General features: G+C 38.2%; 5 protein-coding genes and 2 long non-coding RNA genes across 9 annotated transcripts in view; 5 read left to right on the top strand and 2 right to left on the bottom strand.

Moving 5' to 3' along the window:
- Nucleotides 1–361, top strand: part of LOC122012887 (flowering-promoting factor 1-like protein 3) — a 406-nt gene extending 45 nt beyond the window's left edge. Inside the window, exon 1 of the mRNA XM_042569548.1 lies at nt 1–361. This exon is cut by the window's left edge and continues 45 nt beyond it. Coding sequence (XP_042425482.1) covers nt 1–321 — 321 coding nt within the window. The 3' untranslated portion in view covers nt 322–361.
- Nucleotides 362–1,265: 904 nt separating this feature from the next.
- On the bottom strand, nt 1,266–2,231 carry LOC122011372. The gene is made up of 2 exons (XM_042567755.1): nt 1,955–2,231; nt 1,266–1,845 (listed from the first exon to the last, which is right to left on the bottom strand). Exon 2 carries the CDS (start codon nt 1,829–1,831, stop codon nt 1,421–1,423), a length of 411 nt encoding a protein of 136 aa, XP_042423689.1. The 5' UTR covers nt 1,832–1,845; nt 1,955–2,231; the 3' UTR covers nt 1,266–1,420.
- Nucleotides 2,232–23,496: 21,265 nt separating this feature from the next.
- LOC122012739 (pentatricopeptide repeat-containing protein At4g30700-like) lies at nt 23,497–26,020 on the top strand. 2 transcript variants are annotated; one of them, XM_042569379.1, is made up of 2 exons: nt 23,497–24,300; nt 24,406–26,020. In XM_042569379.1, the coding sequence occupies exons 1-2, from the start codon at nt 23,538–23,540 to the stop codon at nt 25,908–25,910; spliced, it is 2,268 nt and encodes a 755-aa protein (XP_042425313.1). In that variant the 5' UTR covers nt 23,497–23,537; the 3' UTR covers nt 25,911–26,020. The 2 variants fall into 2 exon arrangements, with proteins under 2 accessions (XP_042425313.1, XP_042425312.1); XM_042569378.1 differs by having other exon boundaries at nt 23,497–26,020.
- Nucleotides 26,021–27,353: 1,333 nt separating this feature from the next.
- On the top strand, nt 27,354–32,308 carry LOC122012738. Its single transcript, XR_006120312.1, has 4 exons — nt 27,354–27,624; nt 28,777–31,491; nt 31,729–31,826; nt 31,918–32,308. It is a non-coding gene; the product is annotated as an uncharacterized LOC122012738 (long non-coding RNA).
- A 1,056-nt stretch (nt 32,309–33,364) lies between these two features.
- LOC122012736 (RING-H2 finger protein ATL13-like) lies at nt 33,365–35,111 on the bottom strand. Its single transcript, XM_042569377.1, has one exon. The coding sequence runs from the start codon at nt 34,762–34,764 to the stop codon at nt 33,481–33,483; it is 1,284 nt and encodes a 427-aa protein (XP_042425311.1). The 5' UTR covers nt 34,765–35,111; the 3' UTR covers nt 33,365–33,480.
- A 23,939-nt stretch (nt 35,112–59,050) lies between these two features.
- On the top strand, nt 59,051–60,533 carry LOC122011548. The gene is made up of 2 exons (XR_006119968.1): nt 59,051–59,841; nt 60,251–60,533. It is a non-coding gene; the product is annotated as an uncharacterized LOC122011548 (long non-coding RNA).
- A 7,046-nt stretch (nt 60,534–67,579) lies between these two features.
- Nucleotides 67,580–71,453, top strand: LOC122011358 (casein kinase 1-like protein 10). Of its 2 annotated transcripts, XM_042567740.1 has the most exons (14): nt 67,580–67,920; nt 68,024–68,101; nt 68,224–68,264; nt 68,452–68,521; nt 68,614–68,762; nt 68,851–68,943; nt 69,603–69,673; nt 70,039–70,100; nt 70,196–70,259; nt 70,353–70,437; nt 70,533–70,659; nt 70,754–70,824; nt 70,910–70,981; nt 71,055–71,453. In XM_042567740.1, the coding sequence occupies exons 2-14, from the start codon at nt 68,026–68,028 to the stop codon at nt 71,307–71,309; spliced, it is 1,236 nt and encodes a 411-aa protein (XP_042423674.1). In that variant the 5' UTR covers nt 67,580–67,920; nt 68,024–68,025; the 3' UTR covers nt 71,310–71,453. The 2 variants fall into 2 exon arrangements, with proteins under 2 accessions (XP_042423674.1, XP_042423673.1); XM_042567739.1 differs by having other exon boundaries at nt 67,580–68,101.
- The last annotated feature ends 636 nt before the right edge of the window (nt 71,454–72,089 follow it).

Below are 72,089 nucleotides of genomic sequence, written 5' to 3'. Positions count from 1 at the left end.
ATCCCCGGCGGAGGCAGCAGCGGTAGCAGTGGTGGTGCTGGAGGCCTCGGAGGAGGACCTGGAGGGGAGGGGAGTCTCCGGAGAAAGGTGTTGATTCACTTGGCGAGCGGGGAAGTGGTGTCGTCGATGGAGATACTGGAGCGCCGGTTAGCGGAGCAGGGGTGGGAGAGGTACTCCACCTCGCCGGAGTTAGTGCAGTTCCACAAGCCGGCGACGGTGCACTTGATTTCGGTGCCGGGGGATTTTGGCCGCTTCACTTCGGTGCACATGTACGACGTTGTGGTCAAGTGCAGGAACGTGTTCGAGGTGCGCGACGCATGAGCATCAAATAGGTGCACTTGGTTTCGAGGTGCCGGGTTATTAATTTTTCTTCATGTTTAAAATAATTATAATTATAAATCATGGAAGTGGATGGTTTACATGCGCGTCCGATAATTTACTTGATCATAAATTAATTAAGCTTTCGGATGCTTTCATATTCCTACTTATCTTTTGGAAAATGTAATATAATTTGAAGTTTTTCCGAACAACTTGCTATCTCAAATTTAAGCTATCTAATTAACGTTACTTAAAATGACGGTAAAGTAATGTCTAGATGTGATATGTAAAATCCATTTGAACTAAACACGTAAATATGTATTTTCAGTTTTGGGGTTGATATTCATGAAGTCGTTAGTTTTTGTTACGTTTAAGAAATATATCTTCATAAGCATGTGCCCAAGCACCATCTCAGCGCATTTGAATTAGTTAACTAAGTCAATACCAACATCATTATAGATATTTTTATCAAAACAAATAAATTGACTATATGTTTTTTTACTGAATCTTTGTTAGGCTTGTTCTTTTTTTTTTTTTTTTGCACGTCATTGCGATATTAGTTACGTTAAACGTTAGCATTAAGCCTCCATAATAAATTCAATATTAATTTATTATTAATTAAAAACCTAATGATCTATCATGCGTAGTTAATCACGGCACAACATTCCTCCTCTCTGTATAAGAATCAAGGAACGACGTACGCTAATAAGCACAACGTCGGCCACTTTATTCCGACAACAACCTCGACCCGGCGACGCCCGACCCTCACGTGCAAGCCGTCGGCGAAAGAACATCTTCTTTTTAGTCTTTGTTGTATGAGGGCTATCTCTTGCAACCATCTCTTCGCTCCTCGTCTCCAAGCGAGCTCATCTTTGTGTGAGAGGAAGTCTATTTACAATTATATTGCATTAACCAGTAATAATGATTCACTCATTGAAAAATTATACTAGCTAGTAGAACGATGATTCCATTTTCAGTTATAAACAATAAAATTTCCAACAATCAATAAGACAATAACCCTCTTTTCGCGGCACAGTCTGCAAACGCAAAGCCACATGAAATGTTTCCATTGACTCTGGGCTTTAATCTCCACCGTCCGTTCTCAGTAGCTCGTGATCTCCTCGATCGCATCCAGCTCAGGTTTCCACGCCCGGGCCCGGGGCCGAACCTTCTGGGCCGCGGTAGGCACCGCGACCGGTCCGGCCCGCTTGGCAGTGGCGAGGAGGCGGCCCATGTGGGTGGCGAGGTCGACGACTGACGACTCGGCGCGGAGGAGCTCGTGGGGGATGAGGAAGTAGACGCCGCCAGCCGTCAGGCGGTCTCCGAGGCGGAGGCGCTCCGAGCCGAACGCGGCGAGGCGAGCGGCGAGGACGAGCACGTGCGTGGGGGGACGCCCGGTGAGTTCGCCCGCCGTTACCGGCGCCGGCAAGTCCACCACGTGGCCAGTGGCGTGGACCACCCGCACGCAGCCCGGCGGCGGCCCGTCTAGCTGGCACGAGCTGGAGCAGCCCATTTATAAACTAGACCCTGAAAAACATCAAGATTCTCAGCCTTAAAAGCGAGGAAACAACGGATGCAATCCCCAAACAATATTAATTTTGGAACCGATACAAAAACGAAGAAGATTACTACTTACTAGAAGATTAATCTGAAGTCGGAGGAAGAATAAGAGGTGGATCGATAACTAAAGAGGGAGAATTATAGCTAATTAGCTAGCGGGTGAAGAAGGAAGAAAGGAGAGGAAGAAGATGGAGTTAGGAGAGGAATTATTAATATAGAGGCTAAAAATTAGTAGGTGACGATGTGATCGAAGTGTGGAAAAACTGAACGGATTAATGAAAACGTAAACAATACTATAGCTTGGTTGGTTGAGAATAAGTGGAGATGTGGAATTTTGAACGAGTAATAACACTTGTTTGACTGCTGACTTTAAGCTCTAGTTTATTTTGCAAAGTCATCCGCGTTTTGTTAGATAAGTATGAAAGGGTACGGTTGGAAATGATAGGTGTGATTGGATGAGAAACAGCTCGTCTGAATGCTGATGGGATGGCACACCAAATCGTTGCATCGACCGAACCACCGCCAGAGAAGTCAAATATTCGAACATACGCCCAGCTGACTAGTAAAAATAAAAAATAAAAAAATTTAATAACCCCACTTAACCTCATTAATTATAATTCAGCTCTATAAAATTTTTCTACAATAACAATATAAGTCGAAAAACGTATATAACGGACAATTCAAAAGTTTAATATAATTTAATTACATAATTTATTTTAAAAAAAATTCTACAAATACATTATAATTAAAGATCAAACTATGAAAGTCTAGATGACAATTTAAATATTCTACCAGGGTACTATAACCCCGAGCACCGTCTTGAAAACACTGAACTTCCATTCTGTTTAAATTTCCCTATATAAAAATTGTATAAGTACAGAACTTTTCCTAGCAACTCACATGTTCGATCAGACATGTGTTTGATCAATCAAGCAAGTTCTTGACGGATTAAAGCACACCTTGAACAAAGTACAAGATCGCTGGCATCTTGTGTTGGTATCCAGAATCGATAAAAAAAAAAACCAAACTAATTACGCAGTGGAATTAAAAAACTAGTTGTACCGTTCATTTATAGCTAAACATCTCTTGATCTTCTACTGTATTCCTTTCCTCTTCTTGGACGTCGTGTGAGTGACGATCTACGAAGACAATAACCACCCTTCCCTTCGTTTCTTCCAAACCGCCAGCCACCAAGGAGAGCAACTCATTAATTAAATGAGTTACTGACAACTCAATTAATTAACATCTGATTCCAAGAGTAGTACCACTCAACTTTATTATCATGTCGGACTAAGTCCACCTACAGAGTTTACATGATAATCCTTATGAGCTCCTCAAGGGGACATTATCAACCTAAATAATTAAGACACGGATTCCTTCTATAATCAACAACATACCATATAAATAGTACTATTTTCTAACTCATCGGGTCTATTAATTTAACGAATAAATCTTATTCATTGATAAGTTAAAAAAATAAATACTAAATATACGTGTTTGTTATTATATAAGGATTAAGAAAACGCACATATGTAATAACAGAAATTATGTTCTTTTATGTAGTCAGTACAAATCAAACAACCTCAAACGGTCCTGCTCAATATACACATAGTGTACTAGTGTAATTTTATAGTCAAGATAGACTAATACCAAATTACACTACAACCGTTCCAATGATTTGTTCCAATCCATCTTGGTTGTGAACTACTATTTATAATTTATAAGGAACCGATAACATGATCTTCTGTGTGGCACCACACATCATGTTATCTACAATATAAATTAAATGGACAACTGCATTGCCATATATATAAATATAAAATACAAATATTTGACCAAAGTGATTTTCATTTCAAAATATTTCAAAATAGATGTTCATACAAAACCTAGACTTATAGTATACATCTCAACAATCTCCCACTTATACTAAAAGACTATTTTGTCATAAATGCTGTCATACATCTGATTCTCATCCCCTCAACATGCCTATAAAAAGCTCTCGTCGGAAGGGTCTTAGTGAAAGGATCTGCAAGGTTATCTACGGATATAATCTGTTGGATTTTTCGGGCCACAAAAACCGCTTTTTGCATTGTGAAAACCCCGAAACCCCCATGTCACGGATCCGTGTGAAGAAATAAAATTTCGAAAAACATTCACGTACGAGTTTACTAAAGCTTAGATCTACACTAGAGAAGGAATTTACCCTTGATGCGAAGCCCTTCGCAATCCCGCTCATCCTCGGTTTGCCGGATCTCGAAAGTGTCAAAGTAGACACTTCTCTATGTGTATCCACACAAGCAAGAGATGGAGAAGAACCTCTAAGGATGTGCTAGCAACCTTAGAGATCAGTAACCATGGAGGAGAGGGAGAGAAGAGAAGAGCTTGAGGAAGAAGATGGGAGTTTCAACACAAAATGAAACTTACCCCTTGAATGAAAGTGGTCGGCCACTTTTGAGTGGTTTGTAACCTCCATGGGATGCCAAGAGTCACAACTCTTGGTAACTCCCATGAGGTGGCATTCTACTTAAGCAACTATGATGATGTGGGGCATCATCATTGGCCCACTTAATGCTAACTCACCAATGAGGTGGCAAATGGTCAAGTCAAACTTGACCCTTCATCTTTCTCTCAAGTTAAGTTAAACTTGACCACTTCTCTTCCATGGTTGATCAAATTTAACCATTGGTTTAAGTCAATTTTAATTTAATGAATCTCTATTCATTGAATTAAATTGATTCAATGAGTCTAAGTCCAAATTAGACTCATTTAATACATGAACCGAATTGAGTCCAACTCAATTAGCCTAATTTGGATTACTCTTAATTCAATTTGGTTCATCACATAAACCTAATCCTTTAGGTTCATCAAATGAACCTAATCTCCATCTAATTGTCCTTTGTGTGTGACCCTATAGGTTCTTGTAATGTTGGCAATGCTCCTAAACCCATTTAGAAACATAAGTAATGAGCGGTATCTAACAACACATCATTACTACCCAAGTTACAAGAATGTTGAGATCCAACATCACATTGTGACTACTAATTGTGACTCCTCACAATATATGACAAGTGTCCTTCTATCATTGACATCTAGATTGATCAATGTGAGGCATAGACCGTGTCATCCTCTAATCAATCTAAATCTTGAACTCCAAGTAGACTCACTCAATCAAATGAGCTCAATATCTCATATTGACTCATTTGGGCATGACCATGCACTTCGTGGTCTCACTCTATCAAGAATATCGATGTCACTCCCGTCATATAGGAGGGATAGATCCCATCTACATCACTCACATCCCTCCGCATAATTTGTTACATACCCAGTAATCGCCTTTATAGTCCACCCAGTTACGGGTGACGTTTGACGAAGCCAAAATACGTAACTCCTTATGTAGGGAACCATGGTGACTTCATGTCCAAGGACTAGTAGTCATACTAATAGCCACATGAGAAAGTATATGACACTCATATAACGATCCATGATACTTTCTCATGGCGAGTCATTCAGTATACATTCTCCAATGCATACCCATGTGTCAACTTGATATCTCCATATCCATGACTTGTGAGATCAAGTCATCGAGTTGACCTACATGCTAGTCTCGTCGCATTAACATTGTCTCTGAATATTAATACTCGACTAGGAATGATTAAGAGTAGTGTTCTCTATATCATCTCACTATCGATTCAACCAATCGATTGATATAGGTAAGAACCTTCTACTCAAGGACGCTATTATACTTAGTTATTTGGCACCAATACAAGTAAGTATAATAACCAAAACAAATGTCTTTATTTATATATAGAAGAATATGATACAATGAGTCTATACAACAATTATCAAATGATTGATTCTAGGGCTCTAACTAACATAATTTTGGCGACAACAACCTCTCCACGTTTTACGATGTCTCGCATCAGGTGGTACTTGCGCTCAATGTGTTTACTTGCCTTATGGGCTCGTGGTTCCTTCGAGTTTACTACTGCACCACTATTATCACAATAAATTATGATAACTTTGGGCAAACCAGGAATCACATCTAAGTCCATCAAGAAGTTTCTTAGTCATACAACTTCTTTGGCTGCCTCAGAGGCTGTCACATACTCAGCTTCCATGGTGGAGTTTGAAACGCATTTCTGCTTAACACTCCTCCATGCTATGACTTCACCTCCCAAAGTAAACACATATCCCGATATTGATTTACTACTGTCCCTATCTGATTGTAAGTCTGAATCCGTGTAACCCACAGGGAACAAATCATCTACTTGGTAAACCAGCATATTATCTCTAGTCCTTTTTAGGTACTTTAATATATGATTTACGGCAGTCCAATGTCCCGGTCCTAAGTTACTTTGATATCTGCTAACCATGACCACGGTAAAATAGATATCCGGTCTCATACATAGCATCGCATACATTAGGCTTCCTATAGCCGAAACATAAGGAACTACATTCATCTCATCTATCTCCTTTGATGTCTTAGGACATATCTCTTTAGATAAAGGTACTCTATGCTGAAAAGGTAGAAAACCTTTCTTGGAGTTTTCCATGCTAAAACGAGATAGGATAATATCAATGTATGAAGCTTAGGATAAACACAACATCCTTTTCTTATGATCCCTTATTACTTTGATCCTAAGAATATGTATATATTCTCCCAAGTCCTTCATATCAAACTGCTTGGATATCCATACCCTTACATCTGACAACACTTTGACATTGTTGTCAATGAGCAAAATGTCATCTACGTGTAGTGCAAGAAATACCACCACGTTTTCGTCACTTTTCTTGTATACACAAGACTCATCCGGACACTAAATGAATCCACAAGACTGGATCACTTTATCAAACCAGATGTTCCAAGATCTCGAAGCTTGCTTCAGTCTATAAATGGACCGATTGAACTTAAATACAAGATGCACTTTGCCCTTCGCAATGAATCCCTCTGGTTATTTCATATAGATGTTTTCTTCAAAAATTCCATTAAGGAAAGCTATCTTGACATTCATTTGTCAAACCTCATAATCCATATAAGAAGCAATAGATAAAAGAATCCGGATAGACTTAAGCATAGCTACCGGCGAAAATGTTTCCTCATAATCGATTCTCTCTTTTTGAGTATACCCCTTCGCAATAAGCCTCGCTTTAAAGGTTTCCACCTTCCCCTCTGTTCGTCTTTTCCTTTTGTAGACTCATTTACATCCAATGACTTTTACACCATTTGGTGGTTCTACAAACTCCCATACCTGATTAGAATGCATAGATTCTATTTCAAAGTTCATTGCTCTTTCCCAAGATGTTGCATATTTATCTTGGAGTGTTTCATCATATATACAGAGATCAGCTTCATATTCGCTAGGGATCAAGTCCGAAAACTCTCCCAAAAACATGAATCTATCAAGTTGTTTAACAACCCTCCCACTACGATGAGGCACTACCTGTAATTGTGCATCATTTGTGACACGTGTTGCAGTTACTTGTGGTATCTCATCTTGTACCATTGGTACTAAAGTAGAAGTGTCCTCTCTTATTTCCTCAAGAATAATTTTACTCATGGGCTTGTTCATTACATAGTCCTGTTCTAAAAATTGGGCATTGGTGCTAACAATGACATTCTGATATGTAGAACTATAAAATAAACCATCTTTCGTTCCTTTAGGATATTCCACGAACAAGCGAACTTCTATACGTGATTCCAACTTATCAGCGTCTCCCTTCAGCACATGTGCTGGACTACCCCAAATCCGAATGTATTTCAAACTAGGCTTACATCCATTCCACAATTCTGTGGGAGTAGAGGGTACTGACTTAGAAGGTACCAAGATAAGAATGTACGCCGTCGTTTCCAGAGTATATCCCCAAAATGAATTTGATAATTCTGAATAACTCATCATTGATCTAACCATTTCCATAAGAGTCATATTCCTTCGTTCCGCCACACCATTCTGTTGGGGTGTACCAAGTGCAGACAATTGGGATTGAACCCCCGCCTTTGATAAGTAACTACTAAACTCTCCTAAGAGGTAATCTCCACCACGATCATACCGTAGTGTCTTCATACTTTTACCATGACGCTTCTCCACATCAGCCTTGTACTCTTTGAATTTATCAAAGAACTCAGACTTGCGGGACATCAAGTAAATGTACTTATATCTCGAATAGTCGTCTATAAAAGAGATAAAATATTCAAAACTACCTCTTGCCTGGATAGTCATAGGCCCACACAAATCAGAATGAATCAATTCCAACACTTCTTTGGCTCTATACCCCTTTGCCTCAAAAAGTCTCTTGGTCTTTTTTCCTTCCAAACAAGACTTGCAGGTCGGAAAGTTTTCCACTACCAATGAACCTAAATGTTCATCTGCTATTAACCTTTGAATCCTACTCAAGTTAATATGACCCAACCTTAGATGCCAAAGATACGTTTGGTTTATTTCTGAATGTTGCTTTCTTTTATTAGAATTAGAAGATGTGTTGTTAATTTCCATTTGTTACATCATGGGAGTTATTGGATTAAGAGTATACAAATTGCCAACTAACGCACCAGAACAGATAACCACCTTATTTTTCTTGACAACCACTTTGTCATCAAAAGAAACAGAATATCCATCCATAAATAATTTAGAAGCTGAAATCAAGTTCTTTCTAAAACATGTTACGTAAAGATAGTTTTTCAAAATCAAAATTTTATTCCTATCAAAAGATAAATAAACATCTCCCACTACAACAGCCGCCACTCTCGTAGCATTGCCCATGTAGACAGTGATCTCCTATTCATGTAGTCGTCGGGTTTCCTGGAACCCCTGCAATGAATTACAGACATGATCAATGGATCCCGTATCTACACACCAGGTATCGGTAGATAACACCGCTAAATATGTTTCAACAACTAATGAATAAGATATACCTTTATTGTTCTCCTTTCTACGAGGATAGTCCACTTTTCAATGTCCAGACTGCTTGCATGTGAATCACTTGCCTTTCGGCTTCTTCACACCTGCCTGCGGATCAGTCCCTTGAGATCGAATCACTTTATTTGCCGAACCAACTTATTTCTTCTTCTTCTTTCCGCCTTTCGGTTTATAGGTAGAAACATTTTCAGCAATGTGAACTTGAGAACTTTGACGCTTGGAGTTCTGTCAGAAGTTCTGTCAACGAATAAACCCTTTTGTTCATATTGTAGTTCAGGCGGAACTGCTCAAAACTCTTGGGCAGCGTTTGGAGAATGATATCGACCTAGGTTTCTCAATCGATTTTAGCTCCTAGGACTTCCATCTCATTCAAATGAGCTATCATCTTGAGGATATGATCCCTTATGGGTGGCCCCTCAGTCATGGTGGTCGTCATTAAGTTTCTCATAGTCTTCTGCCTGGCAACCCGATTCTGGTGTCTGAAGAGTTCCTTGAGATTGAGCATCATGTCATAGGCAGTGGGTAGGGTTTGATGCTGATATTGCAGCACATTTGACATAGAAGCCAAAATGTAACACGACACCATCTCATCTGTCTTGACCCATTTCCTATGTCTCTCTATCTCCTCTTCATTAGAATTCTTATCAGGCACGTTAGGACATACCTCAAGAAGTACGAACTTGTATTCTTCTGCAGTTAAGACAATGTACAAGTTCCGTTTCCAATCAATATAATTTGGACCAGTAAATTTATTTTCTTTTAAAATAACAGCAAGAGGATTGAAAGCCATTTTGAAATTCTGAGAATCACAAAATAAAATATTTTGGTGAAAACTTTAGAATTTAAAATAATATTGATTCCTCAAACAATATAATTTAAATTCACCAACACCTCAAAACACCGTGAATTTCATATGCCACGATAGTGTGGACATATATTAATTCAAACATTTGTAAGAAGAGGTTTTACCTATTAATTTTATTATCTTGTCAACCTAATTTTATGACAAATAAAATTAATAGTTGGCTTATCTTCGGTCACACAAATAATAGCAGTGATTCCGATGGGGAGGATACTATTAAATGCGCCTAAGTATATATCATTACTTGATACTTAGTCCATTAATTAGGATTGTGCCCCTTCAGATGGAGAAGATCACACATATCTAAATAATTTTCTATAATCATCCATAGAGGAAGTTTGATCTAGGGATCCGCAAACAAACTCATCCGATATGGAGGAAGACGCTTAAAGCCAACGTGCAAGTTTGAATGCATCACTTACAAACCAGTAATGGAGACTGTGGAATTTATTTAAATAATCCCTCTCCTATTTAGTTATTTAAATTGAGGACTTTTAACATACACACACATCACAACACATAGCATCACAACACACAACATCACAACACATAAAAACAGCATATAAAGGCAATAAATATGAAAATAAAATTTCCAACTATTATGACCTCATCCATCGTTGTCCTCCAATATGCCGCCAATGGATCAAGTCATCGCATCTATCTTGCTTCCTTCTTCGTCATGCCTCTGGTCCTCAAAATAGCACCACGCATAGCAAGGATACAAACTACAACAAAAAAAAAGTTTACATTTATCGATCCTATATTCCACAAGAGAATTTACATGCAATCTAGATCGAACAGAATGTAAAAAATAATACAGCAATCGGTTGTTTTTAACTATTACAATCATGCACAATACAAAACAACCTCGACATGCCCGAGGGTTCAAATCAGACATAAACACAAAAAGTCATAATAGTTGGACTTATGACGCCTGCAACCACAAAGTTAATCTTTCTTGCACATCATACTATTATTCTGCCTAAATTTATATATGAGCAGTGCATAATTTAACCGAAAATCAATCACACAGAGTCAAAAACTTTTCTCTGATACCACTTGAAGACACTGGAATTTTGTTCTGTTTAAATTTCCATGTACACAAATTGTACAAGTACAGAATATTTCCTAGCAACCAGCATATTCGATCAGACATGTGTTTGATCAATCAAGCAAGTTCTTGATGGATCAAAGCACACCTTGATCGAAGTACAAGATCGTTGGCCTCTTGTGCTAGTATTCAAAATCGATACAAAAAAAACCAAAATAATTACGCAGCGGAATTAAAGAACTAGTTGTACCTTTCATTTGTAGCTAAAGACCTCTTGATCTTCTGCTGTATTCCTTTCCTCTTCTTGGACGTAGTATGGGTGACTATCTACCAAGACAACAACCACCCTTCCCTTCATTTCTTCCAAACTGCCGGCCACCAAGGAGAGCAAGAGCCGCCAGCCAAGCTTGTTAAACAATCCAGCCCTGTGGACTTCGGTACAAAATCCATACTGTACCGTAATTTTGGATCACGATACTTGCAATTTGGATCGATTTTTTATGTCATTTCGATCGATTTTCGTGTATGAATTTCCTCGCTTTTTATGTGTGTATTGGTGTGGGTGCGAAATGTGTCTTGAAGTCCAGTTCAAAAAGGTCTACTTTTCTAAGCAGAAACGCGCGGAGCAAGGAGAAGAGGCGCCGACCCTTGTATGGAGGAGGAGGTGTCGGCTCTTGTATGGAGGAGGAGGCGCCGACCCTAGGTGGAGAAGGAGGCGCCGACCCTAGGTGGAAGAGATGTGTCGCCGACCCTAGGTGGAAGAGATGTGGCCGACCCTAGCAAGGAAGAGATGTGGTGACGCCGAAAACAAAACAACGCCAACTATTCCTTGGATGGGTGGATGCGAGACTTTATATAGAGGTTACAATAGAGACCTAGAGGAGGAATTGATTTAGGCCTCCTGATAGACTTGAGCTTCCTGTGTTCGGCCTGAACACCCAACCCAAGTCTATCAATAGTAACACATACCATTAAAGGGTTATTATTGAACTACCACACCAATCCCATATTACAATATATGCTCCTTTTTATCAGGAGTGCATTAATCTCCCTGTGTTTAAGATATCATATGTCTGTTAATTAAATGAGTTACTGACAACTCAATTAATTAACATCTGATTCCAAGAGTAGTACCACTCAACTTTATTATCATGTCAGACTAAGTCCACCTACAGGGTTTACATGATAATCCTTATGAGCTCTCAAGGGGACATCATCAACCTAAATAATTAAGACACGGATTCCTTCTATAATCAACAACACACCATATAAATAGTACTATTTTCTAACTCATCGGGCCTATTAATTTAACGAATAAATCTCACTCATTGATAAGTTAAAGAAATAAATACTAAGTATACGTGTTTGTTATTATATAAGGATTAAGAAGACGCACATCCGTAATAACAGAGGTTCTGTTCTTTTATGTAGTCAGTACAAATCAAACAACCTCAAACGGTCCTGCTTAATATACACATAGTGTACTAGTGTAATTTTATAGTCAAGATAAACTAATACCAAATTACACTACAACCGTTCCAATGATTTGTCCCAGTCCATCTTGGTTGTGAGCTACTATTTATAATTTATAAGGAACCGATAACATGATCTTCTGTGTGGCACCACATATTATGTTATCTACAATATAAATTAAATGGACAACTGCATTGCCATATATATAAATATAAAATGTAAATATTTGACCAAAGTGATTCTTATTTCAAAATATTTCAAAATAGATGTTCATACAAAAGATAGACTTATAATATACATCCCAACACATCCAACTAGCTATTATGCAATGATAACAAGTGGGACAGACTATTTAAATATTAAAGATTCAGGGAGTTTAAAAAAGTGATGATGTTGGACTCTAGACCATCACTAGTAAAGCCGAAAATAACAATGGAGAGAATATTTGAACTCCTTGTAATTTTAGAAATCCATAGAATCTAAAATGGTTGCAATCTGAAGTCCGAAACCGACTGATCGACCTAGAGACCTCAGATTGTAAAAAATTTAGGTTCGATATATTTCTAAAATTACAAGGAGTCTAAATATACTCTCCATTACTATTTTTGACTTTCCTAAAAGGTCCTCTAGATGTTTAAAAAAAAAATTCACTTTTTTTTTCCTTAAACTTATTATGGGAGATCAACCCCACGTTGGACATGATATCTCCCCATATTAAGCCCACGTTAGGCCTGATATAGGGAGATATCAGGCCCAACGGAAAGAAAGAAAAAAGAAAAAAAATACTTTTTTTCAAAACCTCTGAACCACCCCTTGGAAAGTCGAAAATAATAATGGAGAGTATATTTGGACTCCTTGCAATTTTAGAAATCTATAAGACCTAAAATAGTTGCAATCTAAGGTCTCTAGGCCGATCGACTTAAAGACATCAGATTAGTACCATTTCAAGTCACGTGGATTTCTAAAATCGCAAGGAGTTCAAATATACTCTCTATTGTTATTTTCGGCTTTCTTAGGGATGGTACAGAGGTTTTGAAAAAAAAAAACTTCTTTTTTATTTTTTCCTATGCCTCTTATGGAAGATCATACCTATATTGGGTCTAATATCTCCCCATATCAAATTGGGCCTGATATGGAGAGATATCGACCCAATAATAAAAAAAAGGAGAGATTTTGTTTTTTCAAAATCTTTGGTTCACCACTAGGAAAGTCGAAAACAATAATAGAGAGCATATTTGAATTCCTTGAAATTTTAAAAATACACAGGAATTGAAATAGTTGTAATTTGATGTTTCTAGGTCGATCAGTAGATTTTGACCATCTGAAATGATTGCAATCTGAAATTTCTAACTCAATTAGTCGATTTCGGTCGAAATCCACTAATCGACCTAAAGACCTTAGATTGCAACCATTTCAGGTCCTGTGGATTTCTAAAATTACAAGAAATCCAAATATGTTCTCCATTACTATTTTCAAAATTCCTAGTGGTGGTTTAAAGGTTTTGAAAAAAAAAAATCTTCTTCTCAAACCTGTTATGGGAGATGAGGCCTACGTCGAGCTTGATATCTCCCCATATCAAGCCCAATAGAAAAGAAAAAAAAAAGAGAAAAAAATTGAGAACTTTTTTAGCTAGCATAGTTGTTGGAAAATTAGTTTGGTGACCAATAAGGATAAGACGACTATTTCACGAATAGACCGTCGTAAACCAATTTCTCGAGCGAATGATAAATTAATGTCTAATGAGGCGTTGGTCTGATATGATCGGATGGAAATTTGATTCATATACGAGTTGGATTCATGGATGAATGCTAACTTGAGTATATAGAACCATTGAGGGGTATGAAATTATAATTAATTTCATTGATTGATGGATTAAAAGATTAATTATTATGATATTAATTAATTAATTAATATTTATAATAGATTAAGTAAATAGTTAATCATATTAATTAATTAAATTAATTAATCATAATAAAAAATTTAAGTGAAAAGGTTTAAGGGAAAAGATACATCCCATATCCTTTCACCTCTTGGAAAAAAGATTTTCACCAGAGTAACCCTTCATCCCTATAAAACAAACATCATTCCTTCCACTTAAATCACTCAATTGACACTCAACTCTCAAGTTATGAATTCTCCTCTTGGGTTTTACTCTCTCTCCTCTCATAAGAGTTTCAAGGCTTTGAAAGTTCGACAAGACTCAAAATTTGGAGTGCTCCTATTTCGAGACGCAAGTCGTTGTATCTTGGGAGACGATTGCCAATAAACCGTATGCACCTGGGCGGGACAATATCGTCTTAAGAAAAATAAGGCCTAGCCTTCACCTTGACTTTAATATTCTTATCCTTAGGGATGAGTTTACCCAAAGGAGTTGTGTCGATATCCGAAGGGATAACTCGACGACTGACAAGATTAGGTTGGTAGCGACGATACCAAGAAGGGCATGTCTCTTACCCAAAGAGGTACTTGGATCACCGAAAGGGGATGTCGAGAGTATAAATGGGACAAGGTCCACATCGCCATACCGAGCTCCAACGATTAGAGCCATTGACTCATCGCTGAGATGACTAATCGAGCCCAGCTGTTGGATCTCAATACCGAAGGAAAAATATACTCATATTTTTCTTTGAGAAAAAATATCCAACAAACTAAAGACGATATTGGTAATTATGGCGACTGTGAGTCTCACTTTTACTATAGAGAAATTGGAGAAATTCTCCATAATCGTCTTCAAACGATAATAGTAAAAGACACTGTATTACTTGAAGAAAATGTATCTTTTAATGTTACTATCAAAAGATGTTTTAGTTGTTAGGGTTGAAATGTGCTAGAGGAGGGGGGGGGGGGTGAATAGCTCGTCGTGCGCTCGTCGTCTTACTTCTTGGTGATGATAGGCAGCAGAAAATACAAGAAACAAAAATACAACGCTAGCACGAAGGATTTACTTGGTATCCACCTCAAGAAGAGGTGACTAATCCAAGGATCCACACACGACACGCACTCTCCACTATGAAAACACTCATTCTCGATCGCAGCCGAAGGTGGAGAAACCTCGTACAAACTCACACAACAACAAGAAGAAAAGAAGAAGCAAAATACAAGTAAACCTTACAAGATTTTACACAGTAAACCCTAGCTAGCTTCTCCTTCTTGTTTAGAACACCTCTTGACCTTGGAAGTGCAAGAACACCTTGCTCCAAGAAGCTTCAAGATCTGGCGGTGAGCTCTGTGGAGAAATCACTATGTATCGGAGAAGAGTCGGGCGAAAGTCTCTTTGGAAGAAAACGCTCGCAACGGCTTTATCCAGCGCCAACGGTCAGATCCCAATCGATTGGATTGCTCCCAATTGATTGGGGAGGCTTTGGATCGATCGGTTGATCGATCCAGAGCACCTCCGTGCTCTCTTGAAATCGCTTGAATCGATTGCCCGATTGATTCAATGTTTATCGCGATTTTTCAGCCTCCCAATCGATCACCCGATCGATTGGAGGCTCCCAATCAATCAACTGATAGATTGGGAGATCTTCTGTGCTATCACCGATTCTCCCCAATTGATCCACTGATCGATTGGGAGCAGGTTTTGTCGCGGCACCTCACCTAATCGATCAACCAATCAATTGGGCATGAATCAATCGATCGGTTGATCGATTTGCCCATTAGAGACTTGCTAAATCAAGTCTAAAATCCCTAGAACCAACATCTGGTCAACCATGACTTGTTGGAACATCATGCATAGCATCCAGTCACCCTTGACCTGCTAGGACTTCCTCACCAAGTGTCCGGTCAATCCTTTTGATCCACTTGGACTTTTCTCCTCGTGTCAAGTATCCGGTCAATCCTTTGACCTACTTGGACTTCTCAATACCAGGTGTCCGGTCAACCTTGACCCACCTGGGTTTCCACGTGTCTAGCTTCACTCACCAAGACTTCCCTTCTGCCTAGCTTCACTCACCAGGACTTCCCTTCTGCCTAGCTTCACTCACTAGAACTTCCCATCTACCTGGCTTCACTCACTAGGACTTTCCATCTGCCTGACTTCACTCACCAAGACTTTCACCTAGCTTCACTTACTAGGATTTTCATACTGTCTAGCTTCACTCACTAGGTCTTTCACCTGACTTCACTTATCAGAACTTTCCATCTGACTGGTCAACCTTGACCAGAGGAGAATTATACCAATAATCTCCCCAAATGAATGATTATACCTGCAATCTCCATGTATTATCAGTCTCCATGTATTGTCAAATATCGAAACCCAAACATCAAGACTCAAGCTTAAGCTTTCTCAAGCTTAGTCAACCAGGTCAACCTTGACCAAGGGAATATTCCACCAATACTAACGCATCTAAATGTGAATCTCAAATAATGTGAGAGTTACTCGCAAGGAAAAATAAAATTTTCCTATATGAGAACCATGTCTTAAAAGTATGGACAACAAAATTATATAATGGGTATAATGATGGTCAAGGCTTTGTGGGGGTCATTTGACTAAAGTCATAAAGTTGAGAATAGTGAGTTTAAACTATCCACAAAGAGGACTAATGAAGGTCTCGGATAGAAGATCAAGCCCACTGAGTAAAAACCTAGACTTGAGTTTAACTTAATAAGACCTAAGTGGAGGTCAAAATAGATGAGTTAGAAGGATTGCATTACATGTGTTGCAAGTGACTAAGAATTGAGTCAGGTGTCTCACGAAGAATAAATGCAATCATGGTCAGCACTCCAATCAAATGACTACAACTATAGCTCGATAAGATTGGAAGACCAAGAGATGTATACTTCTTGAGTCTAGTATCTCTCGAAGAATAATACAATCTTGGTTAGCACTCCAATTAGACGACCACAACTTTGACTCAATAAGATTAGAAGACCAAGGGACATATACTTGTGGAGTCGAGTATCTCTTGAAGAGTAATACAATCTTGGTTAGCACTCCAATCAGATGACCATAGCTTTGGCTCGATAAGATTGAAAGATCAAGGGAAGTATACTTCTTGAGTCAAGTATCTGTCGAAAAGTAATACAATCCTAATCAACACTCCAATTAAACGACCACAACTTTGGCTCAATGAGATTGGAAGACTAAGGGATGTATACTTCTTGAGACGAATCTCTTAAAGAGTAATACAATCCTGGTCAACACTCTAATCAAATGACCGTAGCTTTGACTTGATGAGATTGGAAGACCAAGGGATGTATGCTTCCTAAGTCGAGTATCTCTCTAAGAGTAATACAATCCTAGTCAACACTCTAATTAGATGATCATAGCTCTAACTTAGTGAAATTGGAAGACCAAGTGATGCATACTTTCTATTTTGAGCACTTTTTTTTTTTTTGACAATAAGTGTAATCGTGATCATCATCCTGATTTGACAACCGCAATTTTAACTCGGTGAAATCAAAAGAGTGGAGTTATGAAGACTCACTTTTAAGCAAGATTGAAGCCCTTGAAGTGTTTTATAAAACACTAGAAATGTAGTTGGACAAATTAACTAAGCAAGATCATCCATGGTGATTGAGGGAGAGAATGTAGGATATTGCTCAAGGAATATTTCCCAAGAAAGAGCAACATTCCAATAATTTGCTATATCACATTCACCTCAATTCAACAATGGTGACTTAAATATTGAGGAGATGATAAAAGTCATGTTGATAAGTTTTAGGTTTATCCTGAAAATTATGGGGGAAATTGTCCTTTTGATAAACCACAAGCCCCAGTGAGATAGAAATGAAAAATCTCTATAAGGCATTGAAATGTCACGAACCTTCTAATGTGGGAGTTAACCACTATGCCAATATATATGGTACATTATGGTATCTAAGAAATGCATGTCTAGGGGAATGAGTATAAAACTCAACATTTAAATCGAGTAGTGGTAACCTAACTATATTGACTAAAGATCCCAAGATCATAGTTCAAAAGGGACAACTAAGCTACAAGATTCGAGGAACCTAGGAGTAATTATTCCAACTCATTCCTGGAGACAAAAGATGCAACCTGTGAAATTAGTAAAGGATGAACAAAAGTTCTTAATGATTCCTATATTATACCGTAAAGGATATAATAGGGTATTGCAAGATATTTTTAATAGGAGATCACCTATATAAGTGTGAATACGAGACGCTTCAATAAAACACTTATGAGTCCCAAGTTTTGTCCATGGCCAAAACGGACACAATAGAGAACTAGTAAAAGCCTAGGGGTCTATTGTGTGGATATAATTATCTTGGTTTACATTAACGGCTGAACAATTCAAGACATAGTTCATTGGACAACCAAGTAAATCCGATCGTATTCCACTATGGAAGGTTCAAAGCCACAAGTTATCTCTGCTGATGCAATAGTCTTCCGATGAAACTCTTGTTTGAGATTTGAACTTATCCATAATTTCTATTTATGTGGGGGAGTGTTGGAAAATTAGTTTGGTGACCAATATTGATAAGATGACTATTTCACGAGTAGACCGTCATAAACCAATTTCTCAAGTGAATGAGAAATTAATGTCTAAGGCTACGTTTGGTAGGGTGTAATCTGCCTTGTAATGTAATCAGGATTACATTACAAGCCTGATTATTTTGTTTGGTTTAATTTTAAACTCGTAATGTAATGTAATGTAATCTGGATTACAAAAGGTAGTGAAGTTTTGTAATATAGATTACAAAGCAAATACTATATAATCCGATTACATTACGAGGTTACCATTTAACCAAAATTTAAATGTCGAATATACCCCTAGTCCACCGTCGTCGTCGCCCACTGTCGTCGCCTGCCGCCGCCCAACGCCGTCGGCCCCACCCGTTGGCCGCCGTCGTCGGCGACCATTGCCGGCCGCCTCCGCTGGCCGCCGCCACCGCCACCCGCCGGCCGCCTCTGCTGGCGGTCATCGTTGTCGCCATCGCCGATTGCCGGTGGCGGTCGTCGACGGTCGTCGGCAGAGGAAGCCAACGGCGATAACCGTTGGTTGCCGCAAGCTCCGGCAGAGGTGCGGCGACCGTCGGTAGAGGTCACCGGATATTTTTGTCATTTTATAATAATACGAATTACATTGCTTATAAAAAATAATGGACATCAAACAAAAGAATGTAATCATCCTTGTAATCAAAGATTACATACATTACATTACCAAACGTAGTAATGTAATCAAGATTACATTACATTATATTACAAATTTGATTACATTACAAGCAAGATTACATTACACCCAACCAAACGTAGCCTAATGAAGGGTTAGTCCGATATGATCCGACAGAAATTTGATTCGCATACGAATTAGATTCATGGATGAACGCTAACTTGAGTATATGAAATCATTGAGAGGTATGAAATTATAATTAATTTTATTGATTGATTAAAATATTAATCATTATGATATTAATTAATTAATTAATATTTATAATAGATTAAGTACATAGTTAATCATATTAATCAATTAAATTAATTAATCATAATAAAAAGGTTTAAGTGAAAATATTTAAGGAAAAATACACATCTCATATCCTTTTAGTTCTTGGAAGAAACATTTTCACTTCATGAGAGTAACCCTTCATCCCTATAAAACAAACCTCATTCCTTCCACTCAATTCACTCAATTCTCAAGTTGTGAATTTTCCTCTTGGGTTTTATTCTCTCTCTCCTCTCATAAGAGTTTCAAGGCTTCGAAAGTTCGACAGAGCCTGAAATTTGGAGTGCTCCTATTTCAAGACGCAAGTCGTTGTATCTTGGGAGACGATTGCCAATAAATTATAAGCACCTAGGCGGGACAATATCGTCTTAAGAAAAGAAGGCTTAACCTTCACCTCGACCTTAATACTCTTATCCTTAGGAATGAGTTTACCTAAAGGGGTTGTGTCAATATCCGAAGAGATAACTCGACAACCGACAAGATTAGGTCGGTAGCGACGATACCAAGAAAGGTATGTCTCTTACCCAAGGGGTATTTCGATAACCGAAATGAAATGTCAAGAGTATAAATGGGACAAGGTCCACATCGTCATACCGAGCTCCACCGATTAGAGTTATTGACTCATCGTCGAGATGACTAACCGGGCCTAACTGTTAGATCTCAACACCGAAGGAAAAATATGCCCATATTTTTCTTTGAAGGAAAATATCCAATAATAGATGTATATTTGGTAGGATGAAGCATGATAAACGCTACCCCAAAGCAAGCTGAGAATGTTGCCTGAGGTTCCTTGATGCCTTCACTGGCTAATATTTTTGGACCTTAAAGAGGGTTAAGAAGTGATAAGCTGAACATGTGATAAAAGACGATTCGCTCACTCCAGTATTCTCGTCAACTCATCTCTAGGTTACTACGGAGGAGGTAAATTACGGGTAACTACTAGTCATTAGTACAGATAGTAAAGCATAGGAGAAGACATGCTTAAATACACCGAATTTTGACCTCAAAATCTCATATAATAATATCTTATATTTTAATCATCGCATCGTCGTCGTCGTCGTCGTCGTCGTGAGAAGACAGTGATCACTGAACATGAAAAACCCAAGAAGAGAGATAATAGATGTCACATCAAATTAGTAAAGTTTTTTTATCAAATAATTAACTAGTCTTTTAGATGATCATATTATCTTTTTTTCTCTTTTATGATATCATAGTGTTTAAAAGTCCACATTTGATCCTACATAATTATGTGTACCCTCTGTGCTGACTAAGTCGACCTTCTTATTAAACAAAAAAAAAAAACAGTTCAGTGTATGAAGTTTTCTATAGAATCCTGAAAAATGATCGATCATATATAATTTTATCTTATTGTTTTAAAAGATTATTTATAAATTTAAATGATCTTTTAATCACAGAATAATAATGTTAATTTTATTATTATACTAAGACTTCCCTCCACACCATAGCAAACATATAATAATTGTACTCATCTATCTTCACACTGAATTCTAACTTAAATTTAAAGGGAACTAATTAAATTGGATATTTTAATTACACTCTTAAAGGTAGATAACTGATCAAATTGGATATTTCAATTATACTTTTAAAGACGGATATGTTATGTCCCTTAATATCGGTCCTATGGATATAGAGAGAGGTGCATATAGGTACATAAACTATAAGCACATGATGAGATAAATCTCAAGTCATTAGTTTATGAGAATCGAATCCTAACCATTATACCAGAGATGTCATACGTCTATCGTCTGCGCTACGCTTGGAGGACTTCAATTACACTCTTAAACTTGCATGAAATATATCTACATTCAATTTATTTTCTTGAACATGATAACCAAATTGGCTTAATCCGGACAAGAAGGACATGTCATGTGAAATGCTAATAAAGAATTTCATTAGTATGAATTTTCTACGTTTTACTGTAGACAAAATGGATATGCAGATGGTAAAAGTTAATTACAAAATATGATACACAATCCAACAAAAATATAGGGTGTCAATATAGGTCGGCACCTAAAAATATATATTGTTCTTGCCTAAGAACAAATTTCGTCAGGTGACAAAAAGCATAGGCACGGAATTAACTAAACCGGATGAATTCAGACAAAAAGCATAAGGCTTGATAGCATCCCTCTTTCCAACCAGGGAAAATTTTTAAGCTTAAGCAAAACATGACGACTAGAAAATTTACGTACATGGTTTTGCTGAATTTGATCTGAATGAAAAGAAGCACGCCAAGTATTCTCTTCCTCTTGCAATTGCCGTGCTATGGCTTCATCAATCTGTCAAGGAGCCTCAGACAACATTCTCAACTTGTTTTGGGACCGCGTTTATTATACTTCATCTTACCAAATATGCAATTATGCTAGCTGAAAAAATTCTCTATTTTTTTCTCTTTCTATTGGGCATCATATCTCCTATAATAGATTTGAGGGAAAAAAAAAGAAAAATAGGAAAAAAGAATATATTTTTTCAAAACCTTTAAATCATTCCTAGAAATGTCGTAAATAGAAATGAAGAACATATTTGAACTCATTTTATAAATTTACATGATCTAAAATGATTACAATTTGAGGTCTTTAAGTTGTGAGTTTCGATCGAAATTATAAAGAGTCCAAATATATTTTCTATTATTGTTTCCAACTTTTCTAATGATGAATCACATGTTTTGAAAAAACAAAATCTCTTTTTTTTTTTTCCCTCTCTTTTTTGTCTGCTAATTTGGCTCATATCAAATATTAAGCCCAATGTGAATCTAATCTCTCCTAAAAGGCATAAAACAATAAAAAAGAAGAAAAAAGATTTTTTTTTCAAAACTTATAGACCACCCCTAGGAAAGTCGAAAATAACAATGGAGAGTATATACCTGAAATGATTGTAATATGAGATCTCTAGGTTAGGTCGATAAGTAAATTTTAATCAAAATCCATCAATCGACCTAGAGAAATCAGATTGCGATCATTTTAGATCCTGTAGATTTCTAAAATTACAAGGAGTCTAAATATGTTTTCCATTACTATTTTCGACTTTCATAGGGATGGTCCAGAGATTTTGAAAAACAAATATTTTTTTCTTTTTTTCCTTTCCTTTCTGTTAGGTCTGATATCTTTCTATATCAAGTCTAACGTGGGCATGATATGAGGAGATATCAGACCCAACATGAGTTTGATCTCCCAAAAAAAGAATTTTTTTTTTTTTCAAAACCTTTGGACCATCTCTAGAAAAGTCAAAAATAATAATGAAGAATATATTTGAATTCTTTGTAATTTTAAAAATTCATAGACCTACCATACCTGAGGTCTTTAGGTTGAAACTCACTTATTGATCTATTGTTATTTTTAATTTTATTAGTGATGGTATAGGTGTTTCGAAAAAATTTAATTCTTATTAAATAAAATAAAATGGTTAAAGGAAAAAAGAAAAAGATTTAATTTTTTTCATGAGTGGAGAGAGAGGGTTGTATACCGATATAATTGTTAGGAGGGTAAAATTTAAAGATTAAATATATTAGTGTATCTTTTGATAATTAGTAAAGTGTGGTATTTTTTTTTTTTTTATCAATTTAAAAAAGTTAAGTGCTCCTTTTTGATAAATTGCCGTCGATAGAAAATTGAATCGATCAGCATTAATTGGATGGATTAGCCGGATTCTGGTTTAGAAAAAGAAGATATTCAAACGTACAGTAGGTAAATGATATGTCCAAACGTTCAACTAGCGAAAAATCAAGAAAGGCAAAATGAAACTGCACTGGGTTAATATGAAAGAGTTTCACATTTGTACAGCGGAATTTGAGCGGAGTAATAATGTTTTGCTTTTTTGATAAATATAGAGCTATAATAAAATATATAAATTATGTTTATATATTTAAAACTGTATTTACTCGTTTCTATAATAAAGAATGAAAGACCATTTAAGCACTACCGCGGTCCTCGCATCGGATGGTTGATGGCTCCATGCTCTGGTCCGGTTCCGCCTCCTTCGGCCGCCAACGGTACCTTGGCATAATCTCCGCCGCCACCACTCTCCGCCACCTCGACCAGATCCTCGCCCACTCCATCGTCTCCTCTCATCACCCCGATCTCATCACCGTCACCGCCCTCCTCCGCCGCGTCTCCGATCTCGGCGGCTCAGCGGCTGCCCCCCACGCGCTTCGCCTCTTCTCCTCGGTCGAATACCCCGACATCTTCCTCCTCAATGTACTCCTCCGCACTCTCCCTCACTCCTTCGCTTTACCGCTACTCTCCTCTCTTCCCTGCCGCTACCCTCACCTCCGTCCCAACTCCTTCACCTACGCCACCGTTGCCTCTGCAGCAGCCGCCCGCCCCGAATCGATCGCTGCATTACACGCTCGAATCGTCGTTGATGGCTTCGCCAATGACCCCTACGTCGGTTCTGCGCTTGCCGATCTCTATCTCAACTCGTCCCAAGTATCCATTGCGGAAAAGGTGTTCGACGCAATTCCTGAACCGGACACCGTTCTCTGGAACACCCTCATATCCGGGTTGGTGGACAATTGTTCTTTTTCAAGAGCAACGAGCGTTTTCCAGAGGATGATGATCTCCAACACTGCCAAATTCAGTTCTACCACTTTAGCTGTCATTCTCCCAGCTGCAGCGGAGCTCCAAGATTTGATCTTGGGATCGCTGGTGCATTGCTTGGCCATCAAATTAGGATTTGCATCTCTTACCCACATTGTCACAGGTTTGATTTCCATGTACTCAAAGTGTGCCAATATCTGTGCGGCTGAATTGTTGTTCAGAGAGATTGAATTCCCGGATATAATTGCACACAATGCAATGATCTCAGGCTACTCCATCAATGGTTTGGTCGCCTCGTCTGTCTGCTTGTTCAAGAAGTTGCTGGCTTTAGGTGTTGAGACACCAAATTCAAGCACCATGGTCGGTTTGATTCCAGTTTTTAATCCTTTCGGTTATGAATTGCTCGTGACGTGCATTCATGGTTTCAGTATTAAAGCTGGTATTGCTTTGAATTCTGCTGTATCCACTTCTTTCACTGCCATTTACTGTCGAGTTGATGATATGGAGTCTGCAAGAAGAGTGTTTGATGCAATGCCTAAGAAGAACATTGCATCTTGGAATGCCATGATATCAGGATACACACAGAATGGTATGACAGAAATGGCAATATCATTGTTCAAGGAAATGCAAGTCTCTAATGTTAAGCCTAATCAAATTACAGTCACTAGCATTCTCTCGGCCTGCGCTCAGCTTGAATCTCTCACCTTGGGAAAATGGGTACATGACATAATCATAGAGGAACGGATTGAGCTCAATGTCTTTGTTTTGACAGCTCTGATTGACATGTATGCAAAGTGTGGAAGCATTTCAGAAGCTAGAAAGATATTCAATGAAATGGAGGAGAAGAATGTGGTCTCTTGGAATGCTATGATATCAGCTTATGGTCTCCATGGAAAAGGCACTGAAGCATTGAAGCTTTTTGAGGCAATGCTGAGTGTTAGCATCGTGCCTACTGGTGTTACATTCCTCTCTGTTTTGTATGCTTGCAGCCATGGAGGGTTGGTCGAAAATGGTCAAGCTATTTTCAAATCCATGCTCTGTGATTATGGAATCAAGCCTAGGCCAGAACACTATGCTTGCATGGTAGACCTTCTAGGTCGAGCTGGGAGAATCAATGAAGCTCTAGAGTTTATCCAGACAACACCTGAGAGTTCGGGCCCTGGTGTTTGGGGTGCCTTGCTCGGCGCTTGCATGATTCACAAGGAAAGTAAGCTAGCTCGAATGGCTGCAGAGAAGTTGTTCGAATTGGAACCTGAGAACCCTGGTTATTATGTTCTTCTTTCTAACATACATTCCTCAAAAAGAAACTACTTGGAGGCTGCCATGGTGAGACAAGATGCTAGAAAGAAGCACCTGCTGAAATCACCCGGGCGCACCTCGATTGAAGTGGGAGATGTTATGCACACTTTCACAGCTAACGGCAATGTTCACCCACAGTCACCTGCAATTTATTCAGAGTTGGAGAAGATAACTGCAAAGATGACTGAGGAAGGGTATCAACCAGAGACTGATGCAGCTCTGTACGATGTTGAGGAGGAAGAGAAGGAGCACATGGTAAAAGTTCATAGCGAGAAGCTAGCAATCACCTTCGCGATCATCAGCACTGATCCAGGAACCGAGATCAGGATCTTCAAGAACCTAAGAGTATGCTTGGATTGTCACAGCTGGACCAAGTTCGTATCCAAGATCACCGAGAGGTTGATCATTGTCAGAGATGCCACTCGGTTTCACCATGTTAAGGATGGGGTCTGCTCCTGTGGAGATTATTGGTGATTTCATGATCCAAGAGAGGATATAACTAGTGAAGTATATGAGCCAGATTCCGAGAATGGCATGAATTCTAATTCACATTTAACATGCAGTAGTTTATGCTTTACATATCAGTACCATCAAAGTTAAAAACCTCATCCTTTTAAAAACCTTTTCTCTATTATCATAAATTTTTCCAACAATTTTTTTATGATCCACTATCAATTTATTTATTTTCCTTTATATTTTTTTTATTTATCTTTATTTATAATTTCATTTACTATATATAATATTAATTAATATTTTAATTTAATATCTATAATTATATTAGTATTTTAAATTTTATATATTTATTTATGTACAAATAATAATTTGATAAAAATAAATAAATATTTAACAAAAATATAAATAAACAAAAAATTTTAAAAAAAACATTAAATATGGCGGCGGGTCCTAGGGCTGTAAATAAGTCGAGCCGAGTTTTGGAGTGGTCAAGCTTGTTTGATAAGATAACCAAACCGAGCCAAATTTAAAATGAACTAAGTTTTTGAAATGAGTGTTTAAGTTTAGCTTGGTTTATTTTTTATGAACTTGAGTTTGTTTGAAGTTTAACTTGAGCTTGGTTCATTTAGATATTATCAAGTTCTCAATTCAAGTTTGACTTGAAGTTGGTGATAATCTGAATATTTTACTGTGGCATCATAGCCTTTGGAATAAGTTTGAGGCCTTTAGTATCATAAGTAGAAAGTTTTTGAAGATAATTTAGAGTTCCAAATCTAAAAAAATAATATTGATAGGTTTAGGGGGGGCACATCTAAGTCTTGAGAGTTGTCAAGCACTTTTATTTAGAGGTGATTGACAATAATTATTCAATTAAAAATAATTCAATCAACTCTATAGAATTTAAAATTAAGAAAAATAAATATGGATAGATTCATAAGAATCTTATCACTCAAATAGTGCTTGTTTGACACCAATGTAAAGATTCTAAAACCATCAAAAGAGGGCTCCAAAAATTTAAAACATTAAAAAAATATTAAAAAGTGAACATAGATAGATTCGAGCATGGAGATCCCTTAAGCCTCTTTAAACCAATTCGATCTCTAACACAAATGCAATAATTCACTTGCATTAAAGATACATCCTAATTAAAATGGTGGTGCTAGTTCATGTGGCCGTTAATTTAAAAACATAAATAAAGTTTAGCTTCCAGACTTATGTTAAAATTTAAATATTGGATAAGTATTAATTCTATTTCTCAAGGTGTTAGATTATGAAATGATGGAGGTGGTATTAGGTCACTTCTGGTCCAATATAATTGCAACCATCTGGTCCATCTCATTAATTTGCACAATTATAATTAGTTTCAATTCATTATCTCCATAATTCCTCGTGTAGTGCTGGCGAACGGCATTTGCTTAACTAGGCTTTAATAGGCCATTTATGGGGCCGAAATATTGTACAGCCCAAAAATTAACCACAAGCACAACTCCGAGGCCACGCCGGAGTCATTTCGACAAGTCGGCAACGTAGTAGAGCCAGCGGATGATTTTATGTTTCGGTGGATGGCGACGACGATGAAGGCGGAGCCGCGACGAAGCCATGATGGCGACGCCCTCTCCTAACGTTCCAGTGGGCCTTGACTCGCATTCCAATCGGTGTCCAGTTGCCGTGGATCTCATAAGGCGCGTTAGGGAAGGGGGATAAAGCTTCCTTCTTTTGGACTTTCCATGGGGAGGTAATGCTAGGATTTGATGATATTCTTGTTACTTGTTTGATTTTGCATAGATGCAATGCTAGATGATTAAAAATGCTGATGTATATTGGACTTATTACTTGCTTTTCTAGGTCATATTGAAAATAATATTGAAAAGATAGGTGATGATCCTTGTTCTTGCGATGAATTACGATCCAATGGGTTGATACATGTTTGTTTACTTAAGTTCCGTAAATTTGATGTCAGGTTGTTCTTAAATTAATTGGGGGCAACACTAGATGTTTCTGCTGACATGTTTAAGATTTTAATTTTGTAATGGTATTTGCAAAACCAAAATTTGAAGTGGGAAATACATGAGACGGTAGTTTTCTCGAATTGAAATTATTTTTTCAATGAGGAAGGGGGGAAATGATGTTGAAGAACGTAATCAGTGATCTAACCAAGTGAAACCAATGTTCGTAGTTAACACTGAGTCCAAGGCTTTTTTTAGTTAGTTGGAAATGTCAAAATTGTTCATAGATCATGAATCTCTCTGATAAATTTATGTTGCTTTTCCTATTCCTCTCCTCCTCTCTCAGCAATCTAATTTAATACAAGATATACTTTGTTTAAATTACTCTGAATGTAGATGAGCATAATGTTCATCCTTTGTTTTGGAAAAGACTAAGATATCATCAATATAAACACAAGTGAAGGAAGTTACTGATCTAAAGATGTCATCCATTTTTCATTGAAATACTTGGGGAGCTATTTTAAGTCCAACTGGCATAACTAGTCATTCCAAATGCCCGTAAGGATAGGAAAATGTTGTCCATGCAATCGAGTCTGGTGCATCTTGACTTGTCAAAATTCGGATTTCATATCGAATTTGGAGTACCATTTTGAATTCTGAATTTTATTAAGTAATTGATCCTTATCTGGTATCTTATAACCATCTTCATGACAGTTGTTCTTGAGGCGCTTATAATTAAATATTATTCAGGATTGTCCTTGTTTTTATTCTGCTTCTTTATTTACAGTAAAAGCAGGACTCCTGTGTCTAGAGTCTTGGTCTTGAAAATAACAAGTAACTAGATCTTCTATTTCTTCTTCTTCTTCTTCTTCTGGGCTAGCATATCCAAGTATGGTTAGTTTTCCTGCAAGGAAATATTGACTTGTGGTTTCTTTTTGCAGGCATTAGGAAGAGGGCGGGGACAAGTGGAACTGGAAGTGGGATTGAAAGATTTAGCAGGAGGGGTATCACCATGCTTATAAGCGCTAACTTCGGATGGGTAGGCCGACAGGATAGGAGAAATAATAGGAGTGGAAAGAAAAACAACATAATCCTTGGTTAGCAGGAGACCACGATCAGAAGAAATAAGAAAGTTAAGGCTCAGAATAAGAGGGATGGATTTATGGGGCATAGGACGTGTCCAGAGTTGAGAAAGGGAAAGAGGAGGACTAAAAATACCACAATTAGTATAAAAACGAATATGGACATTTTTTTACAAATTTATGACAGCTTAGTCGCTGGCTGTCAAACTGTATACTAAGGAGAGGTGTGTTGGTGGTTTTGATAAGAGAAGGGATAAAGGAAGTGAGCAAAGCTTCATCAATAGTAGCGGTAGTAGCACCACTATCTAAGAATGCCTGAATGTTTAAGGTGCATTGTATGGGAATGTCAATAGTAAGGCTAGTATTACAAATACTGGGAGTTTAGATAAAAACAAACTCAGTATGATCAAGTTCTTCGGAAAGTACAACACCCTTACCTTTATCAAGAGTAAAAGGTTGAGCAAAAGATAGGGGAGTGGCATCCCCAAGCAGGAGCAAGTTCAATTTCTAATAAGTTAAGACGGGTTTCTAAAACAGAAACTCGTGTTTCTAATAAAATATTACAAGTACTACCTTTCACAGTACGTGTTTGTGGAATTGTAATTTGGAAGAGTGCATCAAGGCAAAGATTACAACATTGCCATTTGCAAATTTTACAAGTACCACGGTGAAAGATAGAAGGATAATCGCCACATGTAAAACAGGGGATATTTTCAGAACCTTCCTTAAATATCCAGTCATGTGGGCAAGTATGTTGATCCGAACGTAAATTGGTTAAGTTTTGGGGTATAAACTGATAATACATGAAAGTCAAATTAGTAAATTCATTTAAGGTTTCATCAAACATGGGATCATCAAGAGGATCATCATCAGAAATATCGTCATTATAAGGATCCAAAAAGGAGTTTATTAAAGAATAATCAATAGAAGAGGGTACTACAGTATCAAATAAATAGAAGAAGTATCAGATACATCTGATTGAACTTCTATTAAGTCGAAATTTGTATCGCCCACTACCATAGCTTCTAGTCTATACAAATTTTTCTTGTCAGGACAAACAGGTGAAAGATGTCCTGGTTTATGACAAGCAAAGCAAATAATGATATTAGAATAAGTTTTCTTGGGTTTGAATCGTCTCACATGTTTGTCTTTGTTTAAATAAGGTTTTCGCTCCTTGCTTTTTCTAATGTAATAAGTCTTTTTGGGTGTGAATTTTGGTTTAGAGGAGAGTTTTGCTGGTGGTTTCATATGTCTTTGTCGTTGTCTTATTTGTTTTTGTTGACTCCCATATTGTCGTGGAGTATAAATTTGACTACAAAATCCATATTGTTGGTTTTTAAGTTTTTTTGGATTTTAATATAAGTACATTTAGTCTTAAGGGTGGTTAAAAATGTCTTGGATCCTGACGCCTATGTTGTCATAGAGTGCGGGAACTTGTAGATCTGTCTAAGATTTATGAATCTCTTTTCCTAAGTCTCCTGGTATTTTACTAAACAGTCGTTTGTCTAACGCTGGGTTACAATAGTTTCTAGAAACAGCTGTTAAAACTAAAAAGTCATTATATAATGGTTTAATGTAATTCCAATTATATAGTTAGAGTTGTTCTAAGTCTCTCATTGCTTCCTCTTGTCCGATATCGAGTCTAGTAGCCAAGAGTCTATGAATTGTATAACAAAAATTAAGAATATTATTTCCTTGAGAGGCAATTCTAGTAACTTCATCAGGAAAATGAAGTTTAAAATCTTCCCAGATTGCTCTGGCAACACCACCTAAATAATTTTCTCCTACTCGTATCATAGCATCACCGGTTTCTATATCAAGTTCATGTTTGGCTTGATAGTCCCTTTTGAATGGAACTATTTATTGCTCTAAGTATTATATAACTGAAGATCACATTCAGTTACATTAAGTAGAACTACGTCTTTTCCAAAGAAAGTCATTTATTGAGGTCTTCTTTTACCTGTAGTTCTTACTAAAGGATTGTTATTAGTATAGAGAACTATTCTAGTTCTCAGAGGGTGTCATTAGCCATAATCCATAGTTTTCATTGTGCTTGCTGGCTAACAGCTATGAGTGACTATAGTTAATGATCACAAATTCATAGGTTTGGGGTTAGTAAGAACAGAATCGGTCAACTGAATAATTTTATTTCATGATGCCACATTTGCATTTTCTTTTGTGTCACCACTTTCTCCCGTCATCAATTCTTTTTTCTTGTGTTTTCTTGAGCTGATTTAACTAGGAGGCAATGCCTTTCTCAATTATTATTTTGGCATGCTGATAATAGTCTCTATGCTCTTTGAATTTTCTTCTCTACACCTAAAGTTGCAGTTAAAGTGCATATTTTGGTTCCCTAATTATGTTCTGATGTAACATTGCTCAGCCTTTTTGATCAGCAAGATTGCTTTTCAATTGATTGGATGCTCCCATTAAATTGATAAGCATGGTCGACGTTGGCTTGGTCAATCTGATCATCATGACTTGCCCAATCAAGAGAATTGATGTTGTTCATTCAGTTTGCTTGATTCCTCTTGTTCAAGGATCAAATTTTTTTAGGCTGCAGAGAATGTAAAGGTATAATTGTAGTTCTGGGTATAACATCCTTTCAATCCTTCACATTTTCCTTCTCACTTTCTTGACTATCCAAAGTCGACCCCACCTAATGGGATAAGGCTTGGTTGATGTTGTTTTCTTGACTATCCAAAGTAAAAGACACTGAAAAAGAAAAAAAAAAAAAAATTCTGCCTAAAGTTCATTCCTTGCTTTTTTTCTATCATATTTTCACTCCACAACTAAATGGGGTCTAAGCAGGTCCAGAAGCTTGTTCCCCTCTGAGAAGTCCGCAAAGGACATTTAGTCTCACACTGACAAGAAGGCGACCCTTTCCTCTAGGAGGCTTTTGAGACTAGGTAAAATCACAAGTCACTTTAGGTTTGCTGAATCTCTCACTAACAATCACTTCAATCTGAACAATTGCATATTTTGATGAATCGTTTGCAGATCATAAATGCAGCCTTTAAAGGCATGCCCAAGGACTTTGGGTTGAAAAAATTAAAGGTTCTCCATATAGTTAACAGTAGGGCACCAAGGAACCTACAAAGAGCAAAGCTTGGTGTCCATGTATTCTATTGTTAACCAAACCAACTTTATACTGAAACTTCGATTGCACTCTGTTCGCTTTGCTTGCAAACACATGCAGCACATCTAATTAAAAGCCACCGAGCCTAATGGTGAGTGCAACTTCTTTTCTTCATCAACTAAATGCGAGAGCACGTTAAAAAGTTTCTTGGAAGTTTCTCCTATATGTGTTTTGCTACTTTATTAGCCAATAGATTCTCTCTCCTATATGTGTTTTGCTACTTTATTTTCGGTGACAAAAGCGTGGTTTGCCTTGAAGAAAAATGGGTCTTTCTTTATGCTCCAGAGTGGCATATAGCTAAGAGATGCAGAAAGAAGGCACACCACGAGGAAGCAAACAGAGCAGAGCAGGTGCCAATACACTGTTCCCACTCCACCGTAACTCAGCCACTCTATCATACTATTGCCAGCTATAATTTCCAAGACAATTCTCACTGCAGCATACAGCAAAAGAAAACATTCGAACTGTATCGCTTGATTGTTCTGCATTCAGGGTGTTAGACAATTGCCAAACGTGCATAAGTAGGATTAGTTCATAACTTAATATTTTGAGATTATTTTTTATTGTCTTCTTGTCATCATTTTGAATGAGTTATGAGGATTTATTTGTTGCATATAAGCCAATGAATCAATTCTTCCCTTTTGCAGCTGATCATGATCGAGTCAGGATAAAGCTTAACGTGTTCTGATCTCGAGGTAAGTTGTTAAGATAATAAATAGTGACTGCTCTTACCAGAAATTTATGCTCTTTTACAGTAGTTTTAATCAAATAATGAAACAAACTGATCACAAGGATAATACTATATTAGTTCACAAGTTAGGAAATGCTGCTGAGTATTTATTTCAATTTAAACTAATTATCAAAGAGAGCTAAATTTTAAGGATAATACTAAATGGCTAGAATTGGATCAGTTAGAATATACTTTATAAGTTTTATAAGTCATTATTAAAGATATTTTAATAATATTATCTCTATATATTAATTACATATATTACAATTTAATTTTGACCTGTCAAATTCTGACTATATAGATTTCCCAAAATTTTAAATACAGCATGTCTACCTCGGTGCCTAAAATGCAGGTCTACCTCGGTGCCTCCTTTTAGGTGTGGTCCTATAATTGCTTCTATAGGCGGGATCGTGAAAATTCAGGTATATTTATTCTACTCACAAAAAATGAGACTTAAACAGTTAACTGGTAGCAAAATAAATATAGCATTGATTGTTTCTCTCTCCTTTCATATTTTCTCAAGTTTTTTGTGCTAATCAAAACATCTAACTAAGATGAAAGTGATGATTCTCCAAGCATGAAGGAACCATAAACAAATTGATCTATGTTTGATGACCATCTTTACACCTTTTTTTTTTTTTTTCTAGATGCAGCAATTCAAAGAACCAGATCAAGAACCGAAATATGAATCATATCAAACGCAATTTTCTATCTTGTTCTGCCTCCCTGTAATCCAGAGAAGAGTTCTTCTCGCAAATGAAGGTGTTTCATCCACCCTTGACACTGCTCCATCGAAGCCGCCAACCTCCTCCGCGTCTGATTCCAATTCCAGTTCCAGTTCACTCACGTTCTCACTGCGCCACTTAGAACCATTGAGCTGAGCCGTGGCGGCGAATGGACTGCTGCTCTGCTTCAGCTTAAGGTCTGTTTTTCCACTTTGAATCACAGGCAATCTAAACGACACTGCCCTCCTTGTTTCCACGTCCTCCTTCCCCTGCCGCAGCCAAATCTTAGACACCGAGAAGCTCTCTTTTTTAGGCAAGCCATCCAACAACTTGTGGGCATTCCGTTCATCGCATCTTGAGCTTCTCGCCGCATTGAACTCATTAAACCCTTCTCTTCTGGAGTTGCCGTCGCACTCCGACCTGGCGATTCGTTGCCCGGGCTTCTTGAAGCTCGCCGTGTTCTTCACCGGCTTGATGGAAACCCTAAGAACGGACCTGTCCTCCATAACGTACTCGTACGCCCCCATGGAAAAGCACCGCCTTTGGTTCACTTCACCGCTGCTGCTGCCTTGCGCCTCACTTCCACCGATCTCCACGCTTCTAAATTTCCCAAGTTTAACAGCCACATCGATCTCCTCCTCCTTCGCTGATATTTCATCGTCAATTGACTCGGATTCCCTTCTCTGGGAACCAAAACCGATCTCTCGGGAGCTGTTCTCCCCGCCGACTTCAAGAACAACCGCCATGGAGCTGCCGCTGTGGCTAGGCGACAAATCATAAAGGAGGCTCGCCCTGCACAGCGGACAAGTGGAGTGGGACAGGAGCCAGGTGTCAATGCACTGGGTGTGGAACGCGTGGCTGCACTTGGGGAGCAGCCGGAGCTTGTCGTCGCCCTCGAACTCGCAAAGGCAGACGGCGCAGTCGAAGGGGTCCTTGACGCCGGCGATGGACTTGTACTGGAACACGGGGAGGGCGTCGATGAAGGCTTGGTCGACCCCGGCGTCGTGGAGATGAAACAGCTGCTGTAGCTCCCCCTGGAAGGTCGTGGCATGCCCCATTGTCTCCGGGTCCCTGTTGCTGGGCCGGAGGAAGTACCTCATGAGCAGGTGAAGGAGACCAGAGACGAAGAAGATGATGGCCAGGATTACTATGATCAATAGGATGCTGGGGGTGATCCTGTTCCCAAAATCTACTAGAGAAGGAGAAGGAGGAGGAGGAGGAGGAGGTGCAGAAAGGAGACTCCTTTCCGCCATCGATAGGATAGGAACACAGGAGGGAGAAGTAGATATGGTTCACTGGTGCTTGCTCTCTCTTAACACCAAAACTCCATGTCCAACAAAGCTCGCAGTAATGGAGGAAGAAGAAAGAAACTGTTTGTTGAGGTCAAAACGGGAAGGAAGTGGTGGTGGAGAAATGAATGGCGGTGTCAGGTGATGAGGTCCCAGGTATAAATGAATTTGCTTACGCATGGCTTGGACATGGATGGCGATAGCAGATCAGAGATCACGATAACGATTAGAAAAAGGAAGCAGAGAGATTGATTAGAGATTAGAGAAGTCCGTGCTTGATCTCGCTTTCGATTTGCAGAGGGGCAGAAGAGGTGAGTTGAGTTTTCGAGGTGAATCTTTTATTTAGTTCAAATCCAAAAAAAAAAAAAAAAAGCTAAAGCTTCTCCTTCGGCTTCTATTTGACTTTGCATGCACTTTCGTTAAATGTTTCGTCTTGCATAGGGATAGATGGTTGCTTCTGTCCTGCTCGACGTCTGCAATCTGCATGGTTTGTCACAGAAATAGAGGGATATCATGATTTGTGCCGGAAGAAGGGGAGGTGAGGCGCTAGTTTAGACCTCTAAAGGGGCGGGATTTCCCGTGCCTGGTGTCATGCTACATTAACGGGAACATGTAAGGAAAATGCGAGCGTTTTTCATCATCGGTTCAAAGATTTAAAAATAAATAAATAAATAAATAATAGGAGTCAGCCTCACTTGGAAATAAGGTGTCATAAAATTATTATTTTAGATTTTTTTTAAAAATAATTTTTATCTGCAAACAAATCAAATGTGGAAAGTTAATTGCTTAAAATTTGTTGGTATTATTGTGTGAGAATATAATTTATTGATCAAGTTAGCTGAGAAGAATTTTAAATATGCACTTTTTAAAGAAAATAACATTTGCAAATAAATTTCTAAAATGAGATTAAAATTCAAATTCTATATAAAATTAAGGTACTAGTAATTAAGTTAAGGGTAAAGGCTTTGATTGAAAAATTAGGATAGGAGAGACTTCACCATATTAGCGAGGAAAAATGTCTTTAGTTTACCTAGTTGTAAGTTGTTTAGGGACAGAACTGGATAGAAAAAATATTTAAGAAAAGTTAGAAAAAGAGGAGGGTTTCTGATTTATTTTACAGGTAGATGCTTTTTTTTCAAAAAAAAAAAGAAAAAGAAATAGAAGTGGTTAAGTTAGGAATTCAGATCTGAGTTTTTTTTTTTTTTAAATTTTTTTGCAGCTTTTCACCGAATAACTAAGTTTCATAAATACTTAAATTACGAATCCAAGTTTTAAAATGGCACCCCTCTCATTTATATCAGGCGGCAGTTATAATTTTTATTTTTTAAATAAATAGATTTTATTTAAACATCTATTTATATTTTTAAAAAATTATTTTTCTCAATGTTAGATTGATATTTAAAATAATATATATATTCAGGATAACTAGATGAATACATAAGATATTAATACGGTCATAAAGAGTCACACCAAATGTGGGTCAAAGGAGGAAGATAGCATCAACTAATAGAGTCCACTAAAAGGTAGTCGAGCGGAGCTCTACATTAAGGGCTGATCGGGCGTGAATCATCCGACTGACAATAAGATGAGCCAAGCGAAGACGTGTGTAGATGATCGGATCATTATTTCGGTAGGACAAGAACATATTATTTAGGGAGCGTTTGGTTTATAGGAATAAGAGTAAGGAATGAAAATAACAATCATTGATTGTCATTGTTGATATTTGAATTATAGGAATAGAAATACAAATAAGGGAATGAATCCTCTAATTGGGTAATAACTCTTTCCTATGTCTCCCCCCTTCAATGAATCATTATTCTATTTTCAATAGTCAAAATATTCTCTTATTTCCAAAATACCCTTAACCAAAAACTAAAATTTTTCCCCTTAATATCAAATATTAAAATATATTTATTTAATTTTTCTTTCATATCACTTTCTCTCTCCTTATTCTCTCTCATCATATTTTCTCCCTCCTCATTTTATTACTCATTTTCTCTCTCCTTAATCTCTCTCATCACACTTTATTTCCTCTTTTTTTCTCATTACACTTTCTCTCTCCTTAATCTCTTCTATCACGCTCTCTTTCTTTTTTTTTTCTCATCATACTTCCTCTCTCATTATACTTCCTCTCTCCTTAATCTCTCACATCACAATCTCTTTTCTCTCTTTTCTCATCACACTTTCTCTCTCATCATGCTTTCTATCTTATCATATTTTCTCTCTTCTCAATTTCTTCCATCACACACTCTCCTTTTTTTCTCAACACATTTTCTCTCTCATCATACTTTTTCTCTCCTCAATCTCTCTCATCACATTCGCTTTCCTATTTTTTTCTCATCACACTTTTTTTCTCATCATATTTTCTCTCTCCTCAATCTCTCCCATCACATTCTCTCTCCTCATTTTTTCACATTATACTTTCTCTCTCTTCATCCTCTCTCATCTTCTATCATCATGCTCTCTCCCATCATACTCTCTTTCCTCATTTCCTCTCATCGCACTTTCTCGCTCTTCTTTCTCTCTCATCATTTTCTCTCATCATATTTTTCTCTCACATTCAACTTTCTCTCACATCTAATTTTTTCTCTTATTTTCCTTTAAGGGTAAAAAAGAAAATTTTGATTTATTCCGATAGAAATATTCAACTAACCAAACATTATTTTTAAGAGTGATATTCATGCTCATATCCATTCTCATTCCACAATACTATGATTTCCATTCCGATTCCTATTCCTAGGAAAGAACCAAATGCCTCCTTAGACTCGTCGTCGCATGGAAGAGCAGTCGAGCAAAGGAATACTCGGTCAAGCAAAGGAGTACTTGGCCAAGCGGCTATCTCGCTCGGCTGATCGGTGGGAACGCTAACGTGTATTTGGATATACTTTTGGAAGATGATGTCGCTGACACGTGGCATGGTCTATAGGTGGATCATACGACGGACAAATCGGAGAACGTGTCTACAACCAATTGGAGAACGTGTATGTGACCACGTGTCCATTACTAATTGGCGAACGTATCTACGACCAATAGAAGAATGTGTCCATGCCTCGAAAAGCACGCACGTCACCCACCAGGGTATTATATAAAGGGAGTCCATACATCGATATAAGTACACATTTTTTCTACTGTTTTCACTTGTGCTACTCTTGTTACGTCTTCTTTTTCTTACCGGTGACTGACTTGAGCGTCGGAGGGCCAACGCCGGAGACCCCTTCCCTAGCTTGACAATGACGTTTCTTGTGATTGCAGATCGGCACAAGGTCTACTTTGGTTAACACAGTAGTCACATCCCCAACTTTTCGTCTCCTCGATTTTCAGACAAGATCATATTGGCGTCGTCTGTGGAAATGTAGTCTAAATCTGAAATGCGAAGATGAAGGACGCTAGACGACTCACTACGATGACTTTGATAAAGGAGGAGCTGGATATGCTAATATAAGCCCGAGTGACAAAAATATTGGAGCAATAACAACAACAGACGTTAACCAAGTGTCAGGTACAAGAACCCGCAACCTCAGTGGTGGGTCACCAAGCCGGATATGGAGACCGAGTGGATCATGTACCTGCTCAGGGATAAAGTAAGAAGCTGACCGGCATATACGGAGACGTGCCCCATGCGTTGATCCCCTTCCACCGAGCACTATTCCACACTCCAACAAATGAGCTAGGCCGAGCGGACAAGGAACGAGGATCCTGTTGGTTGCTACTCGGAAAACCTAGAGGTTCCACTGTACAAAAATTTTGTACAAAGGTCTGAACCTTTTCCTAGCTACCATGTGTTCTTTTAAATTAAATTTCGGATCGCCTGCGGAACTTAACACGTTTGATCCAAAACTTAATCTATTTGTTCTTTAAGGTTTAGACTTGGATCTCCTGCGGAACTTAACACGTTTGATCCAAATCACCTAAGTTATTAATTCCATTAAATATTAATTTCCATAATTGGTTCCCAGTACTGACGTGGCGAGGCACATGGCCTTCTTGGATATGGGAACAACCACCACCGACTAGACAAAACCTTTTATGGAAAGCTAATATTTAATTTCCTAAAATAACTTTAGGTCAACCAAAAGGAACAATCAAATCACAAGGAAAAGAAAAATAAAAGAACACAACTTCGAAAAACATATTCGAAATACTAGAATCGTAAGCCTCTTGTATTTGGTATTATTTCCATAAATAACTAGTATGATGCGGAAAGAAAAATTACTAGTTATACCTTATAGAAAAACCTCTTGATCTTCTACCGTATTCCTCTTCTAACCTCGGACGTTGTGTGGGCAACGATCTTCCGAGATGAGAAACCACCAAAGCACCTTCTTCTCCTTTCTTCAAGTTTCGGCCAAGCACTATGCTTCCAAGAGATGAAGATCTTTTTCCATCAATCAAGCTCCAAGGGATGTGAGCTTTCTTTCCTTCTTCTCCAAGCTAAAATCCGGCCACCACTTGTTCTTCAAGGAGGAAGAGAGGTCCGGCCACAAGATGGAGAGAAGAGAAAGGAAGGAGGCCGGCCACACCAAGGAAGAAAAGAGGGAGAAAATAATAGAGGTTGTTCACCCTTGAAGGCTCCTCTACCTCCTCTTTTATAATCCTTGGTCTTGGCAAATAAGGAAATTTTAATAAAAACTTCCTTAATTCTTTTGCCATGAAAAGGAAAATTTTATTTTAATTAAAATAATTTTTCTTCTCACTAAAACATGGCCGGCCACTTACTTCCTCAAATCAAGGAGAGTTTTAATTAAACAAGAATTAAAACTTCCTAATTTGTTTCCGGAAATTTATAAAAATTTCTCCAATAATTTTATCCCTTCATGATTGGTTTATAAAAAAGAAATTTAATAAATTAAAATCTTTCTTTTAAACATGTGGATAAAAAGAAAGTTATCTCTAAAAATTAAAATCTCTTTCAATCTACAAATAAGGAAAGATATCAAATCTTTTCTTAATCTTTTGTAGAAACTTATAAAAGAGAATATTTAATTTTAAACTCTCTTTAAATCATAAACATGTTTAAAAGGAAAGTTTTCTTAAAATTTAAAATCCTCCTTTAATCAACAAATAAGGAAAGATTTCAAATTTTAAACTCTCTTTAATCATGTAGATGATTTACAAATAAGGAAAGTTTTACCAAAAATTAAAACCATCCTTTTAAACTACAAATAAGGAAAGAGATTAATCTCTTCTCTTAATCTTTTGTAGAAAGTTATAAAAGGAAATTTTAATTTTTTAACTCTCTTTTAAAATCATGATATCCACATAAGAAATAATTTTAATAAAAATCCTTTTTAATATTCTAGTGGCCGGCCACCTAAGCTTGGGACCCAAGCTTTGGCCGGCCACCTTCATGGCTCATCCACTTGGTCTTGGCCGGCCCTAGCTTGGGTTCCAAGCTAGCTTGGCCGGCCCCATTGGATGGGTAAGAAGGTGGGTATGCGGTGGGTATAAATCTCTATATACTAGAGGCTACGATAGGGACCGAGAGGAGGAATTGGTTTTGGTCTCCCGATAAAATTAAGCATCCCGTGTTCGCCCCGAACACACAACTTAATTTTATCAATAATAATTCATTCCACTAGAGAACTATTATTGAACTACTGCACCAATCCCAAATTACATTTTGGGCTCCTTCTTATTATGAGTATGTTAGTCTCTCTGTGTTTAAGATATCGAATGTCCACTAATTAAGTAAGTTACTGACAACTCAGTTAATTAATATCTTAGTCCAAGAGTAGTACCACTCAACCTTCTCAGCATGACGGCCTAGGTCCACCTGCAGGGTTTAACATGACAATCCTTATGAGCTCCTCTTGAGGACATTATCAACCTAGTATCTCTAGGACACAGTTTCCTTCTATAATCAACAACACACACTATAAGTGATACCATTTCCCAACTTATCGGGCTTATTGATTCATCGAACTAAATCTCACTCATTGATAAATTAAAGAAATAAATATCAAATATATGTGCTTGTTATTATATTAGGATTAAGAGCACACACTTCCATAATAACCGAGGTCTTTGTTTCTTTATAAAATCAGTATAAAAGAAACGACCTCAAATGGTCCTACTCAATACACTCTAAGTGTACTAGTGTAATTATACAGTCAAGATAAACTGATACCTAATTACACTACGACCTTCTAATGGTTTGTTCCTTTCCATTTTGGTCGTGAGCTACTGTTTATAATTTATAAGGTACTGATAACATGATCCTCTGTGTGTGACACCACACACCATGTTATCTACAATATAAATTAATTGAACAACTACATTTATCACAAATGTAGACATTTGACCAATGTGATTCTTATTTCTAGATAAATGTTTATACCAAAAGCTAGGCTTTTAGTATACACTCTAACAGATCCTACTCAGACGACGCACCTGTTCGGGATGCACGTAAAGGGAAAGCACCAAGGAATGATGATTCACCCAAGTGGATCAATCAGCAGTTCTTTCGAGGGATTTTGGGCGACCCGCTGCCAAAGCACTACACCCCACTTACGATTGGAGAGTACAACAGAACGACATATCCGGATGACCACCTGACCCAGGTTAATAACGCGGCCACACTTCATCAGTACACCGACGACGTAAAGTGTCGAGTCTTCCTCACTAAGCTTTACAGGTCAGCGCAGCGTTGGTTTAGACGAATGCTGATCAGCTCGATTCATAGTTTTAAAGACTTCCGAGCGACATTCTTACACCACTTCGCCAACAACTGCCACTACCAGAAGACGAGTGTTAACTTAGTTACTTGAAATAAGGGCCCAAGGAAACATTAAGAACCTACATCAAGCGCTTCAACCAGGTAGTTATGGATATTCCATTGGTCTCCTCTGAGATATTGGTGAACATATTCGCCCAAGGGCTCACCGAAAGAGAATTCTTCCGTTTACTCATCCAGAAGCCGCCGAAGGACTTTGACCACCTGCTCAAGAGGGTCACAGAGTACATAAACATGGAAGAAACTCAAGCGGCGATGAGAAAGGAGGCGCCTGCCGAGCATGCATTAACGTCCGAGCTGAGACCACCGAGCAGCCATCAGCCACCCAAGAGGCCCCGAGCGGGAGGAGCACAGCGAAACTAGGAGCCCAACATGGATGTCGTGTAGCATGTTGTAGCCAGACGCCAGGACGCCATTGTTTTGCTCTTTCCATCAGTTGACGACACACAACATGCGCGACTGATACGACCTGAAGCCAATCGTGAGTAGGCCGGCTCCACGAGGATATCGTCATTGATCACCATCACCCGATTAACACCATAGGTGTCGATCATCCGGGCAGAGAGATGAAGAAAGAATGATGGTCGAACCACACCATCATCAACCCCAAAGAAGAAACAACACAAGTCCTGCCCGAGCTTCTGCTTAACAGAACCGACCCTTGGCTCGTGAAGAAGATAGTCGAAATAATGCCACTCGGGGAGAGATCGGCGCAATGATTCCAACCGAGCGAGGAAGTCTCACACTCGGCGATTAGAGATATATGTTGTTGGGTGTAACGAGGAGAAAGCCGAAGGACCCGAGATCAGTTTTGGCCCCCGAGACTTAAAGGCAGTGGAGATCCCTCATAACGACGCCTTGATAATTCGAGCGGTAATTGCTAACTATACCATTCATCGAACTTTTGTTGACACAGGTAGCTCAATGAAATAATATTCAAGAAGGAGTTCAATCAGCTGTAAATTGACCGAAGCAAGTTGCAACCAATGACGGTCGTGCTCTACAGGTTCACAGGCAACAAAGCATTGTCGATCGGCCAAGTTCGACTGGCTATATCGCTTAGAGAGGAGCCGATCAAGAGGATAAGGGTCATAAACTTTATTGTGGTGGGCGTATCATCTGCCTATAATGTTATATTGGGTCGATCGCCCCTTAATGAGTTATGAGCGGTGGTCTCTACTTTCTGCCAGAAAATCAAGTTTCCGGTGGATGACGAGGTGGCGAAGACAAAGGTGATCAGTTGGCCGCTCGGCGATGCTATGTTGAGATAGTCAAGTCCAAAGCAAGAGCCGCGCGGAAGACTCCACGCTTAGAAGTGAACACCATCAGGGAGGAACTGCTCGCGCTGGTCTATGAGGAAAAAGAGGAGGTCCATATTCATCTCAGCCGATCGAAGGTGACTACCTTCATCGCCGCCGACCTGACAAAGGAGAAGAAGGCAGAGCCAGTCACCTACCTTAGGTGAAATCACAATGTGTTCACCTGGTCGACCCATAAACTCCCAAGCATCTCGCCAAGTGTAGCTCAGCACGTGCTTCACGTCCGACTAAATGCTCGGCCTGTGAAACAAAATAAGAGGGACTTCAGTGCAGAGTAGTACCAAATCATCTGGGCAGAGATAGAAAAACTGCTTGAAATCGATCACATTCACGAGGTTCAGTTTCTAAGTTGGCTCGCCAACGTCGTGCTGGTCTCCAAGCCGAGCAACAAATGGTGAGTATGCATTGACTTTCGTGATCTGAACAAAGCTTGCCCGAAGGACTTCTATCCCCTGCCTAGGATAGATCAGATGGTGGACTCCACAGTGGGTTGTGAGCTGATCTGCATGCTTAACGCATATCAAGTTTACCACCAAGTGCCGCTCGTCCGGGAGGATCAAGAGAAGGTCAGCTTCATCATTGTCGACGGAACTTATTGCTACACTGTCATGCCGTTCGAACTAAAGAATGTCAGCACCACCTATCAGAGGTTGATGGACAAGGCGTTCCGTCAACAGATCGACCGCAACATGGAGGTATATGTTTATGACATACTAATAAAGCCCCTCTAAGTTACTGATCTTTGTGCAGATATCGAAGAAACATGCCAAACTTTAAGGATGTGTGGGATAAAATTGAACCTGAACAAGTACTTATTCGGAGCAAGGAGCGGTCGCTTCCTCAGATACATTGTCACCGAACGGGGGATCGAGATGAATCCGAGTAAGGTGAAGGCGCTACGAGACATGCCCTCGCCCTACAACTTGAAGGAGGCCCAACGGTTGACCGGACGGATCACTGCGCTATCAAGGTTCATCTCTAAGTCATCAGATTGGAGTCATCCGTTCTTTAAGATACTGCGTCGAGCGACTAAGTTCTAGTGGGACGTAGAATGAGACAAGACGCTGGAAGAGCTTAAAGGGTATCTTAACTCCTTGCCTGTATTGGTCAAACCCATCGCTGGCGAGCCACTTTTGATTTACTTGTCATCCACTAAGTATGTGATTGGCTCGGCGTTGGTGCGCTAGAACGACTCAGTGCAACAGCCTATATATTTTTTGAGTCATATATTGAAAGATGCAAAGGCCTGCTACATCTGTTTCGAAAAATTGACATACACGCTAGTACTCGCCTCTCAAAGACTTCGTCCATACTTCCTTTCACATCCGATAGTTGTGAAGACCAACAGTGCCTTGGGAAGAGTCCTTCTTAACCCAGAGGTATTCGGATAACTAATCAAATGGACAACCGAGTTGAACGTATTCGACATAAAATATCAAACTTGAACGACGATGAAGGCCCAAACCTTACTTGATTTTGTCGCTGAGGTCTTGATCGCTGAACCAGACGTGACCTGGAAAGTATACGTAGACGGATCATCCATTTGGCAAGGTAGCGGGATCGACATTCTCTTGATTTCGCCACTGTCTTTACGACTAGACTATTGGGCTACCAATAATGAAGCCAGTACGAGGCCTTAATAACTGACTTGCAGGTAGCTCGGCACGTCGAGCCCACGAAGGATATCATCCACTCGGATTCATAGCTGGCCGCTCAACAATTATTGGGGATGTTCAAAATAAACAGCTCTCGACACAAGCTTTATGCAAAAGCTTTCAAGATGTTGAAGGCAAACTTCCAAAATGTTCTTATTCAAAAGATCGCCCGATCGGACAATCAGTTTGTAGATGAGTTGACTAAGTTAGCCAGTTCATTATCGCTGATCGTGATAGAGCAACCAATCGAGCAAATCGCACTGGTGGCGCACATCGACAGGATGGATAGAATAACCTTCCCGAGCGATTGGTGGACCCCACTGATAGAGTTCCTCCGATCGAGTAGCACTCCTGTCGATTAGGAAGAAGCTCGCCTGTTAAAAAAGAGGGTCGGGTGGTTTACTCTGATCGGAGACCAATTGTATACAGGAGCTTTCTCAAGACCTTTGCTCAAGTGTGTCGGATCGGAAGACGTCGAATATATTCTTTAAGAAGTACATCAGGGCTCTTGCGAAAGTCATCTGGGTGACAGATCGCTGGCCTGAATGATCCTGTTGGCGGGATATTTTTGGCATACACTGCAAGATGATGCCACTCGGATAGTGGTCACCTGCCTTTCGTGTCAAAAACATCACAACATCAAACATCGACCGACTGAGAAAATGAAGGCATCCATGGTATCTTGTCCATTCGACCAATGGGGTATGGATATCGTTGGACCATTCCCAATGATGACCGGTTAGCATAGATTTCTACGTGTCGCAGTAGACTATTTCTGAAAGTGGGGTGGAAGTTGAGCTGCTAGCCAAATAACCAAACACATGGTCATCAAGTTCATATGGCAAAATATCCTATGTCGGTTCAGCATCCCTCGCCGGCTCATCTCAGATAACGGGACGTAGTTCGTCAGACGGAGACTCAAGGAGTGGTGCGAGGGCTATGACATTGCGCAGACTTTCACCTCAGTGGTCTATCCTCAGAGCAACGGTCAGGCAGAAGTCACCAACTAGGAAATTCTTAGGGTTTTACGGGCTCGGCTCGACAATACTAGAGGAAGCTGGGTCGATGAGATCCCGAGCGTCTTGTGGGCTCATCGCACCACACTAAGAGAGGCGATCGGCGTCACACCTTTCCACCTGGTGTACGGTGATGACGCGATGGTTCCTGTGGAAGTCGAAGTAGAGTCCAATCGGGTTCAATTCTACGATGATGGAAACACCGAGCGGAGGCTTATGGAGCTCGACTTGGTGGACGAAGCGCGGTATAAGGCTGCCATCTAACTGATGGCATACAACAACGCATAAAGCAGAATTACAACCGGAGGGTAATCCCAAGGTCATTTCAGGTCGACGACCTAGTGTGGAAAAGAGTGAAGCTGGTCGACAACTTCACCAAATTGGAGGCTCCATGGGGAGGACCTTTTAAAACAGCCTACTACCTACAGGACGAGGACGGAAGAAAGCTTGAGTGACATTGGAACGCGAACCATCTCCAGCCATATAGGGTCGGCTGAGAGATGCATGGTTAAATCTGAATGTATTTATGTAGGTGTATGTCTTGTAGATGTAGGAAACCAATGAATAAAAATTCTAAGGGTGCTTTTGGTTTATTTGCATTTTCATTTCATTTTCTAAAAAATCATATTTTCTCATTTTTCAGAAAATGATTTTTCTGTGTGTTTCCATTTTTTTTTAGAAAATGCTCTATCTTTTCTTGAAAATGAACGTGGAAAATGCAAATCAAACGTATTTTCCATTTTCTCAGAAAATGAAAATAGAAAACAATATGGAAAATACAAACCAAACGCCTCCTAAGTGTTCTACACTCTTATGTCGTTCGACCAAATTAAAAGTTGAGCGACAACTATAAACTCATGTCTTCATCAAAAGTTGAGCAACGAATATAAACTCATGTCTTCATCAAAAGTAGAGCGACGACTATAAACCAATATCTTCGTCAAAAGTCGAGCGGTGACTATAAATTTATGTCTTCGTCAAAAGTCAAACGGTGGCTATAAACTCATGTCTTCGTCAACAGCCGAGTGGCGGTTATAAACTCAAGTTTACGCATCAATAGCCGAGCGGCGGCTATAAACTCAAGTCTATGATGAATAGCAACTGAGCGACGACTCTAAAACTGAGTCGGCGATGAAGAAGGCTGAGTGACTTCCTATAGCCATAAAGTAAAGTTAACAGGTCGGGCAATGATTAAAGCAGGAGCACCTCGACACGATATTGTCGTTCAGCCTATGCTGGAATGAGCATGCGAAATTCTCTAAGATTAGCTACAATTACAATTGGGAAAGCATGGAGTTATACTTATACAAATTTCATAAAACTCTAAGTGGTGGACAGTCCCAATTGAGTCGAACGGCAGCGCATTCCTTAAGCACTTTCAAAATTCGACAAAGTGAAGAGACGTCGAACGGGGAGTTATCAACAGGCACTTGCAAAGTTTGATAGAAAGATGAAATGTCGAATGGCGATGCATTCATTTATACTTAGAAAATTTGTTACATATGGAGAAATACATAAAACAACCCGAGGAGGCCTAAAGGAAGGCTACTTGAGATAGTGGAGCACGTCATCAGGGAGCGACTCAGTCAGCTTCTCCCTGTTGATAGCCTTGTTTGTCAGTCGGATGGGAGATAGCCGCTGTCCTTCAGCTGGTCGATTGTCCCATTAATTCAAAAGTTGAACAAGCGGAGCGCTTGATTAGTAAAACGGTCATTGAAGGCATCCGAGCGGAGATAATCCAACTTGACTACTTCAAATCGATCAGGCTCTGCCTCTTGATAAATTTGGAGGGTCGATCGGGATGCCTCCAACTCCGCTTTTAGAGACTCCAACTCAACATCCTTGGCGGCGACGAGCTGAGCCTTCGCCGCAGCTTGTTCTGTCGATCGACTCTCCCACTCGGCGCCCAGTACGACTTCAACCTCCTTCAGGTTATAAGCCTGGACACGAGTCTCCTTGTTCTTGATCTCCAAGTCCTCAATGGTTCGAAGCTTCCTGGTGTTGGTCGAATGGATCTTCGACTTAAAAGAGCTGGCCTATTTATTGAGGCTCGCTAGTTGCGAAGCCTAATCGTCGTTCTTGCTCCTTTCCTCTTGCAATAAATCGGAGCTTCACTGTAGATTAGCCTTTAGCTGAGCCGCTTGGGCCATCAGCTGTTCAAGTTGAGCACAAGAGGCTTTAGATACGCTAGTCGGGGTGTGAAGTTGCTCGACTTTGTGCTCCAAAAATGTCAATCTCTGGTATATAGTCAGGCTCTCGACTCGGTACTGCAATGATGAGGAGATTATAAGGACCGAGCAGGCTAAAAATAGATGAATATAAAGGCAGTCTACATACCCAAGTGGACATCTAGGTATGGTTGTTCGCGAACTCCCCAGGAGATATGACCACCGCGTGGGCCCTGACATCGGCCTATATTTGTGCTAGTGGCCCTTGAATATGGATTTGGTGCTCGGGGGTGCAGGACGTGATGTCGCCTGGACCTTGCCATTTATCAGTGGGTAGGTGGATGATGGTCGTTATCTGCTTTTGGTTGCTCGGACCAGAGGGGTCAGAAGTCACTCTCCCTATAGACTTTGACGTAGGAGATGGACAGATGATGGACACTTAGGCTCCCCGCGAATATGATTGTGGCATGAAGGCGATCAGCGGCGCACAGATGGTCCCAAACAGTAGACTGGACGAGAAGGCTTCCGGACGGATAATAGTGAATGGTGGAGGGCTACGACTCCTTGCTCGAGTGGAACAGGTGTGGATGTTTCACCCCGCTCAAAGAAAGGGCGCGAATCGGCTCGGGTCGAGGTTTGCAGGGCAGATGTGGTGGAGCAGGGGGAGGCATGTAATACCCACTAAGCTTGTAAGATAAATATATGAATGTGAGATTTTTCCTTAGAAAAATAATAGGAAGTGAGTTGAAGCAAAAAGAAATAAAAATGAAATAAAAAGAAGAGGAGGTCAAGGATTGAACCATGAACCTCTTATATTATATTTCATAGAATTAATTAGTAGAAACCAATTGGGATAGAGAGAAGATGTTGATAACAAAGGAGGGAAACTCATAATAAAGGTAAGAGTAAAGATCTAAGAAGAGAAAACAAGAAAAAAGCAAGAGAAAGGCAACTTGCCTTCCTTCATTCTCTCCCTCTTTCTTTCTTCATTTTGCCGAAAATTTAAAGAAGGGATTAAAGGGATTCATTCCCCTTATTTCATCATGAATGGTGAGAATAAATTAAGAAATAAAATAAATAAAAAAAATAGAAAATGGGTTAAGGGAGAAGGAAAGCAAAAAATCAATTTTGCTACCTCTTCCCCCTTAACATAAAAAGGAGCAAGAAAAGAGAAGGTTATTTTTCTCTCATTTTCTCATCCTCCCTCTCCCTCACCGAGAACACCAACTCCCTCTCCTCCACCTTCGGCCCCAAAGCCAAGGTTTTCTCCTAGAAAGCCTAAGATACAAGGAGGACTAAACAAGGGAATCAAAGGGAAAGGAACTAGAGGAAGAGGCTACTTCTTTCATCACCATACCTTAGATCCACAAGCGAAAAGGATGTAAGCTTCCCCTCACCTGTGGTACAAGGCTTTTTTTTATGTGATTTTCGGATTTTATAAGGATTAGAAAACCTAGGAAAGAATTTAAGAAAATTCGGCTAAAGAAAGGGTTTTCAAATCTAGGAAGGTTTAAACAAGTCTTTATTTCATGATATGTTTTCTATGCTATGTAAGAAGGATTTTCTTCATGTTTTTATACCTAATTGATGCTTGATCAGAGGAGTGCCTAACCCTAGAATTTCGGCCAAAAATATTTTAAGGAGGTTAGGGAAAACATTGTGTAACCAAACTAGTACAAGATTCCCTCCATGAACTACTAAGGGTCTTTTATTGGTTTTCTTGCTTGAAAGTTACTTGGAACCAAAAGAAATCCATTTATATGTTTCGGCCAAGAAAAGGGCTTAGGGTTAGGAAGACCTTTAAATTTAAGTAACCATGTTTGTATGATAGAATATAGAGTTTTCTTAAAGAATTGCATGTTGAACATTGCTAGAAATTCATGAACTCTTATTTTAGATTTTCGGCCATGATAAGATGGATAGTTTAGAAAAGCTTAAACAAAATTCTAATATGCTCAAGACCTCTGTGATATTATGATATGAAAGTTGTTTAATATTCTTATGTTTAAATTGAGTATAGAAAAATTAGTTACATGATATATGACATGTAAGATCATAAAGGTCCTAGCTTGTTTATGAACCAACTTTGTATATGATGTTCTTAGTAATTTTTGCCATGAAACTTACTTAGGTTTTCCATGCTTTAGGCTACTTAAAACCTAGTTTAAAGATTGGTAGGTTTCGGCCATGAGAAAAAATAAAAGAAAAAGGGAAAGAAACCTAGGAAGCCTAAGACACAATTCACATGTATGTTTATTATGTTTGTCTTTATACATGCTATGAAACTTGTATAATTTCTTATGCTTTTGGGCTATTTGAAGCAAGTTTATATACTGTTGAGTTTCGGCCAAGTAGGGTTTAAAAGACCTAGAGGCCTTAGAAATGAAACCAAATGTGTTAAAAGTGCTTCTTATGAAAATAGGATAATGTGTTGATTGTGTCACATGCTTGGATAATTTTTCCATGACCTAAATGGACCATTGTATGTTTCGGCCATGAAGGAATAGATGCCCTAGAAACCCTAGAATAAGAATTAAATATGCTTATGTCACTTTACATGGAATATGATAAGTAGAAAGACAAAGTTCCCATGCTATATGTTGTTTAATGACGTAATTGAGGCTAGGGTAAGTTTCGGCCATACATGTTGTATAATGTCTTGTTATAAATTTATACATGAAGTTAGTTCAAGTTCACATGCTTGTATGTTTGTTTTTAGCCCTAATGAACACTTGTTAAAAGTTTGACTATGACATATGTTAAGGGCTTGAAAGACTTAGGAACTAGCTCAATATGCTTACTATGTTACTTGAAAAAAATGCTATAAATATGGTTTAAGGTTTCCATGCTTTCATGACATTTGGGACCTTGTTTATATACTGATAGGGTTCGGCCATATGAGTTTAAGGACTTGGAGAACTTAGAAACCAAGTAAATCATACTTATAATGCTTCCTATGAAATTCATATAATGATAATTTAGGTTTCACATGCTTGGGGGTGGTTTTTACCTAAATTGAGACCTAAGGGGGTTCGGCCATGATAGGAACCCAAGGGTTTAGGAAGCTTAGAACCCAAGTTAACTATGTTACCATGTTTCTTATGATAGTATAATCACATGATACACCCTTATGCTTAACCATGTATGCTTGTGATTTATACCTTTTTATGATATGATATGTGGATAGAGATATGCATGTTTTAATGATATGTTATGTGCTTAGAAATATGCATGCTTTAATGATATGATATGTGCTTGGAATATGCTTGTTTTTATGATATTGTATGTGGATAGAAATATGCATGCTTTCTTAAGACATGATGTATGTCTAAGTGATGCATACTTTTTATGATATGATGTATGCCTAAGTGATGCATACTTTCTCAAGACATGATGTATGCCTAAGTGATGCATACTTTTTATGATATGATGTATGCCTAAGTGATGCATACTTTCTCAAGATATGATGTATGCCTAAGTGATGCATACTTTTTATGATATGATGTATGCCTAAGTGATGCATACTTTTATGACATAATGTATGCCTAAGTGATGCATACTTTTATGCTATGCTATGTGACTAAATGATGCATTTTTATACATGCTACTTTACTTTGTAAGGCTTGTACCAAGGGTAGACTCCTAATCAGTCTATAGGCCTTGCTTTGTGATCTAGGCTAATAAGGGATGGGCTCCTTAGTACGCCCCTAAGCCTTGCTTTGTGATCTAGGCTAATAAGGGATGGGCTCCTTAGTACGCCCTTAGGCCTTACTTTGTGATCTAGGCTGATAAGGGATGGACTCTTTAAGTATGCCCCTAGGCCATGCTTTGTGATCTTGACCTAGTTCCTAGTATGATTCAAGACTTGCTACCTTGGATATACTTAGGACGCGCGCATTTATGTTATGTATGTATGGTACAAGCCGGGGCCCTGAATATGTTGATATTATGTTCAAGTATATATGTAAGAAGAAATGATTTTAAAGATCATGAGACATACACATGTTTTTCGGATACATGTTTTCAAAATCATATTGCATATACTTTATGATCATGTTGTGATAATGCTATGATTTATGATATGCCATGATTAGATATGACTATGATATGTTTCATGCTATGCTTTAAGAGATGAGATGCCATGAGTAGATATGATTATGCTATATTTCATGCTATGCTTTAAGAGATGATATGCCATGACTAATTATGATTTTGTTATGTTGCATGATATGCTTAAAGAGTATGATATGTTATGTCATGACTAGTTGAGATCATGTTATGTTGATATATTCTTTGATTATGTAATGATTTTTGGTTTTAGTGAGTTGGAAAGGAACTTACTGAGTCATGAGTGCTCATAGCTTACTTTCCTTGTACCACAGATAAAGGAAAAAGCTGGATGAACTAAAGGAGCAGCAGGAGAGGCAAAGAGATGTGTGTGACGGTGGCTAGGCAACCAAATAAGAACCTGCTTTAAGAACTTTTAGGAATTATACTTTGGTTTCATAAATTGTAGTACTACATGGTTGACTTGATGTTATGTTTCTATTTAACTTGTTATCATGTTATGGAAACCATATTAGTGTAGTTCGGTTTTTATTAAACCAAGAAAAATGATTTTTAAGTCTTCCGCTGTAATATGTACGTTGAGTATCGTAGCCCCGTCCCTTAGGGTTAGCAGGGAGGGCGGGCGTTACAAGGCCTCCCCGCGGCGCCTCTTGAGGTGTGCCGGAGGTGGCCGACTCCGAAGCCACCGCAATCGGCAGCATCGAGGGTCGTTCGAGAGGGAGGTTGTCTGAAGCAGCCGTGGCTCCGCTAGCCGCTGTCTAACTACCTCCTACCTCGCTGGCTGGTGCAGGAGTCTCGCCCGCCTCGCCAAGCGGGTCTTCAGAAGGGGTGACCGACTGCAAGCCACGACTCTCCAACTCGCCCACGGTCGCTGCATTGATCTCCGCGTCCGCGAGCCTGCACCCAGGCGTGCCCTCAACATGCTACGGGCTGCAAAAAAGGAGGAAAATTAGTTATATTCAAAGATGAGGAGAAGAAAGAGCATACCTACGATGGACGGCAGGTGTATTTGGATCAGGCTCAGGCCGAACACATATAAGACACCCTCCAATAGCAGCTTGTGGATATGATACTTCTGACCGACTAAACTGGACGCTGCTTGGAGATAGTCCAATCGACTTTTTTATCTCTCGAGCGACGAAGCTGCCATCACTTCCATCTGCCACCCGGTCAGGAAGTCGGGCCGCCTAGGAAAACAAACAAAGAAATAATGCTTCCTCCAATACTTTTTGGAGGACGACATTTTGTCAAAGAAGACCAAGCCCATTCAAGCTTGGAACAAGAAGGTCCCCGACTCAGACAATTTAGGGTAGTAGAAGTAATGAAAGAGCCGAGGAGTCAAGGGAAGGTCGTCCAGGTAGAAGAGAATTACCACCCCGCATAGCAATCTAAAGGAGTTCGACACTAATTGGTATAGGGAAATATGAAAATATTTACAGATGATGAGAAAAAAAGGATGAACGGCAAATCGAAGGCCTACACTGAACTGACCCTTAAAGAAAGTCAAAAAGCTAGCTGGTGGCTCGTATGACCGACCGTAAGTGAAGGAACAAACTCTTGATAAGAAGTGGGAAATTGGTATGTGGATTTCAGCATTTCTTGTCGTCCCCGTCAAACCTTAATTCGGTGGAAGTATATTAGAGTCTAGGGACAGGCACTGGAGGCTGCGAGGAACTAACCATCGAAAGCGAGAAAATCGGGAAGAAATAATGAACGAATTCGACGAAGGAAAAGAAGGATCTTACTGAGAATGGTCGCCGGAGAAGAAGACGACAAGAAATGTCGCAGACGCCACTCGAAAACAAAAAATGCAGGGAATAAAGATGACGGCAAAGCGAAGTAATGTTTATAAACCTCACGACCGATCACCTTGAGTCGTCCAATCAAGGGTTGCGAAAAACTAGAAGAAGATCCGACTGTAGAATTTGAAAAGGCACCTGTCACATCACCAGCGGTTATCCGCCTATCACATCGAGCGTGCGGTGGTAGAAAGTGGAACACGTGTCCGAAGGTTATAGCACGACATTAATGAGGCTTAATTAAAAGACATGAGCAGCATGTTCGACCATAATGATCAGAGATTTACACGGTCTTCTAGAAATTGAGATGACGCCAACACTTGTCGTTGGGCACCCAGCCAAGAAAGTCTAGAAAAATGGAAAAATTCGCTAAGTATTAGCGTCAACCATCTTGATCGACATAGATATTCGATTATGATATAGTCGAACGGTCGATCCAACACCAAACTTATGACGTATCATCTAAGCGGCAGCTACACATCCCCAACAAAGGAATGACCGGTCGGCCCTCTGACCAGCTACCAGGCCATGGATAGTGTCCGATCAGAGGAAGTCACCTGATATGCTACTTGTCCAGTCAGTCGAACTTGCCGCCTCCTTCGACTAGACTTGAGGGGAAGGCTTGTGATGTAGTGATAAAGGGGTCCACCAAGTGCGGGCCAAAGGAGGAAGATATCAGCTGACGTGGAAGTCAAAGTCAAGGGGGTCAACGCTAGAGGACCAACAGGGCCCACTAAAAGGTAGCCGGGCGGAGCCCTATATTAAGGGCCGATCGGGCATGAGTCGCTCGACTGGCAATAGGATGAGCCAAGCGAAGGCTCGTGTAGATGATTGGATCGCTATTCCGGCCGAGCAGGAACATACTAATTAGACTCGTCGTCATAGGGAAGAGCAGCCGAGCGGAGGAAATCTCGACCGAGCAGAGGAATACTCGACCGAGCAAAGGAGTACTCGACCGAGTGGTTATCCCACTCGGCTAATCCGTGGAAACGTTGACGTGTATTTGGATATACTTTTGGGAGATGGCGCCACTGACATGTGGCGTAGGCTATAAGCGAATCATATGACGGACAAATCGGAGAACGCGTCCATGACCAATTGGAGAACGTGTCCGTGACAACTTGTCCATGACCAATTGGAGAACGTGCATGTCCGTGACCACATGTCCGTGACAACTTGTCCATGCTTTGAAAAATTTACCATCTCAATTTAGTGTCTCTAGTTATTTTCACAAGATAAGACATAACATTTGAGACAAAAAAATAACTGTCTTAAATATTTTTGAGACAATTGAACAATTGTCTCATCACTGTCTTAAATAGCATTTGAGACAGTACAACTGTCTCAATATTTTTTTGAGACGCTTATATTAGGGACGACTACATTACCGTCTCATCACCGTCTCAAAAACATTTTGAGACATCAAATTTACAATTTAAGACATATTTTGTTGTGTCTCAAAAAGTGTTTTTTCTAGTAGTGACTTGTCCATGACCAATTGGAGAACGTGTCCGTGACCACATGTCCATGACCAATTGGAGAACGTGTCCGTGACCACATGTCCATGACCAATTGGAGAACGTATCCATGACCAATAGGAGAACGTGTCATGCCTTGAAAAATGTGTACATCATCCACCAGGGCATTATATGAAGGGGGATCCATACATCGGCGCAAGTACGTATTTTCTCTACTATTTTCACTTGCGCTACTACTGTTACATCTTCTTCTTCTTACCGGCGACTTATTTGAGTGTCAGAGGGTCAATAACGGGACTCGTTTCCCGTCTACGTTTCTTATGAATACATATTGGTTCACGGTCTACTTATGGTCAATATAGTAATATCTCCAGCTTTCCGTCTCCTTGATTTTCATTTTTCAGACGGGATAAGACATGATTATATCATTCGAAACTCTTTAAGCCGATTTCATAAAGTGGTCTTTAAAAGAAAATTTGCCAGTAGACTGATATACACTACAGTAATGGATTGGTATAAATAAGAGGGGTAAAATAGATATAGCATACATGATTTAGATATTTAGAAAGTTCAACTACGTTGTTGTAAAAAAAATTATTATTTTTTCTAACACTGGGTATTCAATTTAAATATTTGCTTCAAAATATGGATATTAAATACAATTAAATATATTGTATTAATTAACGACATGATCTTAGGAGTAAGCACGCCACCTTATGGAATAAAATAAGATTGCAATTAACTCCAGATCTCTTCAGATCTAAGGTTTATTATGCATTCATAAAAAAATATGAATGCATAATTTTTTTATGAATGCAAGCTGTTTCCTCTTGTTTGTGTTCTGATTACTTAATTTCAAATTATGCATCAGACTTAATAAGATTGCTCTTCTTCTCTCTCATAGTAATTAATAAATTGGTCCATCGAAATGATATCATGTCTCCTTGGATCTTATATACAAACTTGCATCACTACAACTACACATTCTCTCTTCGGTCAATTTCAATGGCCATATCTGTCAGTCAAAAATGAATATAAAGTATTCCATTTAATACATGTCATCTTTATTAATGTATATCAATTAAAACATGAATATAAAGTATTTCATTAGCATGATACTTCTCTAATATGTTCCAATGTTACATCATTAAGGTATCTTTAATGAGTAAACCTCAATATGAGATTTTTTTTTTATAATTTTTAATGTCACATCAATAATATAAAATTTTACTATTTTCTACCCAATTAAAAAACTTCCATACAATTTTTTTTACCGTCTCTATACTACAAATCATATATTTTTATTTATTATTATTTATTTAGTATCTCTATATAATTTTCATTCAATATTTTAATTAATTATGATATTTAATTTAATTTATTTATAATTTTTAATTAATATATTAATTAACTCATGATTTTAAATTAATTTCACATCTTATAATTAGCAACACTGCGAGCAGAGAATTAGCAACACTACTTTTCTCAGACGCTTTCGGTTAAGATCAATCTTATAATTAGCAAGACTGTGAGTAGAGAATTAGCAACACTACTTTTCTCAATTTTAGATTAAGATCAAGTATGATATTAAATTAATTTATTTTTTATAAAGAGGAATATGTTACAGTAGTTATTGCTAGAGATTCTCGAGTATTATTGCATGGGTATGGTGCATTCTTACCCGTGACCTTTTAGTTAAAATTATGGATGACCTTTTGACTAAGAGTATTCTTTTATTAATTTAATATCTGATATAAAAAATTAAATTATTTTTTTTATAAATAAGAGTCTGTTACCAGTCTTGCCAACTAAAAAAGCAATGAAAGAATAGGGGGCCATACTTAAAAATTTAAATTATTTTCTATAAGTCAAATTTTCTTTCCTCATAACTCTCCTGGCATTACACCACCTGGTACAAGGGACTTAAACTCACACAACAGATGTTCACGATGTTATAATTAAATACTTCATAAAATTAACTAAAATAATTCATAGATAAAATAATTCATTTTAAAATTATTTTGAAAATGCAAAACATGCAATGTTAAAAAAAAATAGATTTGATTTTTAACAACGGCTCTTCTTGAACTAAAAATCTTAAGCCTCACTTTTATAATAATGATTAAAACTTTTTTATTTAATTTTCTAAATTTTATAAACCTGTTAAAAATATGGCATTGGAGATGTGTACGTTAGAGCATCTTCAATGTAGATTTTATCTAAGGTTTGTACCTTTTATGATTGTGTATTGTGCAGATGAGATTTTGATTTTTAGTTCAGGTGCATGCATTTGATTTTTCAAATTTATTTATTTATTGAGCCAATAATTAATAATAAGATAATGTTATATGTTTGACCTTTCAAAATAATTAAAAAATAAATTATTTTATGAAACATTTAACTATAATGTTTTATTTTATAAATTGTTAGTAATAATTAAAATTGTATTTTTTTAAAAAAAATAAATATATTTGAAATAAGTTTAAAAAATATATAATTGGCTATAATTAAATTAAAATTCATAAATTAATTGCATTTTAAATAAAAATTATAAATTTAATCAAATTAAAATCATAAATTAATTTATTTATTAATTATAATTTATAAATAAATTAAATTAAAGATCATAATTAATTAAAATATTAAATAAAATTTATATAGAGATATTCAATAAAAAATAATAAATAAATATATGCAATTTCTAATGTAGAATCTATAAAAAAAAGTTGTATGGATTTTTTTTTATTGGGGAGAGACTAGTAAATTTTTATACGGATTATATAATATATTAAGAACTATAAACAAAATTTAAAAAAAAAAAACTGATTGAGGTTTAATTATAATTAGGCAAATAGGTGTACTGTTGCAACAGTACTTCCTAGATAATGTCTCTGCTTTTCATGCAAAGAGACATTAAATGTCTCAGTCTTTTTGGAGTGGTAGCCATCAAGTTAAATAAGTAGACCTTTTGACTCCGACTAATCCTTATTCAGAGTACATTATATTATACTGCCCATTACTTGGATTTGGATAGTCAATATAATGGAGTGAAGAAAAAAAAAAAAACCCCCGACAACTTGCCTTTATGTTAGAACACCTAATTTACAGCTTGCAAAGAGACAGTAATGATTTACGTATATACCAGATATTTATTCGCCATGAATGAGGCACATGTTAGTAATTAAATTGCAGCAGTTGGACTTCAATATACAACAACTCTTTGAACGGAGCTTAAATGAAGGAGATTTGCATGGAGTTTTGACCTCTTCAATTCCTTCGACGGTTCTTCCAACAAGTCTTGTACACTGCTCTCGCTCCGGGCCGAATCTATAACATCACAAGTTTGATTTCCATGGGCTGGGCCTCGTGAACAAACTGAGCAGAGAAGACATCTGAGTGAAATAGAAAATATTCATTCTAACAGAGTTCGATGTATCTTCTAGGCTTAATTTTGACTTGCATTATAATTTTTCATTATCAAACAAAAAAAAATACACGTGCGAAGCACTGATCTGGCACCATGTATAGTAATTAATTAATGGTGGTTAGTAACAGTAATATATAGTAGCAATAATTAATGGTGGTCCATTAGATAGAGATAGAGATAATAATAATAATAGTGTGGCTGTTGTTGGTTTGTGACACATGGGGGACACTGCAGCCTGCTGCCTCTGCAGCTCAAGTCATTTTCCAATTCATCGCAGCGATTTAATTTGCCTGGAATACTATTTTAATTAAATGTGTCAGCTGTTTGCATCCTATAGCATTTGAATTGTTTCTGTACCTAGTCATAAGTCATGGGTAGCCTCTTAAACCCTAACAGTGTAATACAAACAAAACCCTACCTGTCGAATTAATTCCATCTTCTTCTAAGAAATGAATTAAGGAAAGGATTAATTAGGATTCTTTTATATATATATATATCCCGTTGGGCAGCTCTATAGATGTTATATACAACGGTTTGGTAAGTTTGGTATATTATCATTTTAATCTTTTAGTTATTTAGTCATGTTTTAAAATATAGATGGCTCTAAAGCTCTATTTAGTTACATGCGTTAGGTTAACTGATCTTTTTCTTTTGTTTTTAGTTTTTTATTTTGGTCACATGGATGATGAATTTTAATAGATTCAAAGAGCACTAAGAGCGTTTTTATAATCAGGTTTCAAATTCTTTTGATGCTAAATTTTTTAAAAATACACACATATATATAGAGTGCTATGTTTTGTTTATGCGCTTGTTCTTTTGTGTGCCTGTGAGTTGTGTGTTGGTGGCCTTGGCGGCAGAAAAGGAGGGTTGATTGAGCAGATTGGTGTATTGGATACGTAAAACCCGGGAGAGGAGGATACGTTGCTTTCCATCACAAACCAACTTGTTGAATTCGCATTGCCTTGGGATACAGTTGTCTAGCCCCAACAAGGACCTGCAGGTAATTCCGCTCAGCTATGAGCGTGGTGCACAAGCACTTGGCCCTCAAGAACTGTCTCCTTCATTGCCCATTTGGGGAGTTGAGTGGCAGTAAAACCCTGCACTGCACAACAACACAAACACAGAGAGGAGTTGGTGTAGATGAGTAAAAGAGCACAGCAAGAAATAAATACACCACTGCCCACAGTCTGGATTATCTTTCTTCTAGCTTCCTTTTTTTTCCCTCTGCTTCACCAAATAGCAATACCATCCTACTCTTCTTTTCTCCTTCGCCTTCTTCACCGCTCACACACCACAGAAAAAGAGAAGATGGAAGCTGTAGTTGCAGATGAAGAAGAAGAAGAAGAAGAGGAAGATACAGAGCAACTGACAGCTTGAGGTGCCTTAAATTTGTGTGTGCGTGTGTGTGTGTGTGCGCAATGTATGATATTGGCTTAATAGGCTCAATCACTCTTCTTCTTCTCTTCTCATTGTTTTGGTTTTGATTTCCAGTGTTGAATTTCTGTGGAAGATCTTGTAGCTAGTTTAATTTATCTCCTGCTAATCTCCTACATTAACATTGGTGTGACAAGGGGAGACGTAGATAACATGGAAATGGGACAAGGAGTCAACTTGCTTGTTCCCTCTGTTCTATTTATCGCCTCCCTTTTGAAAGTTGTGGAATGTTGGTGCTCAACTTTTGTCCCTTGCTCTCGTTTCTTGCATCTTGCCTTATTTTTATTTATTTATTTGCTGCTTTTTGACCATCTCATTTTCATTCTTTGTTTGGCCAATATTTCTGTCTGCAGTTTTCAGTCTCAACCTGTAGAGTTAAATCGCAATAAATGGTCAAGAGGTGTGGAATGTGTAAACCCTAAGAGAGTCTTCTTAGTTGCAGGTAGAAGACAAAGCTCTTCTTTGCTGCCTGGAAATTAAGAGTAAAAAACTATACAAATCTTTTGTATGATCATTTGTTCAATCATACTGCTGCATTTGGAGGTGTAATAATTTGAGCAAGTGTTTTCCCCCCTTGCTTCATGATCAACGACTATTAAAATAGAGATAAAAACGACTATTTTCTCAGATGCAAAATCTGCAGTCGTGTTTCATCTCTTTGTTGACTGCGAATAATTCAAGTTTTGTTTTTTTTCCTGTTGATGCAAGTGGAATGGCTGCAAAGATTTAAAACTGAATAATTATTTTGAAAAATGATTTAAGAGAAAGAAAGTGGAGGGAAACCAAAGAGATGAAACTTTGTTTCTCATTTATATATAGCATCTAATCAATCAGCCAAGCCCCTCCATTACTTGGTGCCCCAAGCGGGTTCTCAGCATTCTCTTACGCATGGCATCCAGTGTTCGCAACAGGAACCACAACCTCAGGATTTAGCTTCGACAAACACGTCGAAGTAGCCATTATACTTTTTAAGGACATAGTCTAAGTCCTTGCAGGCCCAGAGCAGAGCATACTTCTTTCCCTCACTATACGAAAAAGGTCTGGTTTGGGGCTTTGGAGTTGATTTAATTGAAGAAAGGCTTGACATCATGTTTGTATGGAGCTGCCTGTGCTTCTACTGCGCTCAATCGATAAACTAAGTCGGTAAATGTTGTGAAGAACTTGGATTCCTCTTTGCCAAGTTCAGACGCTGCATGTTAAAACTGTGTCTGGTTCAACTCATCATACTTGTGATCGGGTTCAATCTGAACTTTAAAGTTAGTTGGTAAAGGAAGACGATCTTTTTATGCTAAGTGCAATGTTTTTCTTGATCTTGGCAAATAGGCTACGAGAGAAACAGATATTTGTATTATTTTGAATTATTCTAGTTACAAGATATATATAGATGTCTTTTAATATGAAGATTTGCAAAAGTTTATTGAAAATAAAAATAGAAAAAAAGAAAGGTTTGGTCTATCCTAATGTATATATGAAGATTAAATAGGAAAATTAATGTATTTTCCTTAGGTGAATTACTTTGGATGAAATCAACGTGGCTCTTTTGTATCATTCTCAATCAAATCTTCGTTTTCTTTTTAAAAGTGAAAAAGGGAAGAAAAGAAGAGAAGATTTGATCTACTCTTATGCATGGAGATATATAGAACAGGAATATTGATCTTCCTTCCAATGAATTACTTGATCAATCTAATTTACCTACTCTTACGTGCTCATCTCATTACCGGCATTGGTTCTGATGCAGGTGTTTGTGGAAAATGGTATGTAGGTGCATCGACCGCATTCTGCAGCAACTTCGACATTGATGGCTAGGTGAGAGTTTTCTCTGATTTTCTCGTCATACATTCTGTTCTTCTGTCTTCAGAAAGTCTTAATAGATCAGATATTGAACTGCCGGTGCAGTGCCTAATAATCTAAGAAAAAGAAAAAAAAAACAAAAAGTTGGATCGGTCACTTCAACGGCCCTGTAGTTAGCTCCACTTATATGAAGAGAAGTAAATTAAGGTACATAGACGGGAAGAGAACGATGGGATAAATTTCAAGTTGTGAGTTTCTGCGAGATTCGATCTCTGATTGTTATATTAGAAATATCATGCGTCTACCGTCTAAGCTAAGTCATGCGAGCAAATAATCTAAGAAATATCATGTAGAATTGAATTTTTTTTTCCTCTGCCAGATTCATTCATTAGTGATGGCAGCCAATTTCTTTTCTTCAAAGAATTTTATGGTTGAACATACACTTAATCAAATTTCATTCAACTTTTCTCTTTAGTATAACTTAAAGGAGAGGCACCCAATGATAGCCGAATTTATCCCGAGAAAAAATTCGGCGAGAAATATAACAGATTCTCTCAAGCAATATAGTTGAGTTCCTCCTTTTTGGGTTGAATAAATATTATCGAGCGATATCATCAAAACTCCATAGGGTAATATTACTAAGTTCTACAAAGTAATAATGATAGGATTTTAATTGGCAATATTATGAAAGTTCTGCTGAGCAATATCATTAAAGTTATGTAAGACAATATTAATAAATTCTACAGAGTAATAATGACAGAGTTTTAACCAACCAATATCATCAAAGCTTGGTAGGACAATGTTATTTAATTCCATAAAACAATGTCAAAACCCCGTTGAGTAGTAACACTCAACCTCACAGAGCGACGACATAAAGGTCCGTCGAACAATATCATCAAAGCTATGTACAACAATGTTACTTAATTTCATAAAACAATATCAAAGCGCCGCCGAGTAATAATGCTCAGTCTAAGAGCGACAACATAAAGGTTTGCCAAGCAATAATGTTAAATGTCCACACAATTATAACATCAAAGCTCCATTGAACAATAATGCTTAGTTTTACAAAATGACATCAAAGTTTCGACCATGCCTCGTGTAAGCGGTACTATCTCCCAAAAGGATGTCGAGAGATACTACAATAGTTCCGTTGCTTGGCCGAGCGGGATAGTCGCTCGACCGGGACTCCGCTCTGTCCATGGCTAGGTCCTGCTGCTTGGCCAAGCGGGATAGTCGCTCGACCGGTACTCATCCGCTCTGTCAACCTCCATGGTTCTTCTATGCGGTGACCGTGTAATAACATATCTTCTCCTGTTTAGACCAGCTATGCAGTCTCCCTCGGTGTCCTGCTGCTCCGTATTGAGCGTCGGCTGTCTTGCGTATCATCTTGAGCCGGAATGGGGGTCTGTTCGGACCCGTCTCCTGTCGGTCGGGGCTTGACCGCCCGATCAACCATTGCAATTGTCCTCCATTCGGCCCTTTGATATCCGAACATTGACCATCTTGACTTTGACCTTCATCCTGACAGTTGATCCCGTGTCAGTTAGGCCTCCCTCCATCGTTGCATCATATGTAAATGATACAAACACATTTGTTACACTCATTTATGTGGCAAATGACGATTTGCTCTCCTCTAACACCCCCATCAATCCGTCCCTAGGTCAACACAGAGGATGTAAATCATGGATGACTATTAGCCATTAATGCAGATGGTAAGATATGGAAAGAGACATACTCCGACACGCTGAATTTTGACCCATTGTTACACTCATTTATGAAAAATATCTTCACATAAATTTATCCCTCAATGATTAGTGTAGAAGGAGAAAGGCAAATCTTATAATATAGAATAAAAGATGGGAGCTGATGATTGCGATAATATAAATGATGGAGATCCAAGATCAAGTTTCTCGATAAATGATCCTGAGAATGTCAATAGATAACTCGTCAGTGAATGAGCATCAAGGTTATTTGAATTGTCGATCACTTGACCACATGATTTGTAGAGCACTCTGGTGAAGTCTAGAAAGAAAGCATCAAGGAGAACAGGTTAGAATGATGGTTAGGAAATTCCTAAGCGTAACCACTCATACAATCAAGTAAGTCTCATATGAAGGAGAAAGATAAAGAAAATGAGTTGAGGTTAGGGTTTTGTGTCTATGTGTGAGAGTACCTGTACTTATCGAAACAAGCTGCCTTTTATAAGGTTGTGATCGATTCTCATATTTTCCACGTGTCCCCGAATTGTTGCCTTCATTACCCATGTTTTCCGAAATTAATGACTATTGTTACCAATTTACTTCAGGATAAATGGTTACCCTTTCTCACCTTCTTCAGGAATAATAGCTATATTGTTCACGTTTTCAACCAGTGACAACTTATCATCTTGATTATCAGTGGTTGGCGTCATTCTAATTTAGCCAGGATGTGTCTGAATCGACACTGGGATTTATTACTATGGAGTTGGGAGTCGAGGGTTTCGACATGGAGTCAAGAGTCTTAGCTCAAAGCCGGGAGTCTTGGCATGAAGTCTGTAGTCTTGCCGTAGAGTTGGAAATCGAAGTCACTCGCTATTGACTTTGACTATCACTTTAACGAGATTATTGACTTTTTTAACCGTATGACATCACCTGGCACCTCCCTATTACTTTCCATATCAATAATAAATAATAATAATAATAATAATAATAATAGAAAATTATGACTTTTATTTCCTCTATAGCAAAAATTATTTCTCTAGAATGTTAATAAAATAACTTTCACCTAGAAAAATTTATTTACGATGCCAAATAAAAAATTAAAATATTTTTAGAAGAAAAATAATCACGAAATAAGCGGACCTAACATGATAACAAACGAATTTAACCTTAAGCTTCCTCAAGTTATTTTCTAAAATAAAAGGGACAATATATATCTATTTTTTTATTTTTAATGATGCCAAAATAAATTTCGTATTTGTTTAATTATTTTGCATGTGCAGGCGACGCGGTGGTTACTCTGCAGCAGGTGTCGGTAGACGGTACATTCAACGGCTCTGGCGGACACGTTCCCTCGTTGAGTGCGCGTCGACTACTTGACAACTCACATGCAGTCACGGACAGCTTCTTAATATATATATATATAACAATTAATTCATATATATATATATATATATATATATATTTATTTATTTATTTATTTATAAAACAATTAATTCATATTCGACACTTTCCCTTCCTCTTCGATCACATTATATATATTCACAAAATAGATCGCCAACATGACCAACTGGAAGAAGAGTAGATCGTGGGCGAGAGAAGCGACTATAGATCGATGGACGTCGCGGCGGCAGAGCACTCGCTCCTGCTGCAGCGGCTCGTCTTCGACGGGTGCATCGGCGCTTTCGACGGCGAGATCTGCCGCCGCCCGTACCACCGCAACTGTGGCTGCGCGCTGCACCGCTCCTCCTCCGGCGGCACCTGCCGCCGTGGCGGAAGCCTCAAGGTCATCAGCTTCCGAACGCGAGTCGCCTCAGCAGGTTCGATCTCAGCCGACGGAGGGAAGGGGAAGGGGGAGGGGAAGTGGAGGGCGATGGCTGCTGCGGAGCACGTGGCAAAGCAACGCGCGGCGTCGTCGTTAACGGATCAATGCGTTAAACCAATAGATCAATGGTGACTTTGGAAGTTCTGTCGCCGGTCCTTTTTTTTATGTATATCTAATTTGTTTTAGTTTATTTATGAGCGTCATTTTACCTTTTTCGGATTTAATATGCTGCGAATTCTCACATATATAACTTGAGCCTCTTTTGACTTGGCAGAACGAGAGGAGACGATAGACAGGTAGATGGGAGGGAAGGGGGAAATTTTTTTCAGAATTTTTGTATTTATTGTTCAATTTCTATTTGTAAATAAAAGTAATTTAAAATTGGATAAAAGAAACTTTTATTAATAAACGACGACCTTTTTAGTCATTTTGTTTAATTTTTAATAAAATTTTAAGTTTGTTGATCTACGGGATAATTTTTATAATATGAATTTAATGAGCAAAAGGATAAAAGACGATTTCTATGGTATCCTTTAATCAATTAAAAAATATAGATCCGCTACATTAACGTATTATAGGTAGAATAAATTTTAGGTTGTTAATTTTTAAAAATTGATTCATAATTATTACGCCAAAAATATCTACCTATAAATTTTAGGTAGTTAATTTTTAAAAATCGATTCATAATTATTACGTCAAAAATATCTACCTATAAATTTTAGGTCGTTAATTTTTAAAAATCGATTCATAATTATTACGTCAAAAATATATGTACTACGCTCTGAAGGCTTTTTTAATTAATTAAAAAATGTAGATCCGTTACATTAACGCTCTTCTAGTATCAAACCCACGGATATAGAGAGAGTTATATGCAGGTGTACAAGTGTGTATGGTGTGGTAAACCCCCATAGGTAAGATAAATTTTAAGTTGTCAATTTTTAAGTCATGCGTGGATCATCTGTGTTACGCCCTAAGGGTCTCCTTTAATTAATTAAAAAATGTAGACTCGTTATATTAACACTCTTCTAGTGTCGGTCCTATGGATATAGAGAGAGGTATATATAGGTACACAGGCGTCAGACGTATAGTAGGGTAAACCCCAGGTCGTTAGTTCTTGAGAATCAACTCTTAGTTATTACGGCAGAAATGTTATGTGTCCACCGTCTGTGCTACGCCCGTAGGCTCCTTTAATCAATTAAAAAAATATAAATCTACTACATTAATCTCTCCTAGTGTCGGTCCCACGGATATAGAGAGAGGTACATGTAGATATATAAGCGTCAGACACATGGTAAAATAAATCTCATATTATTAATTTCTGAGAATTAACTCTTGATTATTACGTCAGATGTCATGTGTCCATAGTTGGTACTGTATCATGGGTATCTTTAATCAATTAAATATAGATATGTGATATTAACGATATCTTAAGTACCGGCCTCTAATTTTAATCAATTAAAACTTCCATTTAGTGTTGCTCACTTTAAAAGAAAATGAAGAAAAATATAAATGAAAAGAATGCGTTGGCGTGTGTCAACTGGTATGGACTTCAAAACCTGCAGCTTCTGCCGCTGCCCTCCTCTGTTTTGATCGAACTCTGAAATAAAACCTTGTTTTTTTTCAACTTAAACACCAATTAAAAAAAGGGTCAAAACAAAATAGACATGAAACTGACTCTTCCGAAATTCCAACAAACAAAACGTAAACTTTACTTCCCAGCTTGATATATATATATTCATTCCATTCTCATTTCTCTGTGCAGAAACTGAGAAGCTAAAAGAGATGGCAAGCAAAGTTGCAGAGGCATCCTGGCTTCTCTGCCTCCTTGAGGGTTGCATCTCCGCCTTCGACTCCGAGATCAAGAGACGGCCTTATCATCGCAACTGCAGCTGCGCCTTGCACAAGACTCAACGCAGTTCGAGGGGCCATGCCCGTCCGTGCGCTGCCGCTAAGGTTTCGTATCCTTTGGGCTCTAACGCCTTCAAACCACTCCGTCTCGCCTACTCTGCTCCTCCTGCTGCAGCACGCTGCTCTCTTCCTGAATCCTGAAAACAGTGGCTCCTCTTTGTAGTATTGCAGCATTCTATTTGTAAATCGGCTTATTTGTTTTTGTAAATCAGAATCTAATTTTATTACAGTGGCTAAAAAGCAAACTGTTGCAGAAACTGTAAAGGTAAAAATATAATATTCTAAATTATAGGGGAAAATATAAAATTAAGTGAACTGTGAATTAAGTTAGTTTTTAAAACAAAAATAAATAAATAAAAGAAAGAACGGCTCCGAATAATCCGTTTTACCAAATTTGCTATTTTTTTTGGGAAAATCATGATTGCTGATAATAAAAACGCTGTTGACTTTGTCCAGCGGTTATGTATATATATATATTATTATCATCGCTGGAGATTTTGGAAGTTGGCGTACCTTTTGCCGCCGTCGGCGATCGTTATTCCAGGGAACCGGCTTGGCTTGGATCGATCGAGTTTGATAGATTTCGTCTTCTAGGGGTTCTTTCTGGCGCCGACGTTTCTTGTTCGATCAGAGTTTGTTGGCGGGCAGAAGCATTCAATTGAATTGGCCTTCTGCGTGAACTTTCGGTTCCTCCAACGAAGCGTGTGGGGTCTGGTTATAGAATTCAAGGATTTCCGGTGGTAGATTTTCTTGATCGGTTGCGCCGGCGGCCTTCTTCTGATTTTCTAGGCGGAAGAGAGTTGTAGGGCGCTTGGAAATAGTAGTTTGTTTTTTGTTTGATTATTTGAGAGATCTTGAGATTTGTTCTCAATTGATTTTTGTGGGTGTGTTTGGATTGGATTAAGTCATGGAGCGGATTATCGGTGGGAAATTTAAGCTTGGGGAGAAGATTGGAAGTGGTTCTTTTGGCGAGCTCTACGTCGGTATGCCATTTTTATGCTCGCCTTTGTGGATCATTCTTGAAGTTGTGTATTTTGAATCATATTGATTTCGACTCCATCTTTGTTTACATTTCCCCTGTTTTATCCTCTTTGATTTGGTTCAGGTGTTAACATAGAAAATGGAGAAAAGGTGGCACTTAAACTGGTACGTCCTGTTACTATTTCCAAAGTCCAACATTACACATGTTTAAGGAATGCTCCGTTCGTCCATTTTTGTCATACCATCATACATATACATATATTTATATAGTGCTTTAGAGATTGAGGTTAGAATGTGTGTTTGTTTACCGGCATTCACTTTTCTAGTTAACATGTATAATATTGGTTCCCAGGAACCACTGAAGTCTAGTAATCCTCTGCTCCACTACGAAGCGAAAGTGTATGCTCTTCTCCAAGGAGAAAGTAAGTTGTTGAACCTTAAGTAGTATTTTTTTTTTTTTTTTTTTATGTTTGCTTGGTCACAATGGTGATTTTGGTTTTGTGATTCATTAAAGGTGGAGTTCCCAAACTGAAATGGTTTGGTGTGTATGGAGAATATAACATCATGGCCATTGATCTTCTTGGTCCTAGCCTTGAAGATCTATTCAACTTATGTGACCGGAGATTCTCATTGAAAACCGTACTATTGCTTGCTGATCAGTTGGTACGTGGATCATTTCCCCCTAGATTTTAGCTCTGGCACAAGAGACTTCTGAAGCATTGCCATAATATTTTCATTTTTGCTTTGAAAGATAACTCGGGTTGAGCATATGCACTCAAAGGGTTTTCTTCATCGTGATATAAAGCCTGACAACTTTCTTATGGGTCTTGGTCGAGCAACTCAGGTGCGTCTATAACTTGATCTGCATATTGATTACACAAATGTTTTTGCTAAAGATAGTTGCAACTGAGAACATCTGGAGTTCTAACTCAGCTCAATATATTGGACAAAGATACAATGATCACAATATTGCTTTATATGCTAGCAGCTAGTTCCAGGTTACTCTTGTTAGCAAGAACTACGAAACAAACTACCTTTAGCGACAATTCAGAAGTTTACTTTGAGGAAGCATCTCACCAAGTTTCTAATTGTTGTACTTGACTATCTAGTATTTTTCTTGACCTATGTAACCATCAGATTCCCTTTCTTTCTGAATACAAGAGCTTTAACGACATCATCCTAAAGGATTCTCATGTAATACCTTGAATTTTAGTTTTGATATTATTTGTATTTGAAATTATATTGAAATGATTAAATTTGCATACCCACACCTGTCAAATACAATGATATCTCAAATTTTAACGCTATTGCTATGCATTTTCTCTGGCGTGAGCCATTCAGTACTTTGTTCGCGACATGGTTTAAGTTTTAATAGCTTTCTTCAGTATGCATAAGGGAAATGCTAGTCTGGAATTGCCACAACTGCTAAGCATGGCATTCTGTTTAACAGCAAGGGTTTTCACCTTTCCAAGTTTCTTAATTGCTTTTCTTGTTTACTCTCAGGTTTATATTATTGACTATGGTCTTGCAAAGAAATATAGGGATCACCAAACCAGAAAGCACATTCCATATAGGTAATAAAAGCTCGATTTTGATATGTTAATTTTGAAACTTGCTTTCAGTGGATCACACCTTTTGACATTGTTGCTGCATAGAGTAGTAATAATAGGATTAATTTGCAGTGTCTTGGATGAATTTACCTTTCAACTTTCAGTTTATTAATTCAATCTTGATTATTCATGATGACACTAGCAACTTCAACTTCTAAAAAATTTTACGAACTGTGGTAGGTTTATGACTGTAAATTGGTCCTTTCCACCAAGTGTTTTGATATCTTTATATCTTTCTGATATTAGTTCTGTAGGTCCGTTGTGCTGCACAAAATTTCTGATTTTTTTTTTTTTTGCCTTTTGGTTTTATAACGTGTTTCCACTTACAGGGAGAATAAGAGCCTAACTGGAACAGCACGATATGCAAGCATTAATATACATCTAGGAATTGGTAAGTTTTTTTTTTTTTTACCTTGAATATTGTCAAGGCTATTATCAGTTTTGCAATTTTTCTTGAGTTTTTTATGCTAAAATATGTACCTGCAGAACCTAGCCGAAGAGATGATTTAGAATCCCTTGGCTATGTGCTTATGTACTTTTTGAGAGGAAGGTTAGCTTCATTTCTTCTTGATGCCCATTTCATCATATTTGTTTCAGTCAGATAATTAAGACACATTTCTGGTTAATTTACTTTTTTCTTCAGCCTCCCTTGGCAAGGGCTCCAAGCAACCACTAAAAAGCAGAAGTATGATAAAATTAGGCAAAAGAAAATATTGACCCCCATAGAGGTAATTGAAAATCTTCTTCCCATGTAGTGCTTGATTAATTAAGAACTTGATTGAGCAACATTATTATTCTTTACTTTAAATTTACTTATAACTAGGGACTTTGCGAGTCATGTCCACCAGAATTTGCACTTTATTTCCGTCACTGTCGATCCCTTGGATTCGAGGGAAAGCCGAATTATTCATACTTGAGGAGGCTATTCAGCGACCTGTATGTTCGACAAGGTGTATAAAATTTTACTTTTATGCTATAATATTTCAATGCCCCTTGCATTCTCAGGCTTACCAAATTTCTCTCTTGGCGTTCTATCGCATGCAGGATATCAGTTTGATTTTATTTTTGACTGGAATATGAAGCATTCCCAGATTAATGTTAATCCTCGACAACAGGTATTGTATGCTTCTCGAGATTGCTGTTTTAAACTTTTGTGATGTCTGTTCATTGCCGACGTGCAATAATCTTTTGTTTCATCAGCCGGGTGATAAGACGGGCAGAGCCACCAATCACAAATTTCCCGATAATGCATTCTCACTGTTAAAACAAACCGTAAGTTCCATTCTTGCCAGAACTTCTATCTCGATAAGCAGTTCAATCAGACCGAATAATATTCAAATTTCAGGTTGATTCCGAGAAAATCTGCCCGACGTCGCACAACGAGAGTGCTTCGAAGAAAGTCGCTGTGCCAAGCAGCAGGAACCATGTAGTTTCCACCGGCAGCCAACCATCCAGTAGTCAGCAGAGAGTTCAGCAGCAGTCTGTCATAGCCTCCGGCTCTTCCCGCGCCTTCAGGCCCGCCGTAACGAGAGGAACTTGCAACGAGCCCTTTCTCCGTAAATTTGATTTTCTCTCTCTTGAAAACAAGATGCACAAGTAGACAAAACCATTGCAAAAGTTAGTGGATTGTGAATTTATAAGATCGATCACATTTATTTCAAACATTAGAATCCAGTGCCAGATAATCAGGAGGGGAAATTAGCGTTTATTATACTTCCTCTTGTTGTGGATAATGATGTTCTGAATGTCAAGTTAATGTATATTGATCTTGTCTGTGATTTATGGAGATAATGCATTGGGTATAATGGATCAAATACGCCTAAAAATCAAGGAGAGTCCTTGGTGAAAGTTCTCCGACATTCAAGTCAGTCTTAATCTCAACGAATGGATGAAGAACAATCAGAACGTATGTGTGAGAGTAGAGTTATATATAGATATCAGTGAGTGTACTTTTGTCACAGAAATGACTCCTCTTTTATATACCACCTTACATAAAAAAATATGTTAGAGTTTGTTAAACAAATTCATCATAATTGTCTAAGGAATCTTTATCTTACCCACATATATACTCCTTTTGTCGTTTACAACTTTTGTTATTGTCGAAGTTGTCGAAGGAATATGCTATTATTATTGGTCTGCTAATGGGAAACACGATGGTCCCTAGAGAAGTTTTCAGAAGAATATTTTTTGACACAAAGTTGTTATTATGACAAGTTATCGGGATATTGTTTACTGAATATGATTCAGTCGATTCTTAAGTCAACCGCCCTGTTGAGATGCTGTCTTCGATTGAATATAACTCGGTCGATCCTTAAGCCGATTGCCCTGTTAGGATGATGTTGTTGGCTGCAAATGTCTCGGCTGGTCTTTAAGTCAGTCG

The sequence above is a fragment of the Zingiber officinale genome, chromosome 8A (genome assembly GCF_018446385.1).
Source record: "Zingiber officinale cultivar Zhangliang chromosome 8A, Zo_v1.1, whole genome shotgun sequence".
Taxonomy (NCBI): Eukaryota; Viridiplantae; Streptophyta; class Magnoliopsida; order Zingiberales; family Zingiberaceae; genus Zingiber; species Zingiber officinale.
This window is presented reverse-complemented; position numbering and strand designations above follow the sequence as displayed.

Coding starts and splice junctions, on each gene's coding strand:
- LOC122011372 (XM_042567755.1), bottom strand. CDS start 1,831: ATGGGCTGCTCCAGCTCGTGCCAGCTAGACGGGCCGCCGCCGGGCTGC.
- LOC122012739 (XM_042569378.1), top strand. CDS start 23,538: ATGGTTGATGGCTCCATGCTCTGGTCCGGTTCCGCCTCCTTCGGCCGC.
- LOC122012736 (XM_042569377.1), bottom strand. CDS start 34,764: ATGGCGGAAAGGAGTCTCCTTTCTGCACCTCCTCCTCCTCCTCCTCCT.
- LOC122011358 (XM_042567740.1), top strand. CDS start 68,026: ATGGAGCGGATTATCGGTGGGAAATTTAAGCTTGGGGAGAAGATTGGA. Junction 68,522..68,613: donor TGCTCTTCTCCAAGGAGAAA/GTAAGTTGTTGA, acceptor GATTCATTAAAG/GTGGAGTTCCCAAACTGAAA. Junction 68,944..69,602: donor GTCTTGGTCGAGCAACTCAG/GTGCGTCTATAA, acceptor GTTTACTCTCAG/GTTTATATTATTGACTATGG.